The sequence below is a fragment of the Saccopteryx bilineata genome, chromosome 3 (assembly GCF_036850765.1).
Source record: "Saccopteryx bilineata isolate mSacBil1 chromosome 3, mSacBil1_pri_phased_curated, whole genome shotgun sequence".
NCBI lineage: Eukaryota > Metazoa > Chordata > Mammalia > Chiroptera > Emballonuridae > Saccopteryx > Saccopteryx bilineata.
This window is the reverse complement of record NC_089492.1, coordinates 253,528,264-253,600,352: the sequence shown is the minus strand read 5'-3', so window position 1 is coordinate 253,600,352 and position 72,089 is coordinate 253,528,264. Positions and strand designations below refer to the sequence as shown.

Below are 72,089 nucleotides of genomic sequence, written 5' to 3'. Positions count from 1 at the left end.
ACCACCCTCAGATGCCATTAAGGAAGAGAAAATCGAATATCATGGATACAAAAGAAAGAGAGGTAACACAGCTAGATGAGGAAAAATCTAGGGAGAAAAAATTTAATATATTGGAAACCTTGGAGCTAAATGACAGAGAATTCAAGATAGAAATCCTAAAAATCCTCCGATATATACAAGAAAACACAGAAAGGCAATTTAGGGAGCTCAGAAAACAACTCAATGAACACAAAGAATATATGTCCAAGGAAATTGAAACTATAAAAATAAATCAAACAGAGATGAAAAACTCAATTCACGAGCTGAAAAACGAAGTAACAAGCTTAGCTAATAGAACAGGTCAGATAGAAGAGAGGATTAGTGAAATAGAAGACAAGCAACTTGAGGCACAACAGAGAGAAGAAGAAAGAGACTCAAAAATTAAAAAAAATGAGATAGCCCTACAAGAATTATCTGACTCCATCAAAAAGAATAACATAAGAATAATAGGTATATCAGAGGGAGAAGAGAGAGAAAATGGAATGGAGAACATACTCAAACAAATAATAGATGAGAACTCCCCAAGCCTGTGGAAAGAACTAAAGCCTCAAGTTCAAGAAGCAAACAGAACTCCAAGTTTTCTTAACCCTAACAAACCTACTCCAAGGCATATCATAATGAAATTGACACAAACCAACAGCAAAGAAAAAATTCTCAAGGCAGCCAGGGAAAAGAAGAATACAACATATAAAGGAAGGCCCATTAGATTATCATCAGATTTCTCAGCAGAAACTACAAGCTAGAAGAGAGTGGACCCCAAAGTCCTGAAAGAGAGGAACTTTCAGCCATGAATACTATACCCATCAAAGCTATCCTTCAAATACGAAGGAGAAATAAAAACATTCACAGATACAGAAAAGATGAGGGAATTTATCATCAGAAAACCCCCACTCCAGGAATTACTAAAGGGGGTTCTCCAATCAGATACAAAGAACAAAAAAAAAAACAGAGCCACAAGTAAAAGCTCCAAGAAGAACACAATAAAACCAAATTTAAACTGTGACAACAACAAAAAGAAAGAGGGGGAGAAGATGGAGATTAACAGTAGCAAAGGACGATGGAGTGCAAAAGTACTCACAAAATAGTTCGCTACAATGAACAGGGTAGAGACCCTTTTCATTACTCAAAGGTAACCACCATTGAAAAACCAACACAGAAGCACATGAGATAAAAAAGATAGCAACAGAGGAAAGATGTATGGAATACAACCAAATAAAAACAAAAGATAGAAAAACAAAAGAGAAGGATCAAACAAGACACAAAACTAACAGAAAACAAGATATAAAATGGCAATAGGGAACTCACAAGTATCAATAATGACACTAAATGTAAATGGATTAAACTCACCAATAAAAAGGCACAGAGTAGCAGAATGGATTAAAAAAGAAAATCCAACTGTATGCTGCCTACAGGAAACTCATCTAAGTAACAAGGATAAAAACAAATTCAAAGTGAAACGCTGGAAAACAATACTCCAAGCAAATAACATCCAAAAAAAGCAGGTGTAGCAATACTCATATTGGATAATGCTGACTACAAGACAGGAAAAGTACTCAGAGACAAAAATGGCCATTTCATAATGGCTAAGGGGACACTGAATCAAGAAGACATAACAATTTTTAATATATATGCACCAAACCAAGGAGCACCAAAATATATAAGACAGCTACTTATTGATCTTAAAACAAAAACTGACAAAAATACAATCATACTTGGAGACCTCAATACACCGCTGACAGCTCTAGTTCGGTCATCCAAACAGAGAATCAACAAAGACATAGTGGCCTTAAACAAAACACTAGAGCACCTGGATATGATAGACATCTATAGGACATTTCATCCCAAAGTGATTGAGTATACATTTTTCTCCAGTGTACATGGATCATTCTCAAGAATTGACCATATGTTGGGCCACAAAAACAACATCAGCAAATTCAGAAAAATTGAAGTTGTACCAAGCATATTTTCTGATCATAAAGCCTTGAAACTAGAATTCAACTGCAAAAAAGAGGAAAAAAATCCCACAAAAATGTGGAAACTAAACAACATACTTTTAAAAAATGAATGGGTCAAAGAAGAAATAAGTGCAGAGATCAAAAGATATATACAGACTAATGAAAATGACAATACGACATATCAGAGTCTATGGGATGCAGCAAAAGCAGTGATAAGAGGGAAGTTCATATCACTTCAGGCATATATGAACAAACAAGAGAGAGCCCAAGTGAACCACTTAACTTCCCACCTTAAGGAACTAGAAAAAGAAGAACAAAGACAACCCAAAACCAGCTGAAGAAAGGAGATAATAAAAATCAGAGCAGAAATAAATGAATTAGAGAACAGAAAAACTATAGAAAAAATTAATAGAACAAGGAGCTGGTTCTTTGAAAAGATCAACAAAATTGACAAACCCTTGGCAAGACTTACCAAGAAAAAAAGAGAAAGGACTCATATAAACAAAATCCAAAATGAAAGAGGAGAAATCACCACGGACACCGTAGATATACAAAGAATTATTGTAGAATACTATGAAAAACTTTATGCCACTAAATTCAACAACCTAGAAGAAATGGATAAATTCCTAGAAAAATACAACCTTCCTAGACTGAGTCAAGAAGAAGCAGAAAGCCTAAACAGACCTATCAGTAGAGAAGAAATAGAAAAAACCATTAAAAACCTCCCCAAAAATAAAAGTCCAGGCCCTGACGGCTATACCAGCGAATTTTATCAAACATTCAAAGAAGACTTGGTTCCTATTCTACTCAAAGTCTTCCAAAAAATTGAAGAAGAAGCAATACTTCCAAACACATTTTATGAGGCCAACATAACCCTCATACCAAAACCAGGCAAGGATGGCACAAAAAAAGAAAACTACAGACCAATATCTCTAATGAATACAGATGCTAAAATACTAAACAAAATACTAGCAAATCGAATACAACAACATATTAAAAAAATAATACATCATGATCAAGTGGGATTCATCCCAGAATCTCAAGGATGGTTCAACATACGTAAAACGGTTAATGTAATACACCATATCAACAAAACAAAGAACAAAAACCACATGATCTTATCAATAGACGCAGAAAAAGCTTTCGATTAAATACAACACAATTTTATGTTTAAGACTCTCAACAAAATGGGTATAGAAGGAAAATATCTCAACATGATAAAGGCCATATATGATAAACCATCAGCTAACATCATATTAAATGGCACTAAACTGAAGGCTTTCCCCCTTAAATCAGGAACAAGACAGGGTTGTCCACTCTCTCCACTCTTATTTAATGTGGTACTAGAGGTTCTTTCCACAGCAATCAGACAAGACAAAGAAATAAAAGGCATCCATATCGGAAAAGAAGAAGTAAAGGTATCACTTTTTGCAGATGATATGATCCTATACATCGAAAACCCCAAAGAATCTACAAAAAGACTACTAGAAACAATAAGCCAATACAGTAAGGTCGCAGGATACAAAATTAACATACAGAAGTCAATAGCCTTTCTATATGCCAACAATGAAACATTTGAGAATGAACTCAAAAGAATAATCCCCTTCACGATTGCAACAAAAAAAATAAAATACTTAGGAATAAACATAACAAAGAATGTAAAGGACTTATATAATGAAAACTATAAACCATTGTTAAGGGAAATCGAAAAAGATATAATGAGATGGAAGAATATACCTTGTTCTTGGCTAGGAAGAATAAATATAATCAAGATGGCTATATTACCCAAAGCAATATACAAATTTAATGCAATTCCCATCAAACTTCCAATGACATTTTTTAAAGAAATAGAGCAAAAAATCATCAGATTTATATGGAACTATAAAAACCCCCGAATAGCCAAAGCAATCCTAAAGAAAAAGAATGAAGCTGGGGGCATTACAATACCTGACTTCAAACTCTATTATAGGGCCACGACAATCAAAACAGCATGGTATTGGCAGAAAAATAGACACTCAGACCAATGGAACAGAATAGAAAGTCCAGAAATAAAACCACATATATATAGTCAAATAATTTTTGATAAAGGGGCCAACAACACACAATGGAGAAAAGAAAGCCTCTTCAATAAATGGTGCTGGGAAAACTGGAAAGCCACATGCAAAAGAATGAAACTGGATTACAGTCTCTCCCCCTGTACAAAAATTAACTCAAAATGGATCAAAGATCTAAACATAAGACCTGAAACAATTAAGTACATAGAAGAAGACATAGGTACTTAACTCATGGACCTGGGTTTTAAAGAGCATTTTATGAATTTGACTCCAATGGCAAGAGAAGTGAAGGCAAAAATTAATAAATGGGACTACATCAGACTAAGAAGTTTTTGCTCAGCAAGAGAAACTGATAACAAAATAAACAGAAAGCCAACTAAATGGGAAATGATATTTTCAAACAACAGCTCAGATAAGGGCCTAATATCCAAAATATACAAAGAACTCATAAAACTCAACAACAAACAAACAAACAATCCAATAAAAAAATGGGAAGAGGATATGAATAGACACTTCTCCCAGGAAGAAATACAAATGGCCAACAGATATATGAAAAGATGCTCATCTTCTTTAGCTATTAGAGAAATGCAAATCAAAACGGCAATGAGATACCACCTCACACCTGTTCAATTAGCTGTTATTAGCAAGTCAGGTAATAGCAAATGTTGGAGAGGCTGTGGAGAAAAAGGAACCCTCATACACTGTTGGTGGGAATGTAAAGTAGTACAACCATTATGGAAGAAAGTATGGTGGTTCCTCAAAAAACTGAAAATAGAACTACCTTATGACCCAGCAATCCCTCTACTGGGTATATATCCCCAAAACTCAGAAACATTGATACGTAAAGACACATGCAGCCCCATGTTTATTGCAGCATTGTTCACAGTGGCCAGGACATGGAAACAACCAAAAAGCCCATCAATAGATGACTGGATAAAGAAGATGTGGCACATATACACTATGGAATACTACTCAGCCATAAGAAATGATGACATCGGAACATTTACAGCAAAATGGTGGGATCTTGATAACATGATACGAAGCGAAATAAGTAAATCAGAAAAAAACAGGAACTGTATTATTCCATACGTAGGTGGGACATAATAGTGAAACTAAGAGACATTGATAAGAGTGTGGTGGTTACGGGGGGGAGGGGGGAATGGGAGAGGGATAGGGGGTGGGGAGGGGCACAAAGAAAACAAGATAGAAGGTGACAGAGGACAATCTGACTTTGGGTGGTGGGTATGCAACATAATTGAACGACAAGATAACCTGGACTTGTTATCTTTGAATATATGTATCCTGATTTATTGATGTCACCCCATTAAAAAAATAAAATTATTAAAAAAAAAAGAGTAATTCAAATGCCAAATTAATCTTTTTAAATTTTGCATTCTTTTTCAGGCTTAACAGAATTGTTTAATTACCTAGGTAGCACCAGAGTTCCTAGGATTGCTACTTTAAATGTGGTGTAGCTCTTTACTGACTTCAGAAGATTAGTTACTTCACTTCCTTATGTGTCCCATTTTGAGAAGTTCAGTGAGTTTAAAGGATCCCACATTGTTACTACCCCTATAAAAATGAGAAAACAATCCAAATAGATTTAGAGCCTCTAGAGCAGTTATTCTAGGAAATACTATGCTTCTGCAACCCATTACCTAAGACTACAGAAGAAAAAGTGGTATCAGACAGAAGAAGAGCAAAAGAAGAAAACATTTAATTTCTTGGACAGGATGCCAGTCAGTTTAATTGTGACAACAACCAGCTTTCCACAAAGACCACAAGAATAATTTCTTTACCAAATGAAGTTGTTTATTACAAATATTGATGTAATTGAGAATACCATCTAGACAAAATTCTAGCAGGATCTCAGAGAGGAAAGAACAAGGTATTGGTAGGTTGTAAAGAATCTGGAAACAAGCGGTTTAAATTTATTTTTTCAATTCAGGTAACTGGGATTGGTCAAAATTCATTATTTTCTGACTGGTGAGATTTTTGAAAGAATTTTGATGAGTAAACTGTTTTTTTGTAAATAAGGGGTTTGTCAAAGTGAAGACTCTATTATCCTGAAAGGCGAGTTATTTTGCTCAGGAAAGCAAACAATTTGATTAAACAGATTAATATTTAAGAATTTCCTAAACCAAACACTATACTCTTTATTGACTTTTAGCTTTTTCTACAGATTTTTTTAATCAAAATAACTATATTTCAGAAACGTGCTGTGGCTTTTTAAGAAATTTATTTTTCAATTAAAGTTGATATACAATATTATATTAGTTTCAGGTGTACAACATAGTGATTAGAATTTATATACCTTAAAAAGTGATCACTCCAGTAAATCTAGTACCCATCTGACACCATTGTTATTACATTATTGATTATATTTCACATATTGTACTTTACATCCCCATGACTTTGTTATTTTTGATAGCTTAAGCAATACTGAAGCAGGTAGGCTCACTTCCACTTGAACATACAATTCTAGGTTCATAATCATTTTTTCACAAACAGTAAGAAAGTTTTCCTTCATATTCATGACTATCATTTCTGAGTTTTTTTGTTGTTATTTATTAAGTTATATTTGGTTGTATTTAACATTGACATGTGTATAGTGTCCTGTAGTTTCATTGTCATATGTATAAGGTGGCTTTATCCAATTTCATTATCAGAATTTAATGGATTTTGTTTTTCTTTGTTTTAAACTAGGTTTCATCTTTTTCATCAATTGTAAAAATAAGAATCACAATTATCTTTTTTTTATTTTTATTTGTATTTTTCTGAAGCTTGAAATGGGGAGAGATAGACTCCCGCATGCGCCCGACCGGGATCCACCCGGCACGCCCACCAGGGGGCGACGCTCTGCCCCTCTGGGGCGTGACTCTGTTGCGACCAGAGCCACTCTAGCACCTGGGCAGAGGCCAAGGAGCCATCCCCAGCGCCCAGGCCATCTTTGCTCCAGTGGAGCCCCGCTGCGGGAGGGGAAGAGAGAGACAGAGAGGAAGGAGAGGGGGAGGGGTGGAGAAGCAGATGGGCGCTTCTCCTGTGTGCCCTGGCCGGGAATCACACCTGGGACTTCTGCACGCCAGGCTGATGCTCTACCACTGAGCCAACCGGCCAGGGCCACTATTATCTTTTTAAATATTGCCCTTTTACATTTCATTATTAATATTTGTTAATATAGCCTGACCAGGTGGTGGCACAGCGGATAGAGTGTCAAATTGGGACATGGAGGACACAGGTTCAAAACCCCGAGGTTGCTAGTTTGAGCATGGGCTCACCAGCTTGAGCACAGGGTCACTGGCTTGAGCATGGGATCATAGATACGACCTCATGGTCACTGGCTTGAGCCCAAAGGTCATTGGCTTGAAGCTCAAGGTTGCTGGCTTGAGCCCAAGGTTGCTAGCTTGAGCAAGGGATCAGTCACTCTGCTGTAACCCTCCTCCGGTCAAGTCACATATGAGAAAGCAATCAATGAACAACTAAGATGCCACAATGAAGAACTGATGCTTCTCAACTCTCTCGCTTCCTGTCTATCTGTCCCTATCTGTCCTTCTCTCTGTCTCTCTGTCACACAAAAAAAATTTGTAAATATAATTAGGTGTATGTTGGACTTCTCATTCTGTAATGCACATATCATAAACCCTCTTGTATATATGTATTTATTTATTCATTTTTACTATTTTACTATTTTATATTCTTTCAAAATTTACTAGTTCTTTGTCAAGCTTTGTCTGATGGGTTGTTTAATTTATCAACTGATTTTATATTTAATTTTTGTGACTATTTTTATTTTTCTAAATACTCTATTTGGTCCTTTTCCTCTCCTTATCCCTTTCTCAAAGAATCTCTATTATTATTTTAAACATATACAAAATAGAAATATTAGTATGATTTATGGGTCTATCACCAGTTTTAATATATTGTATATCAACTTTTTGACATTTATTTTAAGGTATACAATTATCCAATTCACATTCATTCCAAACTATTTTGAAGCAATTCCTGATCATGATAGCATTTCAATAATAAATATTTCAGTACATACATAATACCTCTTTAAAAGAAATTTTCTCTAACATAGTTACAGTAATATTATTACACCTAAAAATTAAAAATCCATTAGTATTATCAGAGATAGAATTAGTACTCATATTTCTAATTATATAAAAACATCAAATTTTCATTCACATTAATTCATTCATTCATTCAATGACAAACCCAGAAACTTAAACATCCAGCTAAAAGATAGCCAAACTCCTGGTCCACTGGTAAGCTAATAAATACTTATTATTTCTTTCTGCCCTCTTTTTAAAATCACTTGTATAGTTTTAATAGACACTGGCTACCATCTCATATTAATTGGTTGGTGTGTTTTTTTTGCAACCATCCTTTCGATCTCTTTCCCCTGTGGTAACCATCCACTTGTACTCTGTGTCTATCAGTCTATTTCTCTCTTGTTTTGTTTATTTATTTGTTCTGTCTTTTTAGATTGTACATATAAGTGAACTCTTATGGTAATTGAATTTCAATGTCTGAAACATTATAATACTCTTTAGTTCCTTCTATGTTGTTGTAAATAGAAAGATTTCATTTTTTATTGCTAAAAATATTCTATTGTGTGCGTGTGTGTGTGTTTATGTGTGTGTGTGTATGTGTGTGTGTGTGTGTGTATCACAGGTTCTTTATCCATTCATCCATCAATGGACACTTAGGTTGCTTTCATTCTTGGTTATTGTAAAAAATGTTGCATTGAACATAGGGATGCATATACCTTTTTAAATATTTTTTAATTTTATTTAGAAAATTAACTTTAACATGGTCACATTGATCAATAAAAGTATATAGGCCTCAGGTAAACATTTCTATAGCATTTGAACTGTGGATTATGTTATATTCCCATCACCCAAAGTCAATTCATTATCCTTCACCTTGTATTTGTTCCTATTTACACCCTCTCCCCTACCCCCACTCATCTCCCCCTTCCCCACAAATCCCTCCCCCTGGTAACCACTTCACTTTTATCTATGTCCATGAGTCTCAGTTTTATATCCCCTATGTGTGAATTTATACAGTTCTTAGCTCTTTATGATTTACTTATTTTATTCAGTATAATGTTCTCAAGATCCATTCACGTTGTCTTTAATGTCACTATGTCATCATTTCTTATGGCTGAGTAGTATTCCATTATATATATTATATATACAACATCTGCTTTATCCAATTCTCTATCAAGGGACACTTTGGTTGTTTCCATGTCTTGGCCACCATGAATAATGCTGTAATGAACATGGGGGTGCATGTATCTTTATGTACCAGTGTTTTTGAGTTTGGCAGGTAGATACCCAGTAAAGAGATTGCTGGGTCATATAGAAATTATATTCTTAATTTTTTGAGGAACCACCATACCTTCTTCCATAATGGTTGTACTAACTTGCATTCCTATCAGCAGTGAATGAGGGTTCCTTTTCCTCCAAAGCCTCTCCAACACTTGTTATTACCTGTCTTGTTGATAATAGCTAATCTAACAGGTGTGAGGTAGTATTTCATTGTAGTTTTGATTTGCATTTCTCGAATAGCTAGTAAAGATGGGCATCTTTTCATATATCTGTTGGCCATTTGTATGTCCTCTTGGGAGAAGTGTCTGTTCAAGTCTTCTCCCCGTTTTATTTTATTTTAATTTTTTTTTGTATTTTTCTGAAGTTGGAAACGGGGAGAGACAGTCAGACAGACTCCCGCATGCGCCTGACCGGGATCCACCCGGCACGCCCACCAGGGGCCACGCTCTGCCCACCAGGGGGCGATGCTCTGCCCCTCCGAGGCCTCGCTCTATTGCGACCAGAGCCACTCTAGCGCCTGGGGCAGAGGCCAAGGAGCCATCCCCAGCGCCCGGGCCATCTTTGCTCCAATGGAGCCTTGGCTGTGGGAGGGGAAGAGAGAGACAGAGAGGAAGAAGAAGGGGTGGGGGTGGAGAAGCAGATGGGCGCTTCTCCTGTGTGCCCTGGCCGGGAATCGAACCCGGGACCCCAGCACACCGGGCCGAAGCTCTACCACTGAGCCAACCGGCCAGGGCCTCTCCTCATTTTTTAATTGGATTATTTGCTTGTTTACTGCTGAGCTTTGTGAGTTCTTTATATCAGTATATATTTTGGATATTAACCCCTTATCAGAGTTGTTGTTGGCGAATATCATCTCCCATTTACTTGGCTTATTTGTTTTGATGTCAGTTTCTTTCGCTGTGCAGAGCTTTTTAGTTTTTTATAGTCCCATTTATTTATTTTTGCCTTGACTTCCCTTGCTTTTGGAGTCAAATTCATAAATTGTTCTCTGGCCAAGGTCCATGAGCTTAGTACCTATGTTTTCTTCTATGTAATTTACTGTTTGGATCTTATATTTAGGTCTTTGATCCATTTTGAATTAATTTTTATGCAGAGGGACAAGGTGTAGTCAAATTTCATTCTTTTACAAGTGGCTTTCCAATTTTTCCAGCACCATTTATTGAAGAGGCATTCTTTTCTTCATTATCTGCTTTTGACTCCTTTAATAAAGATGATATATCCATATATATGTGGTTTTATTTCTGGGCTATCAATTCTGTTCCATTGGCCTGTATGTCTGTTTTTCTGCCAATCCCATGCTATTTTTATTATCATGACATTGTAGTATAATTTGAAGTTAGGTAGTGTGATACCTCTGGCGTCATTCTTTTTCCTCATGATTACTTTGGCTATGCAGGACTTTTTATGGTTCTATACAAACTTAGTAATTTTTTGTTCTATTTATTTCTTTAAAAAATTATATTGGACCTGACCAGGCAGTGGCACAGTGGATAGAGCATTGAACTGAGACTCAGAGGACCCAGGTTCAAAACCCCAAGGTGCAGGCTCACCAGTTTGAGTCCAGGGTCGCTGGCTTGAGTGTGGGATTATAGACATGACCCCATGGTCGCTGGCTTGAGCCCAAAGGTCACTGGCTTGAAGCCCAAGGTTACTGGCTTGAACAAGGGGTCACTAGCTCTGCTGTAGCACTCCAGGCAAGGCACATATGAGAAAGTAATCAATGAACAATTAAGGAGCTGCAACAAAGAATTGATGCTTCTCATTTCTCTCCCTTCCTGTCTGTCTGTCCCTACCTGTCCCTCTCTCTGTTTGTCTCTGTCACACAAAAAAAATGACATTGGGATTTTGATGGGGGTTACATTAAATATGTATATTGTTTTGGGTAATATGGCCATTTTCTGATGTGTCATCGGCACATAGGGAAGCAGTGGACTTTTGTATATTGATTTTGTACCCTGCAACATAACCTTCATACCAAAACCTGGCAAGGACAACACACACACACACACACACACACACACACACACACACACACACACAGAAATACAAATCAGCATCTCTAATGAATGCAGATGCAAATATCCTAAACAAAATACTAGCAAATTGAATACAACACATTAAAAAAACAATACATCATACGCAGGTTGGATACATTCCAGGGGCACAAGGATGGTTCAACATACAGAAATCGATCAACATAATACACCACATCAAAAAAAACAAAGAACAAAAATCATATGACCTTATCAATAGATGCAGAAAAGGCATTCGATAAGATACAACATCGCTTTATATTTAGAACACTCAATAAAATTGGAATAGAAGAAAAGTGTCTCAACATAATAAAGGTTATATATGACCAACCATCAGCTAATATCATACTAAATGGTGAAAAATGAAGGCTTTTCCTCTAAAATCAGGAATGAGGCAAAGTTGTCCACTCTCCACTCTCATTCAACATAGTTCTGGAAGTTTGTGCCAGAGCAATTAGGCAAGACATATATCTTTTTTGAATGTGTTTTTTGTTTTGTTTTTAAATAAATACCCAAAAGTGGTATTGCTGGGTTATATGGCAGTTCTATTTTTAGGTTTTTGAGGAATCTTTATACTGTTTTACATTGTGAATATACCAATTTATAATCCCACCAACAGTGTTTGAGAGTTTCCTTTCCTCTACATTCTTACTAGCACTGCTACTTGTTGATTTTTTATAATAGTCATTCTGACAAGTGTGAGGTGATATATTATTGTGGTTTTGATTTGCATTTCCCTGATGATTAGTGGTATTGAGAATCTTTTCATATGTCTGTTGGCCATCCATATGTCCTCTTTGGAGCAATGTCTATTCATGTCCTTTGCCCACTTTTAAGTATTTGAGTTTGTGTGTCTGTGTTAGTGTGTGCACGTTAAGCTGTATGAGAAGCTGTATGAGTTCCTTATATATTAATGTGTTACAGGATACAATATTTGAGAATATCTTCTCCTGTTCAGTAGGTTGTTTTACTTTTCACTTTGTTGATGCTTTTCTTTGTGATGCAAAAGCATTTTAGTTTGATGTAGTTTTATTTGTTAATTTTTCCTTTTGTTGTCTGAGCCTGAGGAGACAGATGCAAAAAGATATTGCTAAGATCCATGTCAAAGAGTTTACTGCACATATTTTCCTCTAGGAGTTCTATGGTCTTACATATATTATATAGAAATCAGTTGAATATTTATACACAAATAATGAATGATCAGAAGGAGAAATTAAGAAAACAATTTCATTTACAATTGCATCTAAAAACATAAAACACCTAGGAATAAATTTAACCAAAGAGGTGAAAGACCTGTATTCTGAATACTGTAACACATTGAAGAAGGTGCAAATAAATAAGAGAACATACCATGCCAATCAATTTGAAAGATTAACATTTTTGAAATGTCCTTACTATTTAAATCAATATACAGATTTAATGCAGTCTCTATTAAAATATGAATGTCATTCTACTGAGGACTAGAGCAACTAATCCTAAAACTTATATGAAATCACAAAACACTAAATAGCCAAAAAATCTTGAGAAATAAACAAAAGGAACAGCATCATGCTCCTAGATTTTAAAATATACTACAAACCTACAATAACCAGAAGTATATGGTACTGACATAAAAACAGAGAGACATATTAGTGAAACAGAATGGAAAGCCCTGAATTAAATACTCGTGTATATCATCAATTAACTTTCAACAAAGCATGCAAAAATATACAATGGGGTAAAGACATTCTCTTCAATAATGGTGTTAGGAAAACTAAACTTATACATGCAAAAAAATGAAATGGCACATTCTTATACCATATACAAAAATAAATTCAAAATAAAGACTTAAATATAATATATATTAATATATTATTATATTAAGAATGCTGAATTTTGTCAAATGCTTTTTCTGCAACTATTGAGATGATCATATGTTTTTGTTTTTTATTTTGTTGATGTGATATATCATAGTGATTGATTTATGGATCTTTTAAAGCATCCTTGCATTCCTAGGTTATATCTCACTGGGTCATGGTATATAATCCTTTTACCGTATTGCTGAATCCAGATTGTTAATATTTTGTTGAGAATTTCTGCATCTATGTTCATCAAGGGCATTGGACTTTAAGTTCTGTTTTTATAATGTCTTTAAGTGATTTTGATATCAAGGTAATCAAACCTTATTATTGTAAGGTTGTGTGCATCCAGAAATTTATCCTTCTCTTCTAAGTTGTCTAGTTGGTGGCACATAATTGTTCATTATATCTTTAATGGTTCTTCATTTTTCCATGGTGTTGGTTATTCTTTTTCATCTTTAATATTTGATTTTATTTATTTGGCCTTTAATTTTTTTATGAGTTTGGCCAAAGTTTTGTCATTTTTGTTTAATAGTGTATTGGTTTAAATAGACATCCAAATATATGTACAAGTTTAATTGGTTGATATGCATTTTACTTACCAAATTACAGAGCTAATATTTCATTTCTCTCATTTTATTTTCTTATAACACTTATTGAAGAACTTGGGTCATTTCTTGTGCCGTGTTTTTCATGTCTACATTTCTCTGATTGCATCTCTGCCGATTTTGTCCATATGTTATTCTTTTCCTTATATATCCTACAAAATAAAGGTTAAAATAGAGCTTAATCAGACTCAAGATTTTTCTTTTTTTGCCATGAACATGTCATGAATATTTTGTTATTACTTCCAGAATAAACTCTGGTTGTCTCACTTTCTGTGATATTAGCAGCTATTAGTGTTCAGTGACTAGGTTATTAATAAATTATTACCTTTATTTAAATTAGCATTATATTGATAACTATTAAAACATTATGTATGTATGTATTTATTTTTTAATTTTTTATCTTAATTTTTTATGTATTAATTGATTTTTAGAAAGAGGAAGGGAGAGAGAGGAAAAGAACATCAATTTATAAAAAAACAAAAACATCAATTTATTTTTTCACTTATTTATGCATTCATTTGTTGATTCTTCTATGTGCCCTGATTATGGATCAAACTTGCAACCTAGGTACTAGTACTAGGTATACTGGGACAACATTCTAACTACGTAAGCTATGGGCAAGGGTTATATTTATTTTATATTAATATTTCATTGATTACATTGTTTTATTTATTTCTTATATATTAGTTATTCATCTTTTTAAATACATTCTCATTTCCATTTGATATTTTTTCTTAAGTAATTTTCATATAGTCTATGCTAATGGTGAACTTCTTTAAGTTTCTGACTTTTTTTTCTCTTACTTATGTGATATCATTTCGAATAGGTAAAATTGTGGGCTAGAAACACACCCGTTAAAATTCCTATACATATTCTTCTTGTTTTTCCTCACATCTAGTGATATATATAAGATGCTCATTGTCTATATTAATTTAAGAAAAGTATATCAAGAAAGTAATGAGAAGTACTCATGACTTTGTGAATTTAAATTCATTTATAAGAAGTTTTTAGGGGAAAATTATTTATCTTAGGACTTGTTTGCCTCATTCATATTAAAATTCGGCAAAAAAATTTAAAAAAAGAATATTTAGCTTACTACTTATTACTTGATATTCCTGGTTGAACAAAAGTGAAAAAAAATGGTGAAATTCGCTCAAGTAGGCAGGGTGAACAGAGTTTATGATATCAAAGTCAAATCAAATCCTAGTAATTTCCAGTGAATAGAATAACAAAGCGCTGGCTAAATCAATCTATATGGACAACAGTGTCACAACATGAGCTTGGAAAGACCTGCACTGTACTCTTGTTGGGTTCTAGTGATATTGATGTCAACATAAAAATTAACCTACATGTTGTAGGAGGAAAGTGATAAATCTGAGAAGCACAGCTATGATTTTGTGTCCTATTAGCTGAAGGACAGAGCAGAAGAAGTCTGCAGGTCAGAGCAGAAGTCGAGTCACTCTTTAATCACACACTTCCAAAGCTACGATCTAACCTTAGTATATCAATGTATAACTTAACAAAACATAGTTTGGGACTTAATTGGTTTTCTCTCTGAAAAGAGGATGAATCTTAGTCTATTAACCAGGCAGACAGTGGGGCTTTACAGATAACAAAATATAAATATGTGCTGTAAACATGGTAGATTAGAGTCATGACTAATCATTTTCACTTACCTTTTACTGTCAGGTACAAACCAAAGAGAAGTACACTGTAAAATGTCATCAGAGTAATCGCCATATTTGCAATATCATTTATCCACTCATTGTATAAGGGAAGCAAAGGATCTGAAATAGAGACTGAGAAAGGTGTAAAAATTAGAAAACTGGTTGAACTGTGAACTAGTGGGGAGAGACAGTTCAGGAGCCAACATTTAATATAACTTTACTTGTAATAATTCATTCTTTAGAAGTCATTGTTTTACTACTTAAAATTGACTAATTCAATTAACCCTCATAGCAACTATAAAGAATAGATCTTTTAATAGTCTTTTATTATCTTATTAATTTTTTTATTTGTATTTTTTTTAGGGAGAGAGATGGATAGAGAGAGGGACAGATAGGAACAGATAGGTAGGAAGGGAGTGAGATGAGAAGCATCAATTCTCCATTGAGGCACCTTAGTTGTTCATTGGTTGCTTTTTCATATGTGCCTTGACCAGGGGGCTACAGCAGAGCGAGTAACCCCTTGCTCAAGCCAGTGATCTTGGGCTCCAGCCAGTGACCGTGGGGTCATGTCTATGACCCCATGCTCAAGTTAGCAACTCCACGCTCAAACTGATGAGCCCGTGCTTAAGCCAGGCAATCTCAGGGATTCAAACCTGGGTCCTCTGTGTCCCAGTCCAATGCTGTATCCACTGCACACTGCCTGGTTAGGTAGTAATTTTTTAAATAAATACCCAGAAATTGACCTAGATAATGTGTTAGGTATATGTTTAACTTTATAGAAAACTTCTAAAGTGTCTGTATCATTTTATACATCATCAGCAACGGGTAAGAAAACATTTATTCCTTATGCTTTTCAATATTTTGTTCCGTTAGTCTCTCTAATTTTAGCTTAATGTTTGTTGGTATCTCATCTTGGTTTTAATTTGATTTTTCTAAGCATTTCACATAAAGGAATCATATAATTTGCCTGATCAAGCAGTCGCACAGTGGATAGAGCATTTGACCAGGATGCGGGGGACCCAGGTTCGAACCCCCAAGGTCACCAGATTGAGTGCAGGCTCACCGGCTTGAGTGTGCGATCGTGTACATGATCCCATGGTCACTGGCTTGAGCTCAAAGGTCACTGACATGAAGCCTAAGGTTTCTGGCTTGGACCCAAGGTCTCTGGCTTGAGCAAGGGGTCACTTGGTCTGCTGTAGCTCCCCAGTCAAGGTACATATGAGAAAGCAATCAATGAACAACTAAGGTGTCTCAAAGAATTAATGCTTCTCATCTCTCCCCCTTCTTACCTGTCTGTCCCTAACTGTGCCTCTTTCTGTCTGACTCTTTGCCCTTGTTGCACAAAAAAAGAAAAAATATTACTTCCCTTAGCTATGTGGTCATTAAACATGAAAAACTCCTTGTAATCTGAAATTATTTATATTGCCTCAGACAGCTCTTGCAATGGCTGAGTTGGCCTGTATCCTGGTCTCTTGGCTTTTCATATTTGTTCTTAAAGAACCTTCAAGAGTAAGAACTGAGACTTAGTTGAAATTAAGACATCCAGGGGAAAGTTGACTTGTAGTTAATGTTTTTCCTCTACACTTTATTCATGTGTTTGATTTGTTTACACAAACATTAATTTTCCTCTAGTGCTGAAAATATGGCCTTTTTATCCACTGCTTTGATAAGTTTGAAGGCAGGGTTTTAAATTTTCAGTGGAAATAGTTGGAAAAAAAAAGGCCTATGTATGTTGCTGTTTAAGGCTTACTGAGCAGAGGATGGAAACTGAGGAAACAGAGAGAGCCCTGCTGGTGATCACCTTAATTCTCTAAAATGCTTCTTTGTGGTTTGAAAGCAATGCCTCAAGTAAAGCTTTTTCTTTTTTTGCCTTGTTTGATAGTAATAATCCTGTATATATATATTTCCTTAGAATCCTCTAAATAATTAGGAATTATCAGGTGTCAAAATCATATTTTTTAATATTATATTAATCTATCAACTTTACCTCTAAGAAATAACTGCTTTTCAAAGAGAAAAAATTCAAGGAAGAATTTCAATGTTTCATAAGACTTTTGAAATTGCATGCAAGCAAGCTGAAGAGGTATATGTGAATGTTACTTTCAGATGGAAAACATTTATGTCTGACATTGTATATTCAATATAGACTCTAAGCCTTAAATAGTTAAGAGACATTGACCTACAGTCATGAATGTATACAATCAGTGGCCCCACTAAGTAAATGAGTGGTTGGACTCAACCATACTTTCTGGAGCACAAATGCTTTTACTTCCTTGTAGAAGAAGGTACTATGTCCTTAAATGTAGTTGAAAACACAAACAGTACTTATAGGACCTTTAAGTCCTTGATACCCGCAACAATATTAGTGTTGCAATTTGGTTCTCTGAGATGTCACTCAAACCACTGATCTTTCTGGTGATGATGAAAGAGTCACACAGCTTTTGATAAACAATCCCCCCAGGTGACAGATTTCCAGGAAAAGGGAGAGTCCCGCCACTACTGACCCATTTACCTCTGCTCCGGTATATCACATATACAATGAGTATTGCACAAAACCATCCAAAACATAGCAATTGACCATGAAGTGTGTTAAGACAGTGAATGATATTCCATGGGAAAACTAGAATAGAGAGAGTTAGAATTAATAAATGAGGAATGCAGGAATCAGGGACATCACTGACTTAAGGACAATTATCAGAAAAAGCATAGTCATTGACTCATGTCCACTCAACCCAGAAAAGGCTCAGGATGTGACTTTGGTTTGTGGGTGGTAGCAAATTCTATAAGATGGACTTACAGATAGATCTATAGGGCTGAGTTTTCTTTCCTAGTTTTCACCACCTAACCTAGCACAAGATTAGTCTGTCTTGGGGAGGGGGTGAGGAGACTAGAGAGAGGCTGTAGGCATCTTCATCAGATTTCTGATAATGTGAGACTGTGTGGATCTAGGTGTGATGACACTGAGTTGGCTGAAAGAAAAATACTGTCTTGCATTCACAGACTCTGAACATACTTTTACCTTTCAGCATGAATCCCACTGTCAAAGGGCTTATTTCTACAAGCTAAACTGTCTGAGACAGCCTGACCTGTGGTGGTGCAGTGGGTAAAGCATCGATCCGGAATGCTGAGGATGCCAGTTCAAAACCCAGGCTTGCCTGGTCAAGGCACATATAAGAAGCAACAACTATGAGTTGATGCTTCCTGCTCCCAAACCTCCTTCTCTCTGTCTCTCTCCTCTCTCTAAAATCAATAAATAAAATCTGTAAAAAAAAAACAAAACAAAACAAGGTTTTTAGAGTTATTTCTGGGGGACAGAGGTGCTGGGAACTGGCTGCTGCCCAGCTCCCCACCTCACTAAGTTGTAAAGAGCTAAACCCTTCCTCACACCTCCATGTATTTGCTCATCCCCCCGCAATGTTCTCCGGGAGGAAAAGACTGGCTTCTTTGTGTATGTTTATGCATTGGTGGGGGTTTTCTACACTTGGTGGAGTTCTTGGGTTGCCTTGAAAACCCAATTGATTTGCTAATGGCCCACTTTGCCCTGTAAATAAAGAAGGATGCAGTTTGGGGGGGGGGGTGGCAACCATGTTTTGCAATCTGCTAGGAACGTATTTTTTACTGCTAGCAGGAACTGTGAAGCCCTACTGACCCCATCTTATATGTCTTTAATTCTTTATGTCTATTTTCTTCAATTCCGTATTGTTCCCGCTGGGGACCTGAATATACTCATTGCGACTGGCCTGTGGCACTAAACAAAGAAGGTTAAAATGTTTTCCCATATATTCCTAAAATATGTATCCATTATTCTTTGCTTTATATAACCTTCCGAAGGAAAATAACCAGAACAGCCATGTACTTTCTAAAGAACTTCAATTGTAGTAAAATCAAGATTTCAATTCATTAAAAGATTTTCATGGAGAACTGGGGAAAAGCTAATCATGTTTTAAATGGGTAGATATCATGTATAGGTAGGTTAGATTTTCAATTTCGCAGGATAACTATGCAACAGGTTGACTCATGAGTTACTAGCCTCCCAGACCATTAAGGTGTGCAGACAGAAACCTGAAACTAAATACTGGAAGGAAGCACAATGATTAGAGCTTGAGAACTGAAGCCAAATACATCTGCATTCCAATCATGGCTTTGTTATTTGAGAGTTATGTGAGCCATGATATCCCATCTATAAAATGGCGACTTAATAGCACTACCTTTTAGAATACAGATAAAGTCTGTAAAATGATTATCATAATCTCTAGCATAAGGTAGGCACTGAGTAAGTGTGGTACCAGATTTTATAGATCCGGTAGGAAAATGAGCCCAATGGATTTATCTTCTCCATTGACTCATCTCCATTAAATTGTCTTCTCAATTTTCAAATTCACTTCTCCCATCTAGCAGTTTACTCAATTATATATGAGCTATTTTGCTTGGTCATATTTTTGAAAAAGAGCTGTTCTTAAAAATGTCTGATGTCCTTGTACCTGATAGGCTCCTGTATAATTCAGTGATATAAAGAAAGATGATATAGTCATTTAGTTTAGCCATAACCCCTGAGGGAACAGTCTGATTACAAAGGACAAGTTAGTTGAAAGACATTTCTTTTTCATGTTCATTTTGTTCAAGTCCTTGAATGGAGGTAGTATCTTAAAAATTAATGGCAATCTGTGTGGGCAAGAAGATTGTGATCAAATTAAGTGTATCCTAGAACAAGACTCAGATTCATTTATTACTAAATTATTTTGAGTGTACTAGAGGTTGGATCCACTTCATTGTGATTGAATAGACTCTTATCTAAAAGAAAACGCATTCCTTTGGGGGCACAGAAGTAACTGTGGGTTTGATCAGCTCAAGAGACATTTATACTGACCTCATTGCTCAAAAGGTTCTTGTTCTTAACTGAGAGGTATAAAGTTTAACACTTCTAAAATGAGAAACCCTAAATCATTCTATGTAAGGCTTGACATGTGTTGACAAATGTCATACAGCTTTGCTTAAGCACTCCATGAACCTAAGCATCTCATTAAGAGAGATTTCCTAAATGATTCCACCCTTATTGAAGAATTACCTTTTATTTTGAAACTCTGACAGGCTATGCACACACCAATCAATAGCAAAATCAGAAAGGAAAATAAAATGAAAACCATCATCCAAATGTGGACAGTCTGAAACAGGGCATCTGAAAAAAAGGGCAGAGCAATTTGAGGTTAAATAAACCCATAACATCCACCACTATTGTATTAAGAATTTAACTACTAATAAGGAAGAGTCCCCTTCCAGTCCTGCCTTTTTATTATTATTATTATTAATTGTTATTATCATTATATTTGTGTCAGGGCTAAAGATGAGTGGAACTGTTTTAGTGTAAGTATAGAGCCTGGAACCGAGCTTGTTTGTGAGATAGAATTTAAACTGAGGTTATGGTGGAATGAAAGAAGTCTTCCTCTTGTCTCTTACAATGATTCTAATACAAATGCTTACTGATTATAAAGGAAACAATCAAGCAGAACTCTGGACACCATAACTCATGCTGGGAGTTGAGAAACTCAATGGCTGTAAGACAGCCTCCGAATTGTCTCTAAAGAGCTCATAGTGTATAATGATAATGGAGATAAGTAGACCTTTTTTTATGGTTTGCATTTTTGAAAAAGTCTCTCTAATATAATATTTTCCTTCAAAGGTGTTTGCTTCAGGTTCTAGTCCTTAATTAAGAAAATATCTTACAGCCTGACCGGGCAGTGGCGCAGTGGATAGAGCATCGGACTGGGATGCGGAAGATCTAGGTTCAAGGGCTCATCTGGTTTGAGCAAAAGCTCACCAGCTTGAACCCAAGGTAGCTGACTTGAGCAAGGGGTTACTCCGTCTGCTGAAGGCCCACAGTCAAGGCACGTATGAGAAGGCAATCAATGAACAATTAAGGTGTTGCAATGAGCAACAAAAAACTAATGATTGATGCTTCTCATCTCTCCATTCCTGTCTGTCTGTCCCTGTCTATCCCTCTCTCTCTGTTTCTGTAAAAAAAAAAAAAAAAAAGAAAAGAAAAGAAAATATCTTACATATTTGTCTTTTCGTTGCATATTTCCTTATACCATATAGTTGGTACTTTTAAATATTACAACATTTTTTGGATAGCTTTTTAGGAAAAGCCAAGTTTACCAGGCAGTGTTTTTACAGATCATATGTTTATGTTAAATTTTTAAACTTTTGATATTTGTGACTTACATAAAGGTGTGAGAGCTTTATGTATTACATAGAATGTAAAAAATGATGACTATATTATTCATCTAGTCTAGTGGTTGGCAAACTCATTAGTCAACAGAGCCAAATATCAACAGTACAACAATCAAAATTTATTTTTTATTTTTTGTATTTTTCTGAAGTTGGAAATGGGGAGGCAGTCAGACAGACTCCCGCATGTGCCCAACTGGGATCCACCCAGCATGCCCACCAGGGGTGATGCTCTGTCCATCTGGGGCGTCGCTCTGTTGCATCCAGAGCCATTCTAGCACCTGAGGCAGAGGCCACAGAGCCATCCTCAATGCCCGGGCCAACTTTTCTCCAATGGAGCCTTGGCTGTAGGAGGGGAAGAGAGAGATAGAGAAGAAGGAGAAGGGGAGGGATAGAGAAGCAGATGGGCGCTTCTTCTGTGTGCCCTGGCTGGGAATCGAACCCGGGATTCCTGCACGCCAGGCTGACGCTCTACCACTGAGCCAACTGGCCAGGGCCTGAAATTTCTTTTGAGAGCCAAATATTTTAAACTTAAACTATATAGGTAGGTACATTGTTATTAACTTAATATGGGTACTCTTAAACTGGCTTTTGCTAAAAACGTCCTCAATCTGATTGAGCCACATGTGGCTCATGAGCCGCAGTTTGCTGACCACTGATCTAGTCCATGAAATCCCTTTTCTTCGACATTTATTAATTGTAGAATTCAATTTTAGATATTATTCATTTAATTGAAACAACTTGGCTCTTTTTTTCAAATATTATGATTATCTTAAAGCCTACTGCAATTTGAATCCTATCTGAAACTAATACTTGAATTTATCTATATAGTTCTTATTAGTTTGCATACAAAATAACTATCTTTAGTGAAATACTAAAAACCATTAGAAAGATTAAAAAGAGGTTCTAATAGAAACTTTTTGATATCAAAAAAAATATTTTCAAATATTGTTCTTTCTTGCTGTGCTTGTTTTTTCTACCTCTCTTACTTACTTCTCAGATACTTTGCAAGTTTCTCTTATTCAACTCTAAAGGACACCTAACAAGTATGCTCCAAAATTCAGTTCTAGGATTCTGTTTTGTTATTTTCCTATTCCCATTCCTTTTGTGATCTTATCCAGTGTTGTGGTTGTAAGTATTCTTCCTAGGTTGAAGGCATTCACATTATGTCTGGAGCTCAGTCTCCCCCAAGAATTTTAGCACATATCTAATTCCCAGTCAGCATTTCCAATCGCATGCCTGATAGGCTCAATCTTATCTCTAAGATAGGCTCATCTTACAAAGTTTTCCATCTCTGTAGATGAAAATTTATTTTTCATGACTCAGACTCCTAACTTTAGACTTATTCTTCCTCTCTTTCTCTTTTATCACATATTCAGTCCATGAGTAAGTCCTATCAGCATTTCATCTAAAATATTTATAGAATTTTACCAACTCTTACTGTCTTTTCTGCTATACTTACTTTACAGATCATTGTTACAGATTCCTATCTAGTCAAGGTAACATTCTTCTTCTTCTTCTTTTTCCAGTCCATTTTCTAATCCTCAAAAAGGACTAGAAAGAGACACCCGAAGTGATATCTGAAGACCCACCACTCTGCTCCTGTAATTAACCTTGACTCCTCTGCATAGATGGTAGTTAAAAGTATCTGTCACACATGGGACATAGGACATAGCCTTTTTCTGTTTGACATCTTATGTTCACCCACCATGTTTCTTTTTTTTTTAACTTTTTTTTTAATTTTTAATTTTTTTTATTTATTCATTTTAGAGAGAAGAGGGAGAGACAGAGAGAGAGAAGGGGGGAGGAGCTGGAAGCATCAACACCCACATGTGCCTTGACCAGGCAAGCCCAGGGTTTCAAACCAGCAACCTCAGCATTTCCAGGTCTACCCTCCATCCACTGCACTACCACAGGTCAGGCCCACCCACCATGTTTTTTAAGAGTGATATATTAACCAACAGTCAGAAAACCTGTACTTTAGTTCCATATTTTACTTATTGTTGCTTTGACTGGCTTCTCTCAACATCCGTTTGCCTATAAATGGTCATAATAATCTCTCTTACTGAATTTTCAGGATGTTTTAAAGATGTGTTAGTACTAAATGATTATTACAAGTAAGCAAAGATTTTTGCTTCTACTAATAAAATTTGTATTACAAAATACCACTAAAACCCATGAAATATGATTATACTTATTTTTAAGATAAGAGAACTATAGTCAGGAAAGTAATGACATCCTCTACATCACTGAGCTAGAAACTTGTTAAGTTTATACATAAATACTGTGAATGAAAGTGAGGCTCTGTAATAAACCTATAACCAAAAATAACCTTACAGGGTGATTTGATCAAAAGGTCCTAACTGTGCAGTACCTTAAGCCTATAGCTTCTTTAGCAAAAGTTTTATTTTAACCTTAAGCAAGCCTTAAACATTGTTCTTATGTATCCAGGTTAAAAAAGACCTTTGAAATGCCAGAGTAACCTTCTTTTCCAGACTCCTTGGAGGTATAACCACCCTCAGTCGATCACACAATCTTAACTATCATGTAATCTAATCATAGAGATTTGCCTAACTTGCTTTTGCCCCCTCCAGGTAATCTTCTTTATGTTCCCTCCTTAATTACATGTGTATAAAAAGAACTGCAAAGCTGTCATTCTGAACACTTGAGATCTTGCTACCAGGCATGTCATCAGTTTGGCTCAAATAAACTTATATAAATTCTTTACAGGTTTGGACATTCTTGCATTGACAATGTTGTGAGGATCTAATGAGATAATAAACTTTCCTTTAAAGCTGTAATATGTAGCCTGACCAGGTGGCGGCGCAGTGGATAGAGCATTGGACTGGGATGCGAAAGGACCCAGGTTCGAGACCCCAAAGTCACCAGCTTGAGTGCAGGCTCATCTGGTTTGAGCAAAGCTCACCAGCTTGGACCCAAGGTTGCTGGCTCGAGCAAGGGGTTACTTGGTCTGCTGAAGGTCCACAGTCAAAGGCACATGTGAGAAAGCAATCAATGAACAACTTAGGTGTCGCAGCGAAAAACTGATGATTGATGCTTCTCATATCTCTCTGTTCCTGTAAAGCTGTAATATGTATTTCAAGTATGGGTTATTAGTATCCTTCCAATTTGTTTTTTCTCTAAAGCCGTTTTCTCAGTACCTGACAGTATCTATAGGTACCAAAACCTGTAACAATTATAGTCACATTCAAATAGTGCTAGATAATGTATAAAGCTTTTAACATTAATTACCTCATTTATTTTCTCTATATATTGCTTTATAGACACCCAAACCCTGACAAACACTCACCAGCTAAGATGATATTTATGTGTTTCCCTTCCCCTGACAGAGGGTTGCCAATGTAGCAAGTCATATTGCTCTGTGCTTTGTTTCTGAGGACAAGAGTCATCTTCATGTGGTATAATCCAGCCCCATCCTGTGAATAGGATTTTGATGAATGTGGAACTACTTCCCCCTTGTTGTCTCTCCACTCCATCTGTGGCTGTGGGAACCAGCCTCCTGAGTTACACTCCACCATGAGCCCATCAGAGCGGGGAGCCTGAATATGGATCTGTGTCTCCAAGCCTAATGCTGAGGCAAAAATCAAAATAGTTATTGTATTGAGGCTGCGTTGAAAGTTGAAAGGACAAGAGTATCATAAATTTTATATTCTGAAATATAAGAAGGAATAATACTCAAATCCATATCCAAGCTATAAATCATACTATCTTTGGTTACTCTGCACTGTTTACTACATAGTATATTTTTGCATTAGATTGAGGGTGTTATCTCACTATTTATAACACTTGAAATATTTTGTAAAATATAAAAAAGACAAGAAATTTTGAAAATGATATATTTCCCACATATTTCAGCTCCTGGGGTCCAAGGTTATTGATATGCAATGTCCCACCTTAAACCTTACCTGTTACACTCAGGTTCATGCTGGCCACATCGCTGAAGTCATTATCCTTAAACACACACTGGTACGGTCCATTGTCAGAAATGCTGATATTACGAAGTCTGAGAGTCACTTTGCCTTTCCCAATGGCCCCTTTCACAAAGTCTGTGCGACCTGCATATTCTGGAGCAGCTTCCCCACTCACTTCACGTCCATCGCTGTATCGGTGAACAAGCTTGGAGTAGTCACCCTTGAACCAGGACACCTCCATGTGTTTTGCACTTTGTGGGGGAGACAACTGGCAGCTAAGCTCAGCCTGTCCTCCTACTGTAGCCACCATGTGTCCCATGGGAATGGTTACTGTCCACTTTTCTTTAGAGAAAGACAGAAAATGAAGATACATTTGAAGCCAACAACATTTTCATTATTATATATTGAAGGACACACTGTATTCTTCCCACCTGACCTAGCCATTCTAAATATTCAGTCCTGAATATGTCCCCTTCTGTTTCAATCAATATTTTAGTTTTTGAAAAGACCAATGTTACTATATTAATCTCTTTAAAATATACTCACCTGTGTCCTAGGAAGATGGCAGAGCTCAAAGTACCAGAAATCTGACTCCCTACTTGGTCATCAATTGCTCTGGCAGAATCTGCCTAAGGTAACTATTTTAGAACTCTGAAGTCTATTGAAGGCCTTAAACTCCCAGGAGAAAGCTTGGATGGTAAATTACATTAATTTTGGTCATTAGCTCCTATCACAGTAACATATACCCATATCCATCCTTCACCCTCAGCCCCTTGGCAGGCAGCTGTTCAACTCTCCCGGGAGCAGCTTTCACATAGCTTATGGGAACCAGAGTGGATAAAAAGAACCCAGTCCTTCAAATACTGGGGATACTGGGGATCTGTGTTGTGAATGCTGATTATTGTTTCCAATCATAGAGATCAGAAGACAAAGAGGCATATGGCCATTGTATCTTATCCTATTTTTCAAGTCTCTTCTCTCTAACTGAAGTGACATCCAGAGAATTCAAAGGTTAGCATACTTTTATTCATCCTTCATTTTTCCCTCTCCTCTTTTTGGTTACCACTCATTAAAGATTGGAAAATTTAAAAGCAAGTGCATCTATGGAGGAAATTAGAAAGTGATCACACATGCTCAGGAAAAGGGACAGGCTGAGAAAAGACCTGAGGAGACCTGAAATTTTATACCTCAAGCTAATCCTTGGCACACAGGCAGCCTACAGCAACAAAGCAAAAACAATAACAAAACAAAAATAACAACAAAAAGCCAACATATCCTAGAAAAGGAAGGGAATGAAATTTTGAGTTAATACACTAAACTCCAATGTCCAGTTTTCATTTTAAAAATCACAAATCATACAACAAAAGAGAAAGAAAATATGTCACACTTCAAGAAACAAAATAAATAAACAAAAAATGTCCTGAAAAAGACCAAATGGCAAGCCCTAGCCAGATAGGTTGGTTAGTTAGAGCATTGTCCTGAAGCACAGAGGTTGCCAATTCGATCCCCAGTCAGGGCACATACAGGAAAAGATATTCCTGTCTCTCTCCTGCTCTCTCCCTTCCTTTCTCTAAAGTCAGTAAAATAAACATTCAAAAAAAATACCTAATGGTAGATATACAAATAAAATATTTTTTAAAACAATGGTCTTAAAGATGCTCAAGAAAACTATTGGAAGAAGTGAGAAAGAAAAGAAAAAAAATGTATATACAAAAATACCTAAAAAGAAAACAAAAAAAAATTATCTAGCTGAAAAACACAACTGAAATGAAAAAAATTCACTAAAGGAATTTAAAGGCTGATTTAACAGAAAGAAAAAGAATCAGTTAACTTGAAGTCAGGAAAATAAAAATAAATTTTAAGTCCAGAAATACAAAGAAGAAAGATTCTAAAAAGTGAATAGAACTTAAACACATTTGTGGGATATCATCTAGTAGACCAACATATTTATTTTGGGGGTATCAAAAGGAAAAGGGAGAAAAGGGACAGAGAGAATATTAGTATAATATTAGCTGAAAACCTTCCAAATGTGATGAAAGACATGTATATAAAGATCATGAAGTTCAACAAACTTTAATGAAGATGAACTGAAAGAGAACTACAAATAGACATTTTAAAATCAAACTTTCAAAAGACAAGTCAGAATCTTAGGAGCAGCAAGAGAGAAGCAATTCATTACATATGAGGTCTTATAAGCATATTTCTCATGAGAATTTTGGAATCTAGGAGGCAGTAGACTAATATGAAAGTACTGAAAGGAAACAAACAAAAAAGCTTCTGCTAATTTAAGAATCATATATCCAGCAATATCTGCAGAAGAGAGGGATAAACAAATCTGAGGGAGCTTGTGACCACTGGATCTGCCTTACAGAGAAAAAAAATGCACAGGAGAGTTACAGTAACCTGAAGCTAAATGAGAGAACGAGTACCCAATAAAGGTAAATATATGAGCAATTCTAAAGCTATAATTATTGTAACAATAATTCCTAACTCCACTTTTTGTTTTCTATGTGATTTAACAGACTAAAAGAGTTATTTATTTATTTATTTATTGAGAGAAAGAGGGAAGGAGGGACAGACAGACAGGAACAGACAGGCAGAAAGAGAGAAATAAGAAGCAGCCACTCAGAGTTTCACCACTTTAGTTGTTCATTGACTGCGTTCTCATATGTGCCTTGACCAGGCTTTCCAGCTGAGCCAGTGACTCCTTGCTCAAGCCAATGACCTTGGGTCACAAGACAGCAATCTTTGGGCTCAAGCCAGCGACCATGGGGTCATGTCTATGATCCCACACTCAAGCTGGTGACCTTGCGCTTAAGTGGATGAACCCGCACTCAAGCCAGCAACTTCAGAATAAAACAATTTTTAAAAAGTTATTAGTCTAAGAGCTACCATTATTGTAACTTGGGTTTATAGGTCTACTTTTTTATATTATGTAATATAAGAGGCTAATGCAATTAAAAGAATTATTAGTTTATGTCTTAGGGGACACAATATATCAAGATGTAATTTTGTACCAACAAGTGAAACGGATAGGTAAGAGCAGTTAATGAAAGAGAATTTTTTATATTAAAGTTAAGCTGTTATATATTTAAATTAGTGTTACACTTTTGGGATGTAAATGCAATCCCTATAATAACCACAAATAAAATAACTATAGATTATGTAAAATAGGAAATGAGGAAGGAATTGAACTGTTTTTATACAAAAAAAAGATCAACTAGACAAAAAAATATAATAAAGGTAATAAAGGACAATAAAGCTAACAGAATAGAAAAAATAAATGACAAAAGAATAGAAGTAAGTCATTACTTTAAATGTAAATGGATTGGCCCTTTCTGGTTGACTCAGTGGTAGAGCATCAGCCTGGCGTGCAAGAGGTCCCAGGTTTGATTCCCAGCCAGGGCACACAGGAGAAGCGCCCATCTGCTTCTCCACCCCTCCCCCTCTCCTTCCTCTCTGTCTCTCTCTTCCCCTCCTGCAGCGAGGCTCCATTGGAGCAAAGATGGCCTGGGCGCTGGGGATGGCTCCTTGGCCACTGCCCCAGGCATTAGAGTGGCTCTGGTCCCAACAGAGCGATGCCCCAGAGGGGCAGAGCATCGCCCCCTGGTGGGCAGAGCGTCGCCTCTGGTGGGCGTGCCAGGTGGATCCCGGTCGGGCGCATGCGGGAGTCTGTCTGACTGTCTCTCCCCGTTTCCAGCTTCAGAAAAATACAAAAAAAAAAAAAAATTAAAAAACAAAACAAAAATAATGTAAATGGATTAAAATCTCCAATTAATAGACAGAGTTGGCAGAATGAATAAAAACACACCATACCATATGTTATCTACAAAAGACTCACTATAGCCCTGGCTAGTTGGCTCAGCGGTAGAGCGTCGGCCTAGCGTGTGGAGGACCCGGGTTCGATTCCCGGCCAGGGCACACAGGAGAAGCGCACATTTGCTTCTCTACCCCTCCGCCGCGCCTTCCTCTCTGTCTCTCTCTTCCCCTCCCGCAGCCAAGGCTCCATTGGAGCAAAGATGGCCCGGGTGCTGGGGATGGCTCTGTGGCCTCTGCCCCAGGCGCTAGAGTGGCTCTGGTCGCAACATGGCGATGCCCAGAATGGGCAAAGCATCGCCCCCTGGTGGGCAGAGCATCGCCCCTGGTGGGCGTGCCCAGTGAATCCCGGTCGGGTGCATGCGGGAGTCTGTCTGACTGTCTCTCCCTGTTTCCAGCTTCAGAAAAATGAAAAAAAAAAAAAAAAAAAGACTCACTATAAATTCAAAGATCCAAATAAATTGAAAGTAAAAGGATGAAAAATGTAATTCGTGCAAGAGAAAATGATGGTGATGATTGCACAATATTATAAATATATTTAATATTACTGAACAGTTTACTTAAAATAGATAAGATAAAGTCATAGTATATGTATTTTATCACAATAAAAATTTATACTTGATAAAAAATAAAACCACATTTGGCAAAAAAAAAGAATAACAACAAAGAACAAAAGCAACAAATAGAAAACAGTAACGAATATGTTAGATGTTATATCAATAATTACTTTAAACATCATGGTCTAAGTACTCCAATTAAAAGACATTGTCAGAATTATTCAAAAATCAAGACCCAACAATATGTTTTTTACAAGGAACCATTTTTAATATAAAGAGTTTTAGTTTTACAACAGGAAAAGTGTTTCATATACAAAACGAGGAATGATATCCAGCCTTTAAAAATAAAGTCATGTTGTATATTACAACATAAGCTAACTTGGAAGACAATATATTAAATTAAATAAAGCATCACAGGACAAATACTGCATAATTCCACTTATATGAAGTACCTAACATAGTCAAACTCATAGAAACAGAGAGTAGAATGAGAATATTTTGTGGCTGAAAGGAGGGGAAAATGGGAAGTTGTTTTCAATAGGTATTTTGAAAACCAACACTATACTATTTTATGGGTGCCAAAGTATCTTATAATAACCAAGAATTCCTAATATCAAAAATCCTTTGCATCACCACTGTCTTTAACTTCTGTTATACATAAACTATAATAATTAATTACATTGTTGCTATAATTATTTAGAACAAACTATTATCTTAAAAATTAAGAATAAAAAATAATAGCCTGACTGGTGGTGGCACAGTGGATAGAGCATCAACCTGGAACACTGAGGTCCCCAGTTAAAAACCTGGAGGTTGTCGGCTTGAGCATGGGCTCATTGGTTTGAAAGCAGGCTTGCCAGCTTGAGTGCAAGGTTGCTGGCTTGATCATAGGCAACATGATCCCATGGTTGCTGGCTTGAGACCAAAGGTTGTTGGCTTGAGCAAAGGGTCTCTGGCTCAACTTGAGTCCCTGGTCAAGGCATGTAAAAGAAGCAAACAATGAACAACTAAAAGTGAAGCAACTACAAGTTGATGCTTCTCATCTTTTTCTCTCTTTCCTTTCCTGTCTCTCTCTCTCTCTCTCTCTCTCTCATCAATAAAAATAAATAAATAAGAAAATCAATGGACAATATTCAGTTCTCGAAAAAAAATTTTTATGTTGCCTTTGTTTATTCCTTCCCTATTGCTCTTCTTTTCTTTATGGAGATCTGATTTTGTGACTCATATTATTTTCCTTCTCTGTGAAGAACTTCTTTTAACATTTCTTGTAAGCTCTGTGGGCTGGGTTCTCCCTTACTTGCTTCTTTCAACATCTTTTTCTTTTTATTTTCATCTTCTGCAGGTATAATATGATATATTTCAATGTAGTTTTTTAGTATTTATCCTGCTTAGAGTTTATTTTTTTACCATTCTGGACCTATGGTTTGGTGCCTAACATTAATTTAGGGAAAGTCTGTCATTATTGTTTAAATATTTCTTCTATTCCCTTCTCTTTCTCTTCTGTTATTCACTTTACACATATATCACACTTTTCATAGCTGTCTCACAATTATGGGATTTTCTCTCTTAAAAAAACCTTTTTCCTACTTGTTTTTTAGTTGTGGAAGTTTCCATTGATATATCCTCAAACTCTTGAATTGCTTTCTTCATTTGCATCTAGTCTACTAGTGAGTCCATGAAAGTGTTCTTCATTTCTGCTACAGTGTTTTTTATCTCTATAATATTTAAAATTCTTTTTTAGAAGTTACAGTTCTCAAGCAGCAAGGTTTCTGTCTGCCAGAGAGACAGGAGTCCAGAGACACAGGCACCCTCTTAAAGGGCAAATGCACAAAATCTCATTCACAGCCACTTATCCTGGAATCCAGTAGAGGGAGTGCTGAGAGGACTAGAGACATATGAGGAGAGTCTACGGTTTGTGGCTCTGGGGAGAGGCACAGTTGAGGACAGCCACCAGGCCCCCTGTGCTGAGTCATTAACCAATACTGCAATTTTTCTCTTTCTTGGGTGGAGCATTCCCCTTCCTGTGGCATCAGCCTGGGAAAAAGCAACTGTTCACCCTCAGGAATTTCTCTTGCCCCATCTTCCAGAGATTATGCCCTACTGAGAAGCTAGCGGCCTTGGCCAGGGAGTAGAGGTCTAACAGATTCAGGGGGTGACAGTGGCTCAGTGGTCAGGCCTTGACGTGTGAGCTATTTTCCCTACTTTCACTAGAATCTGACTGATGCTTCTCCCTCATTGGAGATTCAGTAGAACCACTGTCCTGGATGGTGGCAGACCAAGTCTCTGGGCTCTGAAGACCCACAAACCCAATTCCTTGTGGTTTTGCCCTGCTGAAGTCAGAGGAAAAATCTGGAACAGACCAAGATCTGTGGCTCTGAGTTGAGACCATACCACCATATCTCCTGGAACCTGACAGGCACCTTCCCCATGAGGGAGATCCACTAGCCGCACCCTCCCAACTCTACCAGAGGCTCTTTCAGTGACTGAGCCTAACAAGCAGCCAGCAGATGGAGACAGATAAAGGCAGATCTCAAGGTGTCTTCTGTTTTTGACTGACCTGCCTCCTGGCCCCATGCTGGTAAAAGCAGGCCTTGATGTGTAGCTTGGTACTTCTGCATGTACCTAAACCCAGCAGAGGTATCCACAGACTATGGTTTGCTTATATCTTCAAACAGGTTGCTGAGGGCCAGTCACAGGCAGCGTCTACATTGGCCTGAACCAGGTTCCTTCCTAAGAGGCCCAGAAAAAAATGTATCTAGTGGCCAGCTTCAGACAATATCACAGCAGCATTCAATCAGTTTCACAAGCAGCATATCCAAAGGGACAGCTTGTCAGGAACCAAACCAAAGTGAGGCAAATTCTGCTTCCTGTGGGTAACACCTGCAGAATACTCCACATACATTGGTCAAGGCAAGGCCTGTGAGCCTTGACCACTCACAGTCAGCCAGCCAGAGAGTTGCTCCCACTCACAAAGGGCCAATAGCATTCAAGACTCAATTACAACAGAACGGCTTATATAACCCATACAAGAGACATTCCTGGAGCAAAAGGCTCAGGTGATACCTCAACATGATAAAGACCATCTATGACAAACCACAGCCAAAATCATACTCAATGGGAAAAATTAAAAGCAATCCCCTTAAAATCAGGAACAAGGAAGGGGTGCCCCCTTTCACCACTCTTATTCAACATACTTCTGGAAGTCCTGGCCACAGCAATCAGACAAGAAAAAGAAATAAAAGGCATCCAAATTAGAAAAGAAGAAGTAAAACTATCATTATTTGCAGATGATATAATACTGTATATACAAAACCCTAAAGTCACAGTCAAAAAACTACTGGACCTGATAAATGAATTCAGCAAGGTGGCAGGATATAAAATTAATACTCAGAAATAAGAGGCATTTTGGCCCTGGCTGGTTGGCTCAGCGGTAGAGCGTCGGCCTGGCGTGCGGGGGACTCGGGTTCGATTCCTGGCCAGGGCACATAGGAGAAGCGCCCATTTGCTTCTCCACCCCCCCTCCTTCCTCTCTGTCTCTCTCTTCCCCTCCCACAGCCAAGGCTCCATTGGAGCAAAGATGGCCCAGGCGCTGGGGATGGCTCCTTGGCCTCTGCCCCAGGCGCTAGAGTGGCTCTGGTGGCAGCAGAGCGACGCCCCGGAGGGGCAGAGCATCGCCCCCTGGTGGGCAGAGTGTCGCCCCTGGTGGGCGTGCCAGGTGGATCCCGTTCAGGCGCATGCGGGAGTCTGTCTGACTGTCTCTCTCCATTTTCAACTTCAGAAAAATACAAAAAAAAAAAAAGGAAAAAAAGAGAAATAATAGGCATTTTTACACACTAACAATGAACTGTCAGAAAGAGAATTTAAGGAAACAATCTCCTTCACCATTGCAACCAAAAAAATGAAGTACCTAGGAATAAATTTAACCAGGGAGATTAAAGGCTTGTACTCAGAAAATTATAAAACATTGATAAAAGAAATCAGGGAAGATACAAACAAGTGGAGGCATATACTGTGCTCATGGTTAGGAAGAATAAACATCATTAACATGTCTATATTACCTAAAGCAATTTATAAATTCAATGCAATACCAATTAAAATACCAATGACATACTTCAAAGATATAGAACACATATTCCAAAAATTTATATAGAACCAAAAGAGAACATGAATAGCCTCAGTAATCTTGAAAAGGAAGAAAAAAGTGGGAAGTATCACACTTCCAGATTCCAAGTTATACTATAAGGCCATTGTACTCAAAACAGCCTGGTACTGGCTTAAGAACAGGCATTTAGATCAAAGGAACAGAACAGAGAACCCAGAAATAAACCCACACCTTTATGGACAACTGATATTTGACAAAGGAGGTAAGAGCATACAATGAAGTAAAGATAGCCTCTTCAACAAATGGTGTTGGGAAAATTGGAAAGCTACCTGCAAAAAAATGAAGTTAGACTACCAACTTACACCATTCACAAAAATCAACTCAAAATGGATAAAAGACTTAAATGTAAGCCATAAAACCATAAGCCTCTTAGAAGAAAACATAGGCAGTAAGCTCTCTGACATCTCTCATAGCAATATGTTTACTGATTTGTATCCACAGGCAAGTGAAATAAAAGACAGGATAAACAAATGGGACTATATCAAACTAAAAAGCTTTTACACAGCTAAAGACAATAAGAACAGAATAAAAAGACAAACTACACAATGGGAGAACATATTTGACAATATGTCTGATAAGGGGTTAATAATCAAAATTTATAAAGAACTTGTAAAACTCAATACCAGAAAGATAAACAATCCAATCCAAAAATGGGCAAAAGAAATGAATAGACACTTCTCCAAAGAGGACATACAGATAGCCAATAGGCATATGAAAATATGCTCAACATCACTAATCATTAGAGAAATGCAAATTAAAACCACAATGAGATATCACCTCACATCAGTCAGAATGGTGCTCATCAGCCCTGGCCAGTTGGCTCAGCGGTAGAACCTCAGCCTAGCGTGCGGAGGACCCAGGTTCGATTCCCGGCCAGGGCACACAGGAGAAGCGCACATTTGCTTCTCCACCCCTCCGCCGTGTTTTCCTCTCTGTCTCTCTCTTCCCCTCCCGCAGCCAAGGCTCCATTGGAGCAAGGATGGCCCGGGTGCTGGGGATGGCTCTGTGGCCTCTGCCTCAGGCACTGAAGTGGCTCTGGTCGCAACATGGCGACGCCCAGGATGGGCAGAGTATCGCCCCCTGGTGGGCAGAGCCTCGCCCCTGGTGGGCGTGCCGGGTGGATCCCAGTCGGGCGCATGTGGGAGTCTGTCTGACTGTCTCTCCCTGTTTCCAGCTTCAGAAAAATTAAAAAAAAAAAAAAAAGAATGGCGCTCATCAATAAAACAACACAGAATAAGTGCTCGCGAGGATGTGGAGAAAAGGGGACCCTCCTGCACTGCTGGTGGGAATGCAGACTGGTGCAGCCACTGTGGAAAACAGTATGGAGATTCCTCAAAAAATTAAAAGTTGAACTGCCTTTTGACTCAGCTATTCCACTTTTAGGAATATACCACAAGAACACCATAACACTGTTTCAAAAGGAGAAATGCACCCCCATGTTTATGGCAGCATTGTTCACAATAGTGAAAATATGGAAACAGCCCAAGTGTCTGTCAGTGGACGAGTGGATTAAAAAGCTTTGGTACATATATACTATAGAATACTACTCAGCCATAAGAAATGATGACATCGGAACATTTACAACAACATGGATGGACCTTGATAACATTATACTGAGTAAAATAAGTAAATCAGAAAAAACTAAGAACTATATGATTCCATACATAGGTAGGACATAAAAATGAGACTCAGAGATATGGACAAGACTGTGGTGGTTACGGGGGGTGGGGAGGAGAGGGAAAGGGTTAGGGGTGGGAAGGAGCACAAAAAAACCCAGAAGGTGATGGAAGACAATTGGACTTTGGGTGATAGAATGCAGCATAATCAAATGTCAAAATAACCTAGAGATGTTTTCTCTAAACATATGTATCCTGATTTATCAATGTCACCCCATTAAAATTAATAATAAAAATAAATAAAGAAAAAATAATAATTGCAAATAACTATATGCAAACATATTGGACAATGTTGATTAAATGGATAAATTCTTAGAAACAATCTTCCAAAACAGAGTCAAAGACTATGAGTGGACAGATTACAGCTAGTGAAGTTAGTTAATATTTGACAAAGCAGGCAAGAAAATACAATGGGGTAAAGACAGTCTATTCAATAAATGATATTGGAAAAATTGGATATGTGCAAAAAAATGAAACTAGACCACCTCTTACACCATGCAAAAGAATAAATGCAAATGAATTCAAGACTTCAATATTAGAAACATAACTATAAAAATCTTAAAAGAAAACACAGGCAGTAAAATCTCAGACATTTCTCATACCAATATTTTTTCAGTTAGATCTCCTCAGGCAAGGGAAACAAGAGAAAAGATAGACATATGAAAAGATGCTCAAAGTTACTAATCATTAGATAAAAGATAATTAAAACCACAATAAGATATCACCTCACATCTGTCAGAATAGCTATCATCAATAAATTAACAAACAACAACTGTTGGTGAGGGTATAGAGAAAAGGGAACCCTCATGTGCTGTTGATGGGAATGCAGATTGATACAGCCACTGTGGAAAGCAGTATGGAGCTACCTCAAAAAAAAAAAAAATGGAACTTCCTTTTGACCCAGCTGTGGTGCTGGATTTTTACACTACCCGCCATGTTCCCTGGAAAAACTGGAGGCAAGTTTCTTCTATCCTTTGTTTGGTATAAAGTTAAGGTTTGCTAATAGCCTCACTTTGCCCTATAAATAAAGCAAGATGCAGTTTTTGGGCACGCTTTGTTCTTGCCAGCAGCAATTACAGGGCCCTCCTGACCCTGTATTTTCTTAATTCTGCACCATTTCCACTCGGGACCTGAAATTACTAGCTGCGCTGGTTCGCAGCATGTTCCCAAATATAAAAATAAATATAGTTACTCTATTATACCATTTCATTACGGATATAGCACTCTTTTTGTTAACACATCATTATTATATTTATTATTAACACATCATTATATTATTTTTAGATAAATACACCCAAATAAAATGGATAGATTTCTCAAATAGAAGCGTGATATTAAAGAATCCAATTCTGAGCCCTGGCCGGTTGGTTCAGTGGTAGAGCATTGGCCTGGCGTGCAGAAGTCCCGGGTTTGATTCCCGGCCAGGGCACACAGGAGAAGCACCCATCTGCTTCTTCACCCCTCCCCCTCTCCTCCCTCTCTCTCTCTTCCCCTCCCACAGCAAGGCTCCATTGGAGCAAAGATGGCCCGGGCACTGGGGATGGCTCTGTGGCCTCTGCCTCAGGCGCTGGAGTGGCTCTGGTCCAGCGACGCCCCAGATGGGCAGAGCATCACCCCCTGGTGGGTGTGCCGGGTAGATCCCAGTTGGGCGCATACGGGAGTCTGTCTGACTGTCTCTCCCCATTTCCAGCTTCGGAAAAATTAAAAAAAAAAAAAAAGAATCCAATTCTGGAAGTGAGCAAAAGTTAAGTATAAATATAATAGGACTTGAAGGCTGACGGGCAGAATTTAATTTATAACATTTTCCATCACTGAACACTGAATAATACAAATGGAGTAGAAACCTATTCATGGAAGTTTCAAGTGATTTTGGTTTAACATTAACAAAAAGAACTGGCAGCTATATCCAATGATCGTGGATTGATAATTAAACATAAGGAATTGTCTTTTGAAGTTTTGGATTTCAATAAAAGAATATGTGGCAATATCTAAAAAAAAGCTTTGAACATTTTACTACAATTTTTAACATCCTATTTATGTGAATTAGGATTTTTACCCTCAACATAATTAAGAGTACAAGAGAGAAATTCTTCAATGTATTGATGAGGAAATGAGAGTTTGCCTTTCAAATATATGCCCAAACATTGAAGAAATCGCTAGGACACATCAGGCTCATGTTTCTCATAAACACAAGAATGAAAAAACTTAACACATCTGCACTGGGACCTGCTGAATTTACTAAATCTTATTAAGAATATATCTATATATATAAAAAGATAACTTTTTTGTCTTTTTTTATTTTTAACCCCTCTTTTTTATGAATTTTAAAAAGCATAATTCAAAAAATGTAACATAAAAATGTTTTTTTAGTTAAAATAAAATTAAAATAAATTTAATTTTGTCATATTTATTTTGTTTAATTACCATAAAATTATGCTTGGAATTTATATTTTTTCTTTAATATTTGACTTAATTATTATAACATATTTCTCAGAAATTTGTATATAGTGTGCCTACAATTATTTGTAGAATTTTAAATGTGCCCTAACTTCAAAAAGTTTAAGAACCACTGGGTTAGGCTCTGATAAAATAGTCTCTATTGAAGGTAGGCCTTGGTAACAAGACCATATTTTATTTATTTTATTTTTACTTATTTTATTTTGTTTTTTTAGGTAAGAAGAGGGGAGATAAGACAGACTCCCACAGGTGCCCCAACCGAGATTCATCCAGCAACTCTGTCTGGGGCCAACACTCGAACCATTCAAGGCACTGGCTACAAGAGGGGAAGAGAGAGAAGAGGAAGAAAGGGAGGGGAAGAGAAGCAGATGGTCACTTCTTATGTGCGCCTTGACAGGGATCAAACCTGGGACATCTGCATACTGAGCTGACACTCTCTCCACTGAGTAAACAGGCTGGAGCCAAGACTAGGGGTCCCCAAACTACGGCCCGCGGGTCACATGCAGCCCCCTGAGGCCATTTATCCAGCCCCCTCCACACTTCCAGAAGGGGTACCTCTTTCATTGGTGGTCAGTGAGAGGAGAATAGTTCCCATTGAAATACTGGTCAGTTTGTTGATTTAAATTTACTTGTTCTTTATTTTAAATATTGTATTTGTTCCTGTTTTGTTTTTTTACTTTAAAATAAGATATGTGCAATGTGCATAGGGATTTGTTCATAGTTTTTTTTTTATAGTCCGGCCCTCCAATGGTCTGAGGGACAGTGAACTGGCCCCCTATGTAAAATGTTTGGGGACCCCTGGCTAAGACCATATTTCAAAATGGTTACTCTTCCCTTCCTTCTGCCTAAAACATGAGGGTTTTTTTCTCCAATATCCTCTATGAGGTCCCTGTAAAAATCCTGGAGGTAAAATTTACAAAAGTGAGTTCTCATGACTGTGCCTTCTTAGAGTTCTTAACTCTTAGACTTGTCCATGGTAAGCCTGCAGCAGTTTAGTAATTATAGCTTATTAAAGCTAAATGTGCACTAAAGTAAGGAAAATATTTTTTGAATACATGGCCTTCATCTTCCTGTCCTGGTTCCCACAAAGGTTTCTGGTCTGGAGGTTTTGAGTCTCTAACTCTCTACTTGTCTAACTTCCCCATTTGGGGGACAAAAATTTATCCCATGACCTCACTCCCCTGTTGGATCTAAAAAGAGTTGCTGATTTTCACTTTTTTTTAAAGCTTTTTAACTTGATGTTAAGATTCAATGATGACTTTAAAGCTCTTTATATGCTAAAATGGACACTGAAAGTCTACCCTAGGCTCCTTCCATAGCTGTGATTCAGTAACAACAAAGCCGGTGTTCTTACCCGATGTTGATGTCATCACTTGTAGGAAAAGAATGTCCACACAAAACACAGAAAAAGAAGAGTATTTAGGCTTCATCACGCCTGAGGAAAAAAAAAAAAGACAAGAAGAAAGTTATATAGACTATGAGATATTGGGAAGAATTGTCAAGATACATGGAATTAGATCAAGAACATAAAGAGGGACAATGTTGAAACTCTTCTTTTAGAGTATAAGTTCTATCAGTGCTCAACAAAATGACCATGCCCCCCCCCAAGGGTTCTGATCAGAGAAGGTCTTCCCAGCCCCTTTCTCTCATAAATCATACTTCACTTTTCATCTCTCTTTTGCTTGGTGACCTAATACACAAGTGAACATTTTCTAGAGTAGGTGTAACAAATGGAGCAAGAAAAATATTCTAAGTGAATGAATTGGGGGAGAGAAAAAAAATGGCAAGCATGAAAACCTAAATGTGCACTAAAGTAAACAAAATATTTTTGAATACATGGCCTTGAACAATTAAGATGAGACCAAACTGTGGTGGGACTAAAAAATCTTATTAATAATTTTATATATTATTTAAAAAAAGGAAAAGCTGCTGAAATATTAACTAAACAGCTTATGCTGGTACCTTACTCTAATTAATAGTCACAAATGTGAGTTGATCTACAGGCTCAATAAGGAAAAATAATAATAATTTAAAAATTACATAAAAACAACAACCAAAAAAGTGGTCAAACAATATATATTAAAGGGAAATGTAGAACTTTATTAAAATTAGAGCCATGTGCTAAAGAAAGGAGTCAAGATCTGAAGGAAGAAATTCCTATGGTCCTAGACACTAAAAAATCTTATTTTTTTTTAAAAAAAGAGAGGCCCTGACCTGTGGTGGAACAGCGGATAAAGTTTTGAGCTGGAACACTGAGGCCACTGGTTTGAAATCTTGGGCTAGCCTTGTCAAGGCACATATGGGAGTTGATGCTTCCTGCTCCTCCCCCTTCTCTCTCTCTCTCTCTCTCTCTCTCTCTCTCTCCTTTCTAAAATGAATAAATAAAATCTTTTTTTTTTTTCATTTTTCTGAAGCTGGAAACAGGGAGAGACAGTCAGACAGACTCCCGCATGTGCCCGACCGGGATCCACCCGGCACGCCCACCAGGGGCGACGCTCTGCCCACCAGGGGGCGATACTCTGCCCATCCTGGGCGTCGCCATGTTGCGACCAGAGCCACTCTAGCACCTGAGGCAGAGGCCACAGAGCCATCCCCAGCGCCCGGGCCATCTCTGCTCCAATGGAGCCTTGGCTGCGGGAGGGGAAGAGAGAGACAGAGAGGAAAGCACGGCGGAGGGGTGGAGAAGCAAATGGGCGCTTCTCCTGTGTGCCCTGGCCGGGAATCGAACCCGGGTCCTCCGCACGCTAGGCCGACGCTCTACCGCTGAGCCAATAAAATCTTAAAAAATAAAATAAGAGACCTGAAGATGGCAGTGGAGTAGGCAGATGCACAGACTCCCAGATCACACCACCAAACTGGATTACAAATTAAATTAGGAGCAATTAGCATGAAAAACCAACTCTGGACTACAAGAACAGCTCTCAAAAACCAAGGAGCAAAGAAGAAGCCACACTGAGCCTAGTAGGGAGCTCCGAGGGGTGGTGAGTGTCCCCTGCTTATAGGAACAAAGGGGGTGTGAGGCTGAGAGCCCAGATGGGCTCTCATTCCAAGGAAAAGAGTAGTAAATATTGCTCATAGCCACTTGCCTGGAGACCTGGTAATGAGGTGTGTTGAAAAGTCTGGCTTATCTTCCAAAAGGAAAGGGAGGAGAGAGAGACAGATGATGACTGGCAGAGGAATGCATGGGAGGACCTGAGAAGCTGACTTATCCAGTGCTGGAAGTGGCCATAGCTGGGGGAGGTGTTGATCCTTCCACATAACGCAAGACAAGTGGTTCCGGGTCACCCATCTCAAGATATCTCTCCAACTCCAATCAATGCAACAAGACACAGCTGAAAACAAGAAGTGGGGAGGAGGGGCAGTAACTCAGATCTCCATGGAGATCTGAGATACACCTCGCCCTACTGAAGCAAAGAAAGCAACCCGCCCCCAGGGAGAGTAACTGGCAGATCAAGCCTTCAGAGTCTCAGGTTACACCCACAGCATTTCTGGATACAGTTTCAAATAAGCCCCTTGCTAAAATCAGTAAACAAGACTACAACTGAGAAGAAAACAAACAAATCAAGACTTCAAAGCAGCCCAAATCTGAAAGTGGATTACAAATAACAGCTGATGCCAACCCAAGAAGACCTAGAAATAACACAACTGAAAATTGGAGGCAGACAACACCAAACCTAGACTCAACCAGCCCTACAAACAACACACCCAAACACACAGACATAATGAGAAGACAGAGAAGTGCAATCCAAATGAAACCACAAGAGAAATCTCCAGAAAAGGAACTGAGTGATATGGAAATAACCAAACTACCAGATGCAGAGTTTAGAATAATGATTCTGAGGATGCTTAGGGATCTTAGAACAACAATGGATGGTCATTATGAACACCTAAATAAAGAAATAGGAAGTATTAAAAAGGACATTGAAATAATTAAAAAGAATCAGTCAGAGGTGACAAATACAATATCAGAAATGAAGACCACAATGAAAGGAATTAAAAGCAGGATGGATGAAGCTGAGAATCAAATCAGCGACTTGGAGGACAAGATGGAAAAAGGCATGGAAGCAGAGCAGAAAAAAGAAAATAGACTCAAAAAGTCTAAAGAACTTTGAGAGAGCTCTGTAACAACACGAAGAGAAATAACATCCACATCATAGGGGTTCCTGAAGAAGAAGAGAAAGAACAAGGGATAGAAACTTTATTCAACCAAATCATAGCTGAATACTTCCCTAAATTGATGCAAGGAAGAGTCTCACAAGTTCAAGAAGCACAGAGAACTCCATTAAAGAGAAACCCAAAGAGACCTACACCAAGGCACATCATAAGTAAAATACCAAAGCTAAGCAATAAAGAGAAAATATTAAAAGCTGCTAGAGAAAAGAAGGCTATCACTTACAGAGGAGCCCCCATAAGGATGACATCCAACTTCTCAACAGAAACACTTGACGCCAGAAGGGAATGGCAAGAAATAGTCAAAGTAATGCAGAACAAGAGCCTACAACCAAGACTACTTTGTCCAGCAAGGCTATCATTTAAAATTGAAGGAGAAATAGGCCCTGGCTGGTGGCTCAGTGGTAGAGCATTGGCCTGGCATGCAGGAGTCCCAGGTTCAATTCCCAGCCAGGGCACACAGGAGAAGTACCCATTTGCTTCTCCACCCTTCACCCACTCCTTCCTCTCTGCCTCTCTCTTACCCTCCCGCAGCCAAGGCTCCATTGGAGAAAAGTTGGCCCGGGTGCTGAGGATGGCTCTGTGGCCTCTGCATCAGGCACTAGAATGGCTCTGGTTGCAACAGAGCAATGCCCCAAATGGGCAGAGAATCGCCCCCTGGTGGGCATGCTGGGTGGATCCCAGTCAGGCGCATGCAGGAGTCTGTTTGACTGCCTCGTCGTTTCCAACTTCAGAAAAATTACAAAAAAAAAAAAAAATTGAAGGAGAAATAAAAAGCTTCCCAGACAAAAAAAAACCCAAAAACTCAAGGAATTCATTACAACCAAACCAATGCGGCAGGAAATGTTAAGGGGCCTGTTGTAAAAAGATCAAAGTGGGAAAAGAATAATATAGCAAAAGATGAATACAGCTTTAAAGAAGAAAATGGCAATAAACAACTACATATCAATAATAACCTTAAATGTAAATGGATTAAATGATCCAATCAAAAGACATAGGGTAGCTGCTTGGATAAGACAATAGGACCTGTACATATGCTGTCTACAAGAGACACACCTTAAAACAAAAGATGCACATAAACTAAAGGTAAAAGGATGGAAAAAAATATTTCATGCAAATAGAAATGAAAAAAAAGCTGGGGTAGCAATACTTATATCAGACAAAATGGACTTTAAAACAAAGGCTATAGTAAGAGATATAGAAGGTCACTGCACAATGATAAAGGGAGAATCTAACGGGAAGATTTAATCATCATAAATATCTAAACACCTAATATAGGAGCACCTAAATATATAAAGCAGACTTTGATGGATATAAAGGGCGAGATCAACAGCAATACTATAATAGTAGGAGATTTCAATACCCCACTAACATAACTAGATATATCCTCAAGAAAGAAAATTAACAAAGAAACAGCAGACTTAAAGGACACACTAGATCAACTCGATTTAATAGATATCTTTAGAACCTTTCACCCTAAGGCAGCCGAATATACATTCTTTTCCAGTGCTCATGGTACATTCTCTAGAATAGACCACATGTTAGAACACAAAAGCAGTCTTAACAAATTTAAGAAGACTGAAATCATATCAAGCATTTTCTCTGATCACAATGTCATGAAACTAGAAATCAATCAGAACAGAAAAACTGAAAAATACTCAAACACAAGGAAACCAAATAGCATGTTATTAAATAACAAATGGGTTAAAAATGAAATCAAAGAAGAAATAAAAAAATTCCTAGAGACAAATAATAATGAACAAACAACACTCAAAATTTATGGGACACAACAAAAGCAGTCCTGAGAGGGAAGTTCATAGCATTACAAGCATTCCTTAAGAAGCCTGAAAAAGCTCAAATAAACAACCTACCTCTGCATCTAAAAGAACTAGAAAATGAACAGCAAGTAAGGCCCAGAGGTAGTAGAAGGAAGGAAATAATAAAGATCAGAGTGGAAATAAATGACATAGAAGCTAAAGAAACAATATAGAGGATCAATGAAACCAAGAGCTGGTTCTTTGAAAAGGTAAACAAGATTGATTAACCTTTAACCAGATTCACCAAGAAAAGAAGAGAAAAAACTCAAATAAATAAAATTAGAAATGAGAGTGTAGAAATAACAACTGACACTACAGAAATACAAAATATAGTAAGAAAACACTATAAAGAGCTGTATGCCAAAAAATTAAACAACCTAGTTGAAATGGACAAATTTTTTGAAACATATAATTTTCCATAAATCAATCTGGAAGAATCAGAAAACCTAAACAGACTGATCACAACAAAAGAGATCAAAACAGTTATCAAAAAGCTCCCAAAAAACAAAAGCCCTGGGCCTGATGGCTTCACTGGTGAATTCTACCAAATATTCAAAGAATTAACTCCTATCCTTCTCAAGCTATTTCAAAAAATTCAAGAGGAAGGAACACTTCCCAGTTCCTTTTATGAAGCGAGCATAATTCTGATTCCAAAACCAGGCAAATATAACACAAAGAAAGAAAATTATAGCCCAATATCCCTGATGAATTTAGATGGTAAAATCCTCAACAAAATATTAGCAAACCAGATCCAGCAATACATGAAAAAAATCATACATCATGATCAACTGGGATTTATTCTGGGGAGGCAAGGATGGTACAACATTCGTAAATCAATTAATGTGATTCACCACATAAACAAAAGGAAGGAGAAAAACCACAGGATAATTTCAATAGATGCAGAAAAAGCATTTGATAAAATCCAGCACCCATTTATGATCAAAACTGTTAACTGGGAATACAGGGAACATACCTCAACAAAATAAAGGCCATCTATGACAAACCCACAGCCAACATTATAATTAATGGACAAATTTTAAAAGCAATTTCCCTAAAATCAGGAACAAGGCAGGGGTGCCCCCTTTCACCACTCTTATTCAACATAGTACTGGATGTTCTAGCTACAGCAATCAGATAAGAAGAAAAAATAGAAGGCATCCAAATTAGAAAAGAAGAAGTAAAATTATCATTATTTACAGATGATATGATACTGTATATACAAAACCCTAAAGTCTCAGTCAAAAAACTACTGGACCTAATAAACAAATTCAGCAAGGTGGCAGGATATGAAATTAATACTCAGAAATCAGAGGCATTTTTATAAACGAAGAATGAACTGTCAGAAAGAGAAATTAAGGAAACAATCCCCTTCACTATTGCAACAAAATAAATAAAGTACCTAGGAGTAAATTTAACCAAGGAGGTTAAAGACTTGTACTCATAAAATTATAAAACATTGATAAAAGAAATCAAGAAGACACAGACAAGTGGAAGCCTATACCATGCTCATAGTTAGGAAGAATAAACATCATTAAAATATCTATATTACCCAAAAGAATTTATAAATTCAATGCAATACCAATTAAAATACCAATGACATACTTCAAAAATATAGAACACATATTCCAAAAATTTACATGGAACCAAAAAAGAACACGAATAGCCTCAGCAATCTTGAAAAAGAAGAATAAAGTGGGAGGTATCACCCTTCCGGATATCAAGTTATACTATAAGGCCATTGTACTGAAAACAGCTTGGTACTGGCATAAGAACAGGCATATAGATCAATGGAACAGAACAGAGAATGCAGAAATAAACCCATATCTTTATGGACAATTGATATTTGACAAAGGAGGTAAGAGCATACAGTGGAGTAAAGACAGTCTCTTTAACAAATGATGTTGGGAAAACTGGACAGGTACCTGCAAAAAAATGAAGGTAGACCACCAACTTACACCATTCACAAAAATCAACTCAAAATGCATAAAGGACTTAAATGTAAATCATGAAACCATAAGCATCCTAGAAGAAAACTTAGACAGTAAGCTCACCGACATCTCTCACAGCAATATCTTTGCTGATTTATTTCCACAGGCAAATGAAATAAAAGACAGGATAAACAAATGGGACTATATCAAACTAAAAAGCTTTTGTACAGCTAAAGACAATATGAACAGAATAAAAAGACAAACCACACAATGGGAGAACATATTCAACAATACATCTGATAAGAGATTAATAACCAAAATTTATAAAGAACTTGTAAAATTCAACACCAGGAAGACATACAATCTAATCCAAAAATGGGCACAACAAATGAACAGACATTTCTCCAAAGAGGACATACAGATGGCCAATAGACAAATGAAAAAATGCTCAACATCGCTAATCATTAGAGAAATGCAAATTAAAATCACAATGAGATACCACCTCACACCAGTCAGAATGGTGCTCATTAACAAAACAACACAGGACAGGTGCTGGTAGGATGTGGAGAAAAGGGGAACCCTCCTGCACTGCTGGTGGGAATGCAGACTTGTGCAGCCACTGTGGAAAACAGTATGGAGATTCCTCAAAAAATTAGAAATGGAACTGCCCTTTGACCCAGCCATCCCATTTATAGGAATATATCCCAAGGACACCATATCACCGACTGAAAAAATGAAATGCATCCCCATGTTTATGGCAGCATTGTTCACAATAGTGAAGATCGGGAAAAAGCCCAAGTGTCCATCAGTGGACGATTGGATTAAAAAGCTGTGGTACATATATACAATGGAATAGTATGGGGCTATGAAAAAGAAAGAAATATTACCTTTTGCAATAATATGGAGGGACCTGGAAACTATTATGTTGAGTGAAATAAGCAGGCAGAGAAAGAAAAGTATCATATGACCTCACTCATTTGAGGAATCCAAGGAATAATGAGAACTGAGGAACGGAATTGAAACAGAGGAGGAATCAATGGGACCAGAGGAAAAGAGGATAGAGGAAAAAGTGATGATAGGATGGGATAAACCTGAAGGGAAGGGGGGAGGGCACTGTAGAGAGGGGCCAAGGGAAATGTTGAGGGGAATGGGGGGAAGGGCGATGCATTCGGGGTGACCCTAGAATCTATGTAAACACAATTAATTAAATAAAAAAATTATAAAATAAAATAGAAAAGAGAGGTCTATTTGGCCTATATAAAGCCAATGTGAAAAAATTAAAGTAATGGTGATTTATATTTTATTATTTTATGTATCTTACAGATATAACAAATGATTATCAGCAACACTGGCCCATTAGACTGTTCACATCCCAGTGCATGGAGGTAGGTTGGTATATCACTGAGAAAAGCAGATTACAATTTCCAAAGCGATGTAGTAATCTCTAAATGATTTATAATTATTCCAGCATCTCCCTTCTTTACCACACCTATTCAGAATCAGTAACTTAAACTTTGAATCTATAAAAGACTAATACTCATTTTTAAAAGCAAGCTGTACATAAAATAAAAGCACATCTCCATATTAAGACTTTTATCCAAGTGTTAACAATAGCTTTATTGTAATATTCAACAACTGGAAATAACTCAAAATTTTATTTAGGATGAGTAGACAAACAAGTTTTGGCACATCTAAATGATACATAATAATAAAAAGAAATAAAACATTTTACATTCATGTGTGAATCTCAAAATGATTATGCTGTGTTAAAGAAGTTGGAAAAATGGTACATAGTGTGTAATTACATGATTATAAAATTCCAGAAATTGCAAATATTCTTTGTAAAAGTATTTCAGTGGTGGCTTGAGGATGGGAAAATGGAAAGAAGGGAAGAATTACAAAAGTGCTTGGCTTTGCCATCACTTTTGGGAGTGATGGTTAAGTTTATTTTATTTATTAGTGATAGTTTCACATCTGTATACATATGTAAAGGAAATTATTTACCTAAAACATATACAGTTGGTTGTATGTCAGTTATATCTCAACAAATCTGTTATTTTGTAAAGTCTACTTTAAAATATATAATCAAAATATTAGTAATAAACTTTTATGAGTAGTTATATTTCATAACTGTACCATTTATATTGGATCTAAAACATTGGCATTGCTATAAATTTCATTTGAGTCTCTAGAAAAGAGACTGGGGAAGAGACCCAGGGTATATAGGACCAGCTTTTAAACAGCAATCCGACACTAAAATATGAAAGCAGATCTTCCCTTTTGAAACACCTCACTGCTGTTAACTTTCTAAATACCAGATATCACTATTCTACCATGAAAAGATTGGCGAGGCATTATGGAATTAGAACTGAAACAACCATTATCACCATGCTTCAGGAGGCAAGATATGCCCTTGTCCCTAACCATCATATCACAATCTGATCACTTACTTGAGCTCCAGGATCCAGAAACAGTTCTTTCCAGGTCCTTCCGAAAGTCACCTCACTGTCTGGACATGATTCAGCAGTGCTCCTCCACCAGTAGTCGGTAATAGATACCTGCAAAGTGGGTGTTCTATTTACCAGAGCTTCTGCCTATTGCCTGCCAGCTGAACTTTTCCCCCCCACAATCTGAAATCAAAGTTCTTTCATAGGAAAAATAGCAAGGTGTCTGTTTCACATATAAAATCTCAAATCCATTTACAGCTAAATCTTGCATCACCAAAAAGAACTTCATGTTGTATTTTCAAGAGGCAGGTCTCAGCATGACATGCCTTAGCCTGAGATGATATTTGAGCTCAGGAATCTTTCAATATTGTGTAAGGCTGGTGGCTGTGGCCATGCAGATTCAGATTTGCATTGAATTCAGGCGGAGAGTAAAGGAACTGTGGAGCCGGAAAACGGTGAGACATATCAATTTATCAGAGCCTCGCAAAGACAGACAAGCCAAAAGAAGAAAAGGGAAAGAAAAAACAACAACAAAGAAAAACCTGCTTTTTGCAGTGGAGGGCAGGGGATCAGGAAACAAATTGCATCTCTCCTTGGTGTGAGTGCAATCTGATCTCGTGCCCTTGAGGGGAAGCACTTGTATCCTTACAATAGTGCTGTCACGTGTTCATGCACTAATTGCAATAAGTGCTTGCAGCAGGAAACCAACCAGCAAGCCTAACACAGCTGTTTGCCCCACAATGTGTTTCGCCTTAAATCTGTCCTTGATACCAGGAGAATGCTGGGAAGAACCAAAGGGGAATTCTTGCTCTTATTGATAGTATATACACTTTTAGTTACCTTTGTAACCAAGCTAGAGTTTCCTCTTTCTCATCCACCCCTACAGAACATTCTTTTCTACTTCCCACACCAGGCCTGTTTTCTTCCTGAAAACCATATTATAACTCATTTAGAGAAGTGCATAGAACAAGCACCTGGAAAATAATATTCCAAGGTTTTTAAAAATTAACCAAACAATGGAAAATTTAAGTTTGAGGAACCTGGATGAGGTTTAAGTAGCCTGTGCTGGAAATTCTCTTGTCCACTGGGGTCTTTTAATCATAGTGTTCTAAAAAGAAGCCTGGACATAGGCCACTAGTACCACAAAGAATAGGTGTAAAATGAGACTTGTGGAGGACAGAACTTACAAGCTAGTAAGTAAAGAACCATAGGCAAACCTCTGAGTTACCCTTATTCCATAGAAAGCTGTGCTTAGGCCAGCCACGGCTGGACTGCTAGTATCAAGGCCAGAATTTCATTGAGATGAACCTTCTGCTGCCGGAATGCTCTGCTTCTAAAGGAGGAAAAGTAAGAAACATTTATGTGACTCTAAAACAAAAATCGTTCCAGAGTCAAATAAATGATTAGTCTTTAGATTGTTTGGTAATGCTGACTCAGGCCTACTGACCCAGCTCTCTGCTGAGCTGGTGAAAGCTGAGGGTTGAGAATGAGCCTCCAGGGCCACCTACATTATCTCTGTACATATTTGACACTTGAAGGTTCAGTACATATTTCTTTCCATGGTAAGTCACTGCTTGTGGGAATAGTGGAAGGCTATTTGCAGGGCAGTCCTCTATATTTGTAATAAGAGAAGAGAGTTATTCACCCCATGAATCAAAACTCTATCCACATTTCAGGATAGGACTACTCAAAGTTAATGAGTTCTGTCAGCTACCCCTCCCTGGGATTTAGAAGAACTAATCCATTCTTGGACCAGAGTAAAAAGTTTAAGAGAGATTCAAAAGTTTCTATTCTTTCACCCATATAAACTTTAGAATTATCTAACAATTTACAGTTTTAAAAAGACCTGCTGGGATTTTGATCAAAGACAATTGACATATTGAGCCTTCTGATCAATGACTGTAGGTATTGATTAATTTACTTAGGCCATCTTTAATTTACCCACTGATTAGCAATTATAGTAACTTTTTGTTAGACGTTAGGAGAATTAGAAGATTTCCCTTTCTGGAAATCACATAATGAAGTGGTGTCTTAGATGAGGCTTCTGGGGAACTAACTCTAAGATATAGAATTGTATTCAGAAAGTTTACTGGGTATACAGTTGGGATAGACACCAATGGTCAAGTGAAGGAAGGAAGGGTTGTGAAGTGTGACAAAACAACAGCAGTCAGTTCTGCATGAAGCTAGGATGGTTCTTTAGGGTTCTACCACCATGGGGTGAGGGAGGGTAGGCCTTATTCCACCACAAGCACAGTTATTGGTACAGGCTGCCCTTGTACCTAGAGAAGATGCATGACCTTTAGTGAAGGAGCTTGCTTTGGTGAGGACATCTCCCATAAAGGCACTCAGCTGAGAAATTTTAACCACCAATGTTCCCAACAACTTGAGAAATGGGGTGCCTCGGTCTTGAAGGGAGATCTGGGTGGCTCACCTGTGCATTGGTACCCTGTGCATTGCTTGATCCCTATACATTGTATAGTAAGTTAATCTAAGAGTCCAGATGCTGTGTTTCTCGTGATATCACAGTTGATCTTAAGGGCACAGCTAATACTTGCCATTTCCCCCTTCTCCTACCCATTCCTGATTTCTCTCACCTTCAGCTTTTACCCTCACAGCAGCATCTCTGTGAGCCCATGTAGCTCAACTGGTGCAGTGACTGAGATCCTTATCCCTGAAGTGTGCAAGCTCTTTATCACTATAAACTTCTCAAGCCATGGGCGTTACATTTCTCCATTTGCTATTAATATTTGACAAGGGGAATATTAAAGGGGCAAGAGGGAGTTTTCGAAATCATGGGAAAGTTCTACACCACAAAATATGGCAGTGGTTGCATGGTATACATTTTTAAAAATGCTTCAAACTATACTTTAAATGGGTGTGTTTTACTGTATATAAATGATATTTTAATCCACTTAATTTTTTTATCTTGAGAAATAAAGAAATGGAGTGACGTCACGGAAATAGTGCCGTGAGCAGCACGTCCAACAGATCTCCCCAAAATCTCAACAAATTTATCAACTAGAAATAGAAAAATTTATCCTCGGAGCACTCCAGAGTTCCACACACACTGAAAGCAAAAGGAGTATTATCACTTGAATCTGAGAGACGAGTCAGAATTGACGGTGTGGAGGAAGCTAACTACCGCACGGACATTCATTCAAGCCGAGGAGGGAGTATGCCTGTGGTGAGTCAACCCAGGCGTGCAACTGCCTGCCCACACTCGGGGAGCGGCAGCCTGGGCACTGCGAGCGGCCACTGGCGTACCCTGAGAAACCGCGCGCGCACCCCCTGTGCCGCGGTCCGGTCGCAGAGCAAGCTCCCTTGCACCGCCAGCTTCCCCAGCGGCCTGCGCACTGCAAGTGAGAGTCCGCAGCCACCGGTGTGCCCTGAGAGACCATGTGCGCGCCCCGTGCCGCGGTCTGGGAGAGGCACCAAGTCTGTCTTCCCTACTTGGGAGATTCTCTCCGTGGGTGGGGCACCTCACCCAGCCATTCAAGCTAACAATCAAGCATTGGGGGAGGGGCACGCAGGCAGCCTGAAATACTTTCTGGAGCACAGCTGCGGATCCAATCACTAAAATTAGCTTAACCCACGAAATCTGCGCACCCACAGGGCTCTAATTGATAGGATCTCTCTCAGTTCAGCGATCCAAGACAAGAGGCATGATATTTCTCAGTGCCTCTCGCTAAAGGGGCGGGGGCAACTTCTGATTGACAGAGCCTCCATATTCAGGGATATACGCTAACAAGAGGGACTTGGCAGATATTAAGATCTATACAGCAAGCAGCAACTAGTGCCTCTTCTTCCCAGCCAAAACAGGCTACAAAGTGTGGAAAGCCTGGGTTGAGTGGTCCAACTGAATGCTAGGCGCTGAACAGTCACCTTGACAACAATTGACTCCCAGCCCCACCTGATTACGCTGGAGGCTCTGACTGCCAGAGCCTTAACCAGAGCCTTGCACTGAGTGGGGATAGAGTGGGGATTTCCCAGCTCTTTGAGCCTCTTACTCCCCAGACAGAAGCAGTGGCAGCCTCATAACTGGATCACCAGGCTGCTAATTCAGAAAAGGACACTAGGAGAGAGATTCCAGGAAAGCAAACTCTCTCATTGTTGGACCCTGCAAACGCCAACAAGCCTTGAATACCAGCGAGACTAAAGCCAATTATATGACATTGCCATAGAATCCCATCAACTGCAAATCCCTACCTAAGCGTGACACAGGGGCAGAGCCTGGGGTACAGAGTCACCGACCAGGAAGAGGGAGAGAAAAGAAAAAGGAAGAAGTTAACCTCTCTTTTTTTTTTTTGTATTTTTCTGAAGCTGGAAATGGGGAAAGACAGTTAGACAGACTCCCGCATGCGCCCGACCGGGATCCACCTGGCACACCAACCAGGGGCGATGCTCTGCCCACCAGGGGGCGATGCTCTGCCCCTCCAGGGCATCGCTTTGCCGTGACCAGAGCCACTCTAGCGCCTGGGGCAGAGGCCAAGGAGCCATCCCCAGCACCCGGGCCATCTTTGCTCCAATGGAGCCTTGGCTGTGGGACGGGAAGAGAGAGACAGAGAGGAAGGAGGGGTTGGGGGTGGAGAAGCAAATGGGCGCTTCTCCTATGTGCCCTGGCCGGGAATCAAACCTGGGTCCCCTGCACGCCAGGCCGACGCTCTACCGCTGAGCCAACCAGCCAGGGCAACCTCTCAAAATCAAGAAAAATCCAGACTTTATAACTTGTTCCACTAATTCTTCATTGTTGTTGTTTCTTTCTTCTATCTTATTGCCTTTATTATTATCTCTATTTCCTCCACCTCGGTCCTTTTATTCTCTGCCCATCTTATGCTTCCCTTTTCTTGAACTACACTACCCATGAGTGTTACATTTTATTTCTTTTCTTCATCCTTACTCTCCTTTAGGGTTACACTCCAAAACCCTTAACTCTCACTCTCTACCCTTTTGTTTTTAATTTTCTTTTCCTTTTTTCTTCCTTCGTTTCTCTCTTTTTCTTATTTTTTTTCCTTTCTATTCGTTTCTTCTTTTCTCCTTTTACTTTTCGTCCCATTCAATCCTCAATCATGAACAAATTATTTAATTTGGGACTCAAGGTTTTTTTTGGTTGTTTTTTTTTTCGGTTTTCCTTTGTTTTTGTGGCATTTTGGGTACTTTTTACATTGCTTTTTAATTCACTAGCATTCCTCCCAACCTAAGGTCTCCATTGTATTTAGTCTTTGCTCCACTTAATACAACAGATTTTTACTTACTATATTTATTTTTTTCTTCTTTAATTATTATTATTTTTTTCTCTCTTTTTTTCTGTTTCCCTCTTATCCCTCTCATTATATCTCTTAGTCGACCATCACTTACAAGCAAATCATTTTATGCTTGTCTGAGATTTTCTCCTTTTTTTTTTTTTTTTTTGCATTTAGTAGGTCCTTACTCCCTTTTTTGCCCCTTGAACTCTTCACCCCAAATCAGGCCCTCCGTTATAGGCAGTTTTTGTTCCATTTAGCATAATATAATTCACAGGTCATCACGATATTTCCCTAAGGAGGGGAGAGGAGGGGAAGAGGAAAAAGAAAAAAGGGGGAAATAATAAATTATTACGGGTTTTTTTGTGGGGTCTTTTCTTTTTTTTTTCCTTTTTATTCTTTATTAATTCTAATTAATACTATCAACAAGACCACCCTCAGATGCCAATAAGAAAAAGGAAATAGAATATTATGAATACAAAAGATAGAGAGGTAACACAAATAGATGTGGAAAAATCTATGGAGAAAAGATTTAACATATTGGAAGCCTTGGAGCCAAATGACAGAGAATTTAAAATAGAAATCTTAAAAATACTCAAAGATATACAAGAAAACACAGAAAGGCAATATTGGGAGATCAGAAAACAACTCAACGATCACAAAGTATATATTACCAAGGAAATTGAAACTATAAAAACAAATCAAACAGAAATGAAAAACTCAATTCACGAGCTGAAAAACAAGGTAAGCTTAGCTAATAGAACAGCCCAGATAGAAGACAGGATTAGTGAAATAGAAGACAAGCAACTTGAGGCACAACAGAGAGAAGAAGAAAGAGACTCAAAAATAATAAAAAACAAGAAAGCCCTGCAGGAATTATCTGACTCCATCAGAAAGAATAACATAAAAATAATAGGTACATTAGAGGGAGAAGAGAAAGAAAATGGAATGGAGAATATACTCAAACAAATAATAGACGAGAACTTCCCAAGCCTGTGGAAAGAACTAAAGCCTCAAATTCAAGAAGCAAACAGAACACCGAGTTTTCTTAACCCCAACAAACCCACTCCAAGGCACATCATAATGAAGATGACACAAACCAATGACAAAGAAAAAATTCTCAAGGCAGCCAGGGAAAAGAAGAATACAACATATAAAGGAAAACCTATTAGATTATCATCAGATTTCTCAGCAGAAACTCTACAAGCTAGAAGAGAGTGGACCCCAATATTTAAAGCCCTGAAAGAGAGGAACTTTCAGCCAAGAATACTATACCCATCAAAGCTATCCTTCAAGTATGAAGGAGATATAAAAACATTCACAAATACAGAAAAGATAAGAGAATTTATTATCAGAAAGCCCCCACTCCAGGAAATACTAAGGGGGGTTTTCCAACAAGATTCAAAGAACAAAAGAAAACAACACCACAAGTAACAGCTCCACCAAGAACACAATAAAACCAAATTTAAACTGTGACAACAAAAGAAAAAAAGGGGGGAAAGGATGAAGATTAACAGTAGCAAAGGACGATGAAGTGCAGAAATACTCATAAGATAGGGTACTACAATGAATATGGTAGGTACCCTTTTCATTACTTAATGGCAACCACCCTTGAAAAAACCACCACAAAAACATTTGACTTAAAAAAGGTAGCAACAGAGGAAAGAAGTATGGAATACAAACAAACAAAAACAAATGATAGAAAAACAAAAGAGAAGAATCACACAACATACAAAACTAACAAAAAGCAATTTATAAAATGGCAATAGGGAACCCACAGGTGTCAATAATCACACTAAATGTAAATGGATTAAACTTACCAATAAAAAGACACAGAGTAGCAGAATGGATTAAAAAAGAAAATCCAACTGTATGCTGCCTACAAGAAACACATCTAAGCAACAAGGATAAAAACAAATTCAAAGTGAAAGGCTAGAAAACAATACTCCAAGCAAACAACACCCAAAAAAAAGCAGGTGTAGCAATACTTATATCTAATAATGCTGACTACAAGGCAGAAAAAGTACTCAGAGACAAAAATGGTCATTTTATAATGATTAAGGGGACACTGAATCAAAAAGACATAACAATTCTTAATATATATGCACCAAACCAAGGAGCACCAAAATATATAAGACAGCTACTTATTGACCTTAAAACAAAAACTGACAAAAATACAATTATACTTGGAGACCTCAATACACCGCTGACAGCTCTAAATTGGTCATCCAAACAGAGAATCAATAAAGATATAGTGGCCTTAAATGAAATACTAGAACACCTGGATATGATAGACATCTACAGGACACTTCATCCCAAAGCGACAGAGTATACATTTTTCTCTAGTGTACATGGAACATTCTCAGGAATTGACCATATGTTGGGCCACAAAGACAATATCAGCAAATTTAGAAAAATTGAAATTGTACCAAGCATATTCTCTGATCATAAAGCCTTGAAACTAGAATTCAACTGTAAAAAAGAGGGGGAAAAACCCACAAAATTGTGGAAACTAAACAACATACTTCTAAAAAATGAATGGGTCAAAGAAGAAATAAGCGCAGAGATCAAAATAAGAGGAAAGTTCATATCACTTCAGGCCTATATGAACAAACAAGAGAGAGCCCAAGTAAACCACTTAACTTCACACCTTAAGGAACTAGAAAAAGAAGAACAAAGACAACCCAAAACCAGCCGAAGAAAGGAGATAATAAAAATCAGAGCAGAAATAAACGAAATAGAGAATAGAAAAATGATAGAAAAAAAATCAATAAAATAAGGAGCTGGTTCTTTGAAAAGATCAACAAAATTGACAAACCCTTGGCAAGACTCACCAAGGAAAAAAAGGCACAGGACTCAAATAAATAAAATCCAAAATGAAAGACGAGAGATCACCACAGACATCATAGATATACAAAGAATTATTGTAGAATACTATGAAAAACTATATGCCACCAAATACAACAATCTAGAAGAAATGGATAAATTCCTAGAACAATACAACCTTCCTAGACTGAGTCATGAAGAAGCAGAAAGCCTAAACAGACCAATCAGCAGGGAGGAACGGGAAAAAACTATTAAAAACCTCCCCAAAAATAAAAGTCCAGTCCCAAACGGTTATACTAGTGAATTCTATCAAACATTAAAAGAAGACTTGGTTCCTATTCTACTGAAAGTCTTCCGAAAATTTGAAGAAGAAGCAATACTTCCAAACACATTATATGAGGCCAACATAACCCTCATACCAAAACCTGGCAAGGATGGCACAAAGAAAGAAAATTACAGACCAATATATCTAATGAATACAGATGCTAAAATACTAAACAAAATACTGGCAAATCGAATACAACAACATATTGAAAAAATAATACATCATGATCAAGTGGGATTCATCCCAGAATCTCAAGGATGGTTCAACATATGTAAAACGGTTAACGTAATACACCATATCAACAAAACAAAGAACAAAAACCACATAATCTTATCAATAGACGCAGAAAAGGCTTTCGATAAAATACAACACAATTTTATGTTTAAAACTCTCAACAAAATGGGTATAGAAAGAAAATACCTCAACATGATAAAGGCCATATATGATAAACCATCAGCCAACATCATATTAAATGGCATAAAACTGAGGACTTTCCACCTTAAATCAGGAAAAAGACAGGGTTGTCCACTCTCTCCACTCTTATTTAACATGGTGCTAGAAGTTCTGGCCAGAGCAATCAGACAAGACAAAGAAATAAAAGGCATCCATATCGGAAAAGAAGAAGTAAAGGTATCACTTTTTGCTGATGATATGATCCTATACATCAAAAACCCGAAGGACTCCACAAAAAGATTACTAGAAACAATAAACCAATACAGTAAGGTCGCAGGATACAAAATTAACATTCAAAAGTCCATAGCCTTTCTATATGCCAACAATGAAATATTAGAAAACGAACTCAAAAAAATAATCCCTTCACGATTGCAACAAAAAAAAATAAAATACCTAGGAACAAACATAACAAAGAATGTAAAGGACCTATATAACAAAAACTACAAGGCATTGCTAAGAGAAATAGAAAAAGACACAATGAGATGGAAAAATATTCCTTGTTCTTGGATAGAAAGAATAAATATAATTAAAATGGCTATATTACCCAAAGCAATATATAAATTTAATGCAATTCCCATCAAAATTCCTATGACATTTTTTAAAGAAATGGAACAAAAAATTATCAGATTTATATGGAACTATAAAAAACCCCGAATAGCCAAAGCAATCCTAAGGAAAAAGAATGAAGCTGGGGGCATTACAATACCTGACTTTAAACTATATTATAGGGCCACGATAATCAAAGCAGCATGGTATTGGCAGAAAAATAGACACTCAGACCAATGGAACAGAATAGAAAGCCCAGAAATAAAACCACATATATATGGTCAAATAATCTTTGATAAAGGGGCCAACAACACACAATGGAGAAAAGAAAGCCTCTTCAACAAATGGTGTTGGGAAAACTGGAAAGCCACATGCAAAAGAATGAAACTCGACTACAGCCTGTCCCCGTGTACTAAAATTAATTCAAAGTGGATCAAAGACCTAAATATAAGACCTGAAACAATAAGTACATAGAAGAAGACATAGGTACTAAACTCATGGACCTGGGTTTTAAAGAACATTTTATGAATTTGACTCCAATGGCAAGAGAAGTGAAGGCAAAGATAAATGAATGGGACTACATCAGCATAAAAAGTTTTTGCTCAGCAAGAGAAACTGATATCAAAATAAACAGACAGCCAACTAAATGGGAAATGTTATTTTCAAACAACAGCTCAGATAAGGACCTAATATCCAAAATTTACAAAGAACTCATAAAACTCAACAACAAACAAACAAACAATCCAATAAAAAAATGGGAAGAGGACATCAACAGACACTTCTCCCAGGAAGAAATACAAATGGCCAACAGATATATGAAAAGATGCTCAGCTTCATTAGTTATTAGAGAAATGCAAATCGAAACTACAATGAGATACCACCTCACACCTGTTAGATTAGCTATTATCAACATGACGGGTAATAGCAAATGTTGGAGAGGCAGCGGAGAAAAGGGAACTCTCATCCACTGTTGGTGGGACTGTAAAGTAGTACAACCATTATGGAAGAAAGTATGGTGGTTCCTCAGAAAACTGCAAATAGAACTACCTTATGACACAGCAATCCCTCTACTGGGTATATACCCCAAAACCTCAGAAACATTGATACGTAAAGACACATGTAGCCCCATGTTCATTGCAGCACTGTTCACAGTGGCCAAGACATGGAAACAACCAAAAAGCCCTTCAATAGAAGACTGGATAAAGAAGATGTGGCACATATACACTATGGAATACTACTCAGCCATAAGAAATGATGACATCAGATCATTTACAGCAAAATGGTAGGATCTTGATAACATTATACGGAGTGAAATAAGTAAATCAGAAAAAAACAAGAAATACATGATTCCATACATTGGTGGAACATAAAAATGAGACTAAGAGACATGGACAAGAGTGTGGTGGTAACCAGGGATGGGGGGAGGGAGGACATGGGAGGGAGGGAGGGAGAGAGTTAGGGGGAGGGGGAGGGGCACAGAGAAAATTAGATAGAGGGTGATGGAGAACAACCTGACTCTGGGCGAGGGGTATGCAACATAATTTAATGACAAGATAACCTAGACATGTACCCTGATTTATTAATGTCATCCCATTAACATTAATAAAAATTTATTTTTAAAAAAAAAGAAAGAAAGAAATGAAGCCCCATAGATCATCTGTGTGCCAAGCTACACAAGTTATACACAAATAACCTTAAATGTTTGATTGTTGAAATGACTCATATAATTTAGTTCATACAAAACAGCTATATTATAAAGGACATAGTGCAGTAACAGCAGAAGAAGGCTATACATTAAAAGGCATTTGGTGTTCTCAGGAGTAGGTTTTTTGGTCTACCCAACCGTGGGTCACATCACACAGGATATGCAGTTCTCTAGATCTCAAACCTCCACCAGGGTTTTGTGAAGCACTTCAGTACTAGGAAGCCCGAGATGTTCCCATGGTAGGGGTCTCATGTCAAACTATTCATATAAATCTATTCTAGCTATGTGACCAGACTTCATCTTTGAACCCTAAAATTTCCTACTCCCAGTCTCCACCAAAATCTGATGTTAATCTTAGATAAAATCATCATTAATAAGCAATGAAGATAGGCTGATACTTCATGTCTGTAACAACTCACAGATCCAGGGTTTTATAACATCATATATCTGTAGTTAATAGATTCTACATCATTTACCAAGAAAATAACTCTGAAGATAAGTTTTCAGTCAATCCAGACCAGCTGAAATAAACCAACGGCTATAAACAAACACAGCCTTTCCTCTGTTCTGTAACATTAGCTCTACCTCTTTCTGATGATAAGCAAAAATTACTCCTACTGAGATAGTGGAACAACTACCAATTTTACTAAATGATCTTTTTTAGCATTAGAAACCCAGACATTGGATGAAACTTGTGATTTTAGCAATGATGAAGTAACAAAGATAGGACCTAATATGAACAAATGGATATATATATATATATATATATATATATATATATATATATATAAATATATATAAAATAACATTTTTTAGAATTTTTAAAAAGAGATCCAAAAATCAATAAGGCAAATCCTACAATTGCCTCAGCTTTCTGGGGGTAATTTTTTATTGTGGGTAGAGAAACAGAGAACACAAACAAAATTTAAAAAGGCCTGGCTTAATTAAGAAGAGATAATAAATTTCAGGGAAGCTAAGTGGCAGGAAGATGTAAGGCTGAGTTTCATAAAAAAGAGAATTATGAATAAAAGGAATTTCAGACATCTTCAAATAAAAGCCCTTGAAATTTTTCTGATTATTCAATAGTACATATGTAAAGTGAAACTGAAAAACTAGACAGAGAATGATCAATGTTGCCTTAATGCTAGCATCAAACAAAGAGAAAACAAGAAAGAAAAACTACAGACTAATATCCCCTATAAACATTTATACAAAAACTAGAAAACCCAGCGGTCATACAAAATGACCGCTGTTCTAGATATTATAAATTGTAATTAAAATGATTTGTGCAAAGGTGTCTGCTAATTCAAACTGAATTACCCAGGGCAGGCAGCGAGGACACCCCTTTGCTTAGTGCACCACGGGGTTTCCCCCTTCTACTTGCTTAATTGCTTAAAGTAGAGTGCAATGAAGGAAACCACTGGCGGTACATTTCTTAAGAGCCACTGCTAGCTCAAGGAATGCTCAAAAATTAAAGTTTCTCCGTTTGAAACTGTTTTAATCCTTTTTGCGTTTCAGTCAGCATTACTCTGTCGTTTTTTTGCATTTCTCTCCTGCCTTTGTTCAAGGGACTCATTTTGTCAAGACAGGCTTTTTTGTCTTGCACCTGAGGCAAGCCTTGTTTCTCTATGCTCATCACTCTCATTTTGCCGAGAAAGACGCATTTGTTCTGCGGCTGAAGCAAGCCTTGTCTTTCTCTGCTCAGTGGTTTATTTTTGTAGAGAAAGCCATTTTTGTGCAGCTTTAGCTCCTTTTCTCTCCTCTTCAGTGCTGTATTTTCTAGGAGGCATTCTTAAAAGAAATTACGTTAAGACGTAGTTTTTATATAAAACAGATGATTGCCAATGCAAACAAATGTTCACCTCCCCCCTGACACACTCAATTTGCATTCAGCCTTAAATTGTTTCAAAAGAAGATGATTGCCAATGCAAACCACTGTTCACCTTCCCCCTGACCTGCTCAATTTGCGTTCAGCCATAGCAACTTCACCCCATTGGCTAGTACAGTTACGCAAGCAACCAATAAGCTATTGGCGACAAACAGACACTTCAGCCGCATATAATAAAGATTCTCCAAAACATACTAGCAAACAGAATTCAGGAGCATATTAAAAGGATTATACATCAAGTTCAAGTGGGAGTTATTTGTGGGTTGCAAGGATGTTTCAACATAAAAATAATTGATCAAAGTAATACACCACATTAACAAAATGAAAGGAGAAAAATCACATAATCATCTCAATTGACGGAGAAAAATTATTTGACAAAATTTGATACCCTGGCATAATAAAAATATTCAACAACTAGTAATAAAGAAAATTACCTCAATGTAATAAAAACCATATCTGATAAACCCACAGTAAACAATATATTTGGTGGTGAAAGATAAAGTTTTTTCTCTATGATCAAGAACAAGATAAGGATGACCACTTTTGCCACTTCTATTAAACTTAATACTGGAAGCCCTAACCAGAGGAATTAAGCAATAAAAATAAATAAAAGGCATTTGCATTGAAAAGAAGTAAATTTATCTTTGTTCACAAATTACATGATGTTAAATGTAGAAAACGCTAAAGATTTCATCAAAAATCTGTTTGAACTAATAATGAACTTAGTCAAGTAGTAGGATGCAAAATCAGCACCCAAAAATCAGTTGCATTTCTATATACTAACTATAAACAATATGAAAAGAAAAATTTTAAAAAAGAAAAGAAAATGGCCTGGCCGGTTGGCTCAGCGGTAGAGCGTCGGCCTAGCGTGCGGAGGACCCGGGTTCGATTCCCGGCCAGGGCACACAGGAGAAGCGCCCATTTGCTTCTCCACCCCTCCGCCACGCTTTCCCTTTCTGTCTCTCTCTTCCCCTCCCGCAGCTAAGGCTCCATTGGAGCAAAGATGGCCCGGGCGCTGGGGATGGCTCTGTGGCCTCTGCCCCAGGCGTTAGAGTGGCTCTGGTCGCAACATGGCGACGCCCAGGATGGGCAGAGCATTGCCCCCTGGTGGGCAGAGCATCGCCCCTGGTGGGCGTGCCGGGTGGATCCCGGTCGGGTGCATGCGGGAGTCTGTCTGACTGTCTCTCCCTGTTTCCAGCTTCAGAAAAATGGAAAAAAAAAAAAAAAAGAAAAAAAAAGAAAAGAAAATGTAAGCAACATTCCATTTATAACACTAGGGAACAATTTTTTTTTTTTCATTTTCTATTCCATGAGGTTTTAGAACTTTTTCTATATATTTCTGCATCGCTGATTCCAAATCTGAAATCTGTTTTTTGGTGCATGCTCTAGTTTTTATGCAATTTTAATTTTTTTATTACAGTTAATGGCATGCATTGGTTTTTAAATTGGAGTTAAAGGGCAACAACTCTTAGATTGAACGTAACCATAAGGCAATTAATGTTTTACAAACATCACTTTTACATAATTGTAGTTTTTCTTAAATGTAAAAAATTATTATCTGATAAAAACAACCTCTTGTTTTAAGATTAAATCATGGCTTCTTTGAGTAGGCATAAATGTAAGAATAGTCCTGACACCTTCTGTTATATATGTGGTTGTTACACACTTCAACATCAAAGGCGTAATATTTCATCATTTGTGACATGTGCATATATTGCCTATTTTCAAGTTCCCCTTGGGGATCAAAAAGAGAATTGGGCTCCTCATATTGTGTGTCACAATTGTGAGGAAATTCTTCATGACTGGACAAAAGGAAAATGCAAAGGAATGCCTTTTGGTATTCCCATGGTTTGGCGTGAACCTAAGGACAACAGCAGTGACTGTTATTTCTCTCTGATTCATACAAAGGGCATTGGCAAGAAAAAACATCATATGATCGCATATCCTAATATTCCTTCAGCAATACAAACTATCCCACACTCTGAGACACTCCAGGTTCCAGTTTTCAATGCTTTTATTTCTTCTAAGGATGAAGAAAGTGAACATGGTGATCAAGTGTATTTTAATAAGATGCATGAGGAAATGGTTTTAGAATCTGAAGGGTCTTCTTCTGATGCCAAGCAGTCATTAACCCCTCAGCAGTTTATCCAACCTGAATTGAATGACGTAGTAAGAGATTTGGGCCTATCAAAGAAAGCAGCTGAGTTATTAGCTGCCAAGCTTCAAGAAAAGAATGTACTTCACCGGTCAGCTAAAGTATCCCATTTCAGGAAGTGTGAACAAATTTTTGTGGACTTTTCTTCCAAAGACAAATACTTTGTTTACTGTCATGATATCAGTAGTCTTCTCAGCCAGTTAGGTGTTACCACTTACAGTCCAACAGAATGGTGGCTATTTCTTGACAGCTCTAAACAGAGTCTGAAATGTGTTCTCCCACACAATGGCAATGTTTATGCAGTGGTTCCAATTGGTTATTCAATTCATCTGCAAAAAGATTATAATGACATAAAAATTGTCCTCGACTTTCTGAAGTATGAGGAGCATAACTGGATCATTTGTGTGGATCTTAAAATGGTAAATTTTCTCATAGGACAACAGAGAGGTTTCACAAAGTATCCTTGCTTTTTGTGTTTGTGGGACAGCCGAGATCAGGAGAAACACTAGACAAAGAAGAAGTGGCCGAAACATGAAGCTCTGGAACTAGGGATTCAAAATACTGTGAATGAACCTGTAGTTAATCGAGACAGCATCATTTTTCCCCCACTTTACATCAAACTTGGCTTAATGAAACAGTGTGTTCAGGCTTTTAATAGAGAAAGTGAATGCTTTCAACATATTATTTCTGCTTTTCCTGCCTTGTCTTTTAAGAAGATAAAAGCAGGTGTACTCGATGGACCTCAAATTCAAACCCTCATATGTGACGAAGAATTTGCCAGGAAAATGAGTAAGGAGGAGAAAGCAGCATGGCAGTCTTTTGTGGCACTTACAAAGAACTTCCTTGGCAACAAAAAAGCAGAAAACTATGAACTTCTGGTTCAAAGGATGCTGTTGGCTTTCTGTGACATTGGATGTAACATGAGCATTAATATTCACTTCCTGAAAGAAAGTATGGTGATTCCTCAAAAAACTGAAAATAGAACTACCTTATGACCCAGCAATCCCTCTACTGGGTATATACCCCCAAAACTCAGAAACATTGATACGTAAAGACACATGCAGCCCCATGTTCATTGCAGCATTGTTCACAGTGGCCAGGACATGGAAACAACCAAAAAGCCCATCAATAGATGACTGGATAAAGAAGATGTGGCACATATACACTATGGAATACTACTCAGCCATAAGAAATGATGACATTGGGCCCTGGCCAGATGGCTCAGTGGTAGAGCATCGGCCTGGCATGCAAGGGGTCCCGGGTTTGATTCCCAGCCAGGGCACACAGGAGAGTGCCCATCTGCTTCTCTACCCCTCCCTCTCTCCTTCCTCTCTGTCTCTCTCTTCCCCTCCCACAGCGAGGCTCCATTGGAACAAAGATAGCCTGGGTGCTGGGGATGGCTCCTTGGCCTCTGCCCTAGGCGCTAGAGTGGCTCTGGTCACAACAGAGCGACACCCCAGAGGGGCAGAGCATTGCCCCCTGGTGGGCAGAGCACCGCCCCCTGGTGGGCGTGCCAGGTGGATCCCGGTCAGGCGCATGCGGGAGTCTGTCTGTCTCTCCCCGTTTCCAGCTTTGGAAAAATACAAAAAAAAAAACCCACAAAAAAAAAAAAAAAAAAAGAAATGATGACATCGGATCATTTACAGCAAAATGGTGGGATCTTGATAACATTATATGAAGTGAAATAAGTAAATCAGAAAAAAACAGAAACTGCATTATCCCATATGTAGGTGGGACATAAAAGTGAGACTAAGAGACATTGATAAGAATATGGTGGTTATGGGGGGAAGGGGGAGAGGGAGAGGGAAAGGGGGAGGGGGAGGGGCACAAAGAAAACTAGATAGAAGGTGACAGAGGACAATCTGACTTTGGGTGATGGGTATGCAACATAATTGAAAGACAAGATAACCTGGACATGTTATCTTTGAATATATGTATCCTGATTTATTGATGTCGCTCTATTAAGAAAATAAAATTATTAAAAAAAAAAAAGATTCACTTCCTGAACAGTCACCTTGATAAGTTTCCCAAAAATCTTGGAGCTGTTAGTGATGCTACCACTGGAGCATCAAATGAGATTGTCCTGAACAAGTACACAAAACACAAGAGCTACAGACAAACTTTTGCCTGAATAGAATTTAAATAAGTTTTGAGTAAATTTTATGATTAAAATTAGTTTCACGGAGAAGACAAGATAACACTGGAGTAGGCAGATGTAACAACTCCCACCTTCCAGAACCAAAGTGGATTACAAAATAATTTTAAGAACTATCATCTGGAAAAACCAACTCTGCACTAAACTAAGAGGACTCTTCAACCAAGGAACACTGAAGAAGCCACACTGAGACTGGTAGGAAAAGCGGAAATGTGGAGAGGGCTGCCCAGCTCCCCAGAGTGAATGGCAGCCGGGAGAGACTCACGTGGCCGAAAGTGAGTTTAGCAGAGAGGGGAGGGTTCTGAATCCCAGGAACAAAGCCCCAGCCTGCAGCCCCAGAGTCTAGAAGAGGCGTATGGGCAGTATTTAGCTGGAAACAAGTCAGGATACTGTTTGTGGGAAAGAGACTGATTACTCAGACCCAGGATTCTTCTTAAAGGAACCGCGCAAAATACCTCTCTCACAACCACTCACCCAGGCCTCCAGGGAACGGGGAGAGAGGAGAGGACTAGAGTAGCAGGAAGACAGTAGTGAGTGTTAGGGGCTTAGCTGCAGTGCCCCCATCAACACGGCTGAGGGCTCACCGGAGTGCAGGCAGCAGTGGGATGTGGAAGCATGGTTCTGTCAGCAAGGGTGGAAGCCAGGTGGACACCACTGGGCCCAGGTGTGAGCTCAGTCTTACCTGGCTGAGGAGGAGGGGGCATACAAAAGTGGTCAAGCCCAGCTGCGGGGCCGCCTGTAATCCAGCCTGCGGGAGAAGGGCAGTAATGCTGGAAGAAGTGGAGACAGGTCCTTGAGCAAGGGCGCAGGAGCACAGCCTTGCCCTGCCAGGGAACAGAGGCCTGTGGCCTGACTTGGGAACCGGCTCCTCCCGCGGGTGTGGAGCCAAAAGCCCAGAATGGGCGAAGTCCTGCTACTGAACATGGGCACGCAGTCCTGCCCAGCCTGTGGAGATAAGGCTTGTAGCAGTCCCATGAGCTGGCTCCACCTGCAAGGGCAGGGCGAAAGCCCAGAATCAGGCAGAGACCCATAGTTGAGCAAAGGTGCTCACCCCTGTCCTCAAGGCCGAACATATGCCAACCACAGGGGCAGGGTGAAGGCCAAGGCCACCAAGGCTTGTATACCTGAGCACGTGATCCAGCCACTCCCCATGAAGGAAATGCAGAAACCACAGCAACAGCCCCAGTGAGAAGGCTCCAGCAACACCCATACCTAAACGCCCTACACAGCAACAGCAGAGGGGGTGGCGGGCCTGCAGACAGACCATACCTAGAAAACAGAGGCCACACCCAGTGGACTCCAGTGGCCAAGACTGTCTTTTACACAGAGAAGATGAGAAGGCAGAGAAATGCAACACAAATGAGTCAAGAGAAAACCCCAGAAAACGACCTACATGAATCAGATATAATCAAATTACCAGATGCAGAGCTTAAAATAACAATTATTAAAATGCTCAAAGATATTAGAACAACAATAGATGGTCATTATGAACACCTAAATAAAGAGATAGCAGATATAAAAACGGACATTGAAATAATAAAAAAGAATCAGTCAGAAATGACAAATACAATATCAGAAATGAAGAACACAATGGAAGAAATTAAAAAAAGGATGGATGAAGCTGAGAATTGAATCAGCAAGTTAGAGGACACGGTAATTAAAGGCACGGAAGCAGAGCAGAAAAAAGAAAACAGACTCAAAAAGTCTGAGGAAACTCTAAGAGAGCTCTGTGACAACATGAAGAGAAATAACATCCGCATCATAGGGGTTCCTGAAGAAGAAGAGAAAGAACAAGGGATAGAGACTTTGTTCAAGCATATCATAGCTGAAAACTTCCCTCAATTAAGGCAGGAAAATATCTCACATATTCAGGAAGCACAGAGAACACCATTAAAGGGAAACGCAAAGAAATCAACACCAAGACACATTATAACTATTAAAAGCTACTAGAGAAAGAAAGACTATTAGCTACAAAGGAGCCCCCATAATGATGACTTCCGACTTCTCAACAGAAACACTTGAGGCCAGAATGGCAAGAAATATTCAAAGTAATGCAGAACAAGAGCCTACTACCAAGACGACTTTATCCAGCAAGGCTATCGTTTAAAATTGAAGGAGAAATAAAAAGCTTTCCAGACAAAGAAAACCTCAAGGAATTCACTACATCCAAACCAAGGCTGCAAGAAATGCTAAGGGGCCTGTTGTAAACAGATCAAAGGAGTAAAAGAATACAGCAAAAGAGGAATACAGTTTTAAAGAATAAAATGGCAATAAACAACTACATATGAATAATAACCTTAAATGTAAATGGATTAAATGATCCAATCAAAAGACATAGGGTAGCTGCGTGGATAAGAAAACGGGACCCATACATATGCTGTCTACAAGAGACACACCTTAAAAAAAAAAGATGCACATAAACTAAAGGTAAAAGGATGGAAAAAAATATTTTGTGCAAATGGAAATGAAAAAAAAAGCTGGGGTAGCAATACTTATATCAGACAAAATGAACTTTAAAACAAAGACTATAGTAAGAGATAAAGAAGGTCACTACACAGTGATAAAGGGAGCAATCCAACAGGAAGATATAACCATTATAAATATGTATGCACCTAATATAGGAGCACCTAAATATATAAAGCAAACTTTGATTGATTTAAAGGGAGAGATCAACAGCAATACTATAATAGTAGGAGATTTCTATACCTCACTAACATCACTAGATAGATCCTCAAGAAAAAAAATTAACAAAGAAACAGCAGACTTAAAGGACATAATAGATCAACTCAATTTAATAGATATCTTCAGAACCTTTCACCCTAAAGCAGCAGGATATACATCCTTTTCAAGTGCTCATGGTACATTCTCTAGAATAGAAGACATGTTAGGGCACAAAAGCGGTTTCAACAAATTGAAGAAGATTGAAATCATATCGAGCACTTTCTCTGATCACAATGGCATAAAACTAGAAATCAACCACAACAGAAAAACTAAAAAATACTCAAACACTTGGAAACTAAATAGCACATTATTAAATAACGAATGGGTAAACAATGAGATCACAGAAGAAACTAAAAAATTCCTAGAAACGGTCCCTGGCCGGTTGGCTCAGTGGTAGAGCGTCGGTCAGGCATGCGGGGGACCCGGGTTTGATTACCGGCCAGGGCACATAGGAGAAGCGCCCATTTGTTTCTCCATGCCCCCCTCCTTCCTCTCTGTCTCTCTCTTCCCCTCCCGCAGCCAAGGCACCATTGGAGCAAAGATGGCCTGGGCGCTGGGGATGGCTCCTTGGCCTCTGCCCCAGGCGCTAGAGTGGCTCTGGTTGTGGCAGAGCGACGCCCCAGAGGGGCAGAGCATCGCCCCCTGGTGGGCAGAGCATCGCCCCTGGTGGGCGTGCCGAGTGGATCCCGATCAGGCACATGCGGGAGTCTGTCTGACTGTCTCTCCCTGTTTCCAGCTTCAGAAAAAAAAAAATTCTTAGAAACAAACGATAATGACCATACATCAACTCAAAATTTGTGGAACACAGCAAAAGCAGTCTTGAGAGGGAAGCATTACAGGCATACCTCAAGAAGCTAGAAAAAGCTCAAATAAATAACTTGACGCTACATCTAAAAGAATTAGAAAAAGAACAGCAAGTAAAACCCAGCGCTAGTAGAAGGAAAGAAATAATAAAGATCAGAGCAGAAATAAATGACATAGAGTCTAGAGAAACAATATAGAGAATCAATGAAACCAGGAGCTGGTTCTTTGAAAAGGTAAACAAGATCAAGGAACCTTTAACCAGACTCACCAAGAAAAAAAGAGAGAGGACTCAAATAAATAAAATTAGAAATGAGAGTGGAGAAATAACAACTGACACTACAGAAATACAAAATATTGTAAGAAAATACTATGAAGAACTGTACGCCAAAAAACTAGAGAACCTATATGAAATGGAAAAATTCCTTGAAATATAATATAATCTTCCAAAAATTAATCTGGAAGAATTAGAAAACCTAAACAGACCAATTACAATAAATGAGATTGAAACAGTTATCAAAAGCTCCCAAAAAAGAAAAGTCCTGGGTCTGATGTCTTCACAAGTGAATTCTACCAAATATTCAAAGAAGAACTAACTCCTATTCTTCTCAAGCTATTTCAAAAAATTCAAGAGGAAGGAACACTTCCAAGCTCCTTTTATGAGGTGAGCATAATTCTGGTTCCAAAACCAGGCAAAGACAACACAAAGAAAGAAAATTATAGGCCAATATACCTGATGAATTTAGATGCTAAAATCCTCAACAAAATATTAGCAAACCGGATCCATCAATATATGAAAAAAATCATACACCATGATCAAGTGGGATTTATTCTTGGGAGGCAAGGCTGGTACAATATGCACAAATCAATCAATGTGATTCATTACATAAACAAAAGGAAGGAGAAAAACCACATGATAATTTCAATAGATGCAGAAAAAGCATCTGATAAAATCCAGCACCCATTCATGATCAAAACTCTCAGCAAAGTGGGAATGCAGGGAACATACCTCAACATAATAAAGGCCATCTATGACAAACCCACAGCCAACATCATATTCAATGGGAAAAAATTAAAAGCAATCCCCTTAAGATCAGGAATAAGGCAGGGGTGCCCCCTTTCACCACTCTTATTCAACATAGTCCTGGAAGTACTAGCCACAGCAATCAGACAACAAAAAGAAATAAAAGGCATCCAAATTGGAAAAGAAGAAGTAAAACTATCATTATTTGCAAATGATATGATATTGTATATAGAAAACCCTAACGTTGCAATAAAAAAACTACTAGACCTGATAAATGAATTCAGCAAGGTGGCAAGATATAAAATTAATACTCAGAAATCAGAGGCATTTTTATACACTAACAATGAACTGTCAGAAATAGATAAGGAATCAATCCCCTTTACCATTACAACCAAAAGTAAAGTACCTAGGAATAAATTTAACCAGAGAGATTAAAGACTTGTACTCAGAAAATTATAAAACATTGATAAAAGAAATCAGGGAAGATACAAACAAGTGAGAACATATACCGTGCTCATGGTTAGGAAGAATAAACATCATTAAAATGTCTATATTACCCAAAGCAATTTATAAATTCAATGCAATACCAATTAAAATACCAATGACATACTTCAAAGATATAGAACACATATTTCAAAAATTTATATGGAACCAAAAGAGAACACGAATAACCTCAGCAATCTTGAAAAGGAAGAATAGAGTGGGAGGTATCACACTTCCGGATATCAAGTTATTCTACAAGGCCATTGTACTCAAAACAGCCTGGTACTGGCATAAGAACAGGCATATAGATCAATAGGACAGAACTGAGAACCCAGAAATAAACCCACACCTTTATGAACAACTGATATTTGACAAAGGAGGTAAGAGCATACATTGGAGTAAAGACAGCCTCTTCAACAAATGGTGTTGGGAAAATTGGAAAGCTACCTGCAAAAAAATGAAACTAGACCACCAACTTACATCATTCACAAAAATAAACTCAAAATGGATAAAAGACTTAAATGTAAGCCATGAAACCATAAGCATCTTAGAAGAAAACATAGGCAGTAAGTTCTCTGACATTTCTTGCAGCAATATATTTGCCAATTTGTCTCCACAGGCAAGTGAAATAAAAGACAGGATAAACAAATGGGACTATATCAAACTAAAAAGCTTCTGCACAGCTAAAGACAATAAGAACAGAATAAAAAGACAAACTACACAATGCGAGAACATATTTGACAATGCGTTTGATAAGGGGTTAATAACCAAAATGTATAAAGAACTTGTAAAGCTTAATACCAGGAAGACAAACAATCCAATCAAAAAATCGGCAAAAGAAATGAATAGACACTTCTCCAAAGAGGATATACAGATGGCCATTAGGCATATGAAAAAATGCTCAACATCACTAATCATTAGAGAATTGCAAATTAAAACCACAATGAGATATCACCTCACACTAGTCAGAATGGTGCTCATCAACAAAACAACACAGAATAAGTGCTGGTGAGGATGTGGAGAAAAGGGAACCCTCCTGCACTGCTGGTG

The 72,089-nt window shown here is 37.9% G+C and overlaps 1 protein-coding gene and 1 long non-coding RNA gene across 2 annotated transcripts; one reads left to right on the top strand and one right to left on the bottom strand.

Moving 5' to 3' along the window:
- Window positions 1-13,884: 13,884 nt before the first annotated feature.
- On the bottom strand, window positions 13,885-49,965 carry LOC136331180 (selection and upkeep of intraepithelial T-cells protein 8-like). The gene is made up of 9 exons (XM_066269255.1): window positions 49,935-49,965; window positions 48,721-48,828; window positions 39,710-39,790; window positions 25,682-26,029; window positions 25,066-25,347; window positions 20,596-20,706; window positions 18,043-18,150; window positions 15,540-15,662; window positions 13,885-14,015 (listed from the first exon to the last, which is right to left on the bottom strand). Exons 3-9 carry the CDS (start codon window positions 39,783-39,785, stop codon window positions 13,909-13,911), a joined length of 1,155 nt encoding a protein of 384 aa, XP_066125352.1. The 5' UTR covers window positions 39,786-39,790; window positions 48,721-48,828; window positions 49,935-49,965; the 3' UTR covers window positions 13,885-13,908.
- Window positions 26,241-39,280, top strand: LOC136331182 (uncharacterized). Its single transcript, XR_010730454.1, has 2 exons — window positions 26,241-26,321; window positions 38,571-39,280. It is a non-coding gene; the product is annotated as an uncharacterized lncRNA (long non-coding RNA).
- Window positions 49,966-72,089: the final 22,124 nt, after the last annotated feature.

Coding starts and splice junctions, on each gene's coding strand:
- LOC136331180 (XM_066269255.1), bottom strand. CDS start 39,785: ATGAAGCCTAAATACTCTTCTTTTTCTGTGTTTTGTGTGGACATTCTT. Junction 25,348..25,681: donor CATGAACCTGAGTGTAACAG/GTAAGGTTTAAG, acceptor TTTTTGCCTCAG/CATTAGGCTTGGAGACACAG. Junction 20,707..25,065: donor CATAAATATCATCTTAGCTG/GTGAGTGTTTGT, acceptor CCTTTTTTTCAG/ATGCCCTGTTTCAGACTGTC.